The sequence below is a fragment of the Eleutherodactylus coqui genome, chromosome 1 (genome assembly GCF_035609145.1).
Source record: "Eleutherodactylus coqui strain aEleCoq1 chromosome 1, aEleCoq1.hap1, whole genome shotgun sequence".
NCBI lineage: Eukaryota > Metazoa > Chordata > Amphibia > Anura > Eleutherodactylidae > Eleutherodactylus > Eleutherodactylus coqui.
In genome coordinates, this window is record NC_089837.1 from 386,623,359 (window position 1) to 386,695,447 (window position 72,089).

Here is a 72,089-nt window from a genome sequence, read left to right on the forward strand (position 1 = left end):
TAGAAGGACTTGTTCTGGAGCCTGTGTGGGAGGTCTGTTGTAGAGGTAGAGGGGACACAACATATATTTTACCATGCCGGGGAAAGTAAAAAAAACATAGTATGTACATTAGTACATTACCAGCTATATGCAGTAATATGACATCCTGTCAAGGTTAATGTAATATAGGGACCCTCCTTTATATATATATATATATATATATATATATATATATATATATATATATATATATTATATATATATTATATATATGTGTGTGTGTGTGTGTGTGTGTGAATGCTATACACGCACTCATATTTACATATATATATATATATACATATATATATATATATACATATATATATATGTGTGTGTGTGTAGATGTATATACAATTTACACGCTCTCGCGCAGATTACTTGCTTTTAGCCTAGCTACTGTATCAATAGGACAGTTGTAACTTACCACAGTCTACAGATGACATTTTTCCTCACTAGAATATTAGTTACACATTCGAGTATCTTTCTGTGGAAAATTACACACGCAGGGAAAAAGACTGTAACAAAGTGGACAATGAAATAAACGATGTATTATTCTAATCGAGACAATTGTCTGAACAGTTAATGAATCCATAATGTGTATTTTTATTAAGTAACTTTCCAATAAACTTCATTACAGGCTAAAAATGGAAACGAAAAATGTTAGAGATACTGCACAGTAGCATTGCATTACATGCCAAAAGTGATAAGTTCTCTTGATGCCCCTCGAACGGGCCTCCTAAAACACGGAACAAACTACTCAACTGTTGTGAGGACATTAGAAAGCTTTGGCCCGCTTCACATTAAAACAACAGATAGTCTATGCGTTCTGTTACCATGGAAACACTGGAGGTGAAATAAATCCCCATTTTAAACATATCATAACCTAGATGAATCATAATATGGCTATTACACTCGCTTGGAGTCAATGGAAGTGGCAGCACAGGGTATAGTCAAACTCTTCAGAATCCACACAGTGACACTAAAGCCACTCCATCGTGTGCCATGTCAAACTTTGGATTCTTTATTTCCTCCCTTCTGTTACAGTAAGCCAAGTGTATGTAGCATAGGCAGACTTTGCTAGGGAATTTATTGGAGATACGGGGCCACTTTAGTGTGTGTGTGTGTGTGTGTGACACATATATATGTATGTGACACACATACATATATATGTGTCACACACACATATATGTATGTGTATGTATGTGTATCTATCTATCTATCTATATATCGTGTTCATATCATATATATATATATCGTGTTCCCATACCGCGCAGATGCGAGCTGCTGCTAGCATGCTTTAATCAGTTTGCATCCCTCACTTTTTTCATTTTGATAAACAACCTGTCAACACATAAAGGTAAATGCTTGTATGAACACAGCCTACACCAATTATGCATATGTGTTTCCTGGCGAAATACAAACATATAGCACACATATCTCATCCAGCACAAGTTTATTGTATATGTTGTTATCATTTGCAGTGCGGTCTATAATTCACTATGCAGTGAATAATTACTGTAACGGTGCATTAAAATGAGCTCCTCCAATGTGCTTGTTTTAATGAATGATAATGAAGTTGTGCAATCAATGGTAGAACGCATTCCAATATACTCACCAAAGTTAAGAAGATTACGGATGTCTTTGCCATGTGTGCTTATATTCACAATACTTACAATGTGACCATTACATGACATTCAGTATTTTATAATTACGTAGTCATTATGAATTGGGCAGTTTTCTTAGCATTAGGTGTTGAAATACCGCTGACCCTTACTTTCACATATTCTTACTATTATTTACAGGGTTAATACATCCCTCTCATGTACATAGCTCAAGAACAAACTCCACTATAATGTACAATGATACCATTAACGATAAACATATAGTAACATTAAAGGTATGTTATAATACACAACCCATTATATATTTACAAATAGGTTGTCGTTATACTGTCAAGGATACAGTACTTATAAATGCTATTAGTTATGCATCTATTGCTGAATTCAAACTCCTATTTAATATTCTACAGAAGTGATTTGCAGCCACTAACCTTTCCTCAGACTCAGGACCTCCAGGAACCTTGTACTTTGCTTGTTGCTGAAATACAGAGGACTGCATTTAACATTAATGATATATTTGGTAGGCCATTAAGAAATTAGATAGATAGATAGATAGATAGATAGATAGATAGATAAGCCTCTAGAGTTTGTATATGACTGTACATAACGCAGCAGAACGTTGCACACCGACCTGAATACAATAATCTGTAACTATAGGGATCTTTTATACTGTAATGACTTCAGAGTATTGTGATCTAATTCCGAATGATTATAATACTAGATTAATAGAAAACATCTCATCTGCTACTAATCATAAACAACAGGCGATAAGCATCACCTTGCTACATGACCTTGCCACATGGACTTCACCAGACTGCGTTGCCTCCAGACACTGGACTAATATGAGGGAGGTGAGGGAGGAATTGACTGAATGAAACAGATCAATGACTTATTCCCCAAGCTGCTTGTACCTTGTTACCTTGTAGAACCAAGCTATACAAGTACACTACAAGGGAAATGTTGTATATACCAGTAGAGTGCACTCCTTGTGGTCACATATCAGTCATTTAACCCAACATGTCCTGTGCTATGTGAAGCCAGGCCTGTGATTACAAGATCCACCACCACTAACATAATGCATCAGCACTGGCATAATCCATCAGCACAGTGTAAACGTGATTCTATTTATAGATAACACCAAGCGCAATTATTTTTCCCTGCAAATATGTAAAATTTATGTTAATATTAATCCGACACTAACCGACAAAATATCTACAATGACTTTCAGGACCACATTACCATTTAATGTATTTGGAAATCGATAGGTCTCCTGATACTTGCTGGGACATATGTCCTTCTGTAATAATTATCTATAGCCTGTGTACATAATAGATGAACCCTGAAAAAACAGAAATTATTTTTCTTCCTTTATTAATAAATAATTTGTAAAGAAAATACAAATACATCTCTTGATGAGGTTCAGCTATCATTAAAGCGGATCTTTCCATGAATCAGCCTGTTGACTGGGATCCAGACTTCCTCATAAACCTGACTTGAGACTCTACATTATCCCCCCTCCCCGCACATTGCTAAGACAGGACATCTTGATTTGTCCAGTAATTAGACACTTTCCACTAATGGAAGCAATTGCATATATTATATTCGCGCACCTGATTAAGAATGAACTCACTGCTTAGGGTGGACTTAATTATGTAATGTCATTTAATGATGAGCGAAATCATGAAATCAGACTTCACCATGGAAATAGAGGCGGACACAAACTGTAATGTGCTTTCCTTTGAAATGAATAAACTACAATTGTGTTTCACAAATCATTCAACTAAAGCAATCCTAGTATACTGGATCACTATATAAAGGTAACACACACATTAATATATGCATACCTTCTAAATTACTGGACTTCAGTATTTTAATATAAGACATTAAAATTTTCTATTTTCATAACTTCATTAACTTAATAAGGCTGGAAAGTTACGAAAAGACAAACGAAAGCGTTAGAATCTGAAATGAACACTGAAATAATAATAATAAATAATGTGATTCCGTCCAAAAATCTGTAATGATCGTAGGGTCCCATCAAGGTAAAAAACTAGTTTTTAAAAGCTCAATTAGTATTTTACTCTAGTTTACACTTTCAATAATAGCAAAGGAAAATGTAAAGCAGAAATAACTAATCATTTGTAGATTGTCAAAGGAACTTCAATAACTTCCTCTGCTGTTTGGTACCTTGCCACTATTGCTAATAAATAGCACTGGCTCAGCACTAATAGCTACAAGACACCCTTTGCAAAATGAAGTAGCATTTTGTGGACCTTGTCCTATTCTGTGTGTTATTCAGTAACAGCTGTAGAGTGCAGCAAATATCAGGTGTCTTTTGTATGTGTTTTGTATGTTTACTTGTCTCTTTTGTGCATCTTACTTTTCTATATCAAGGTGCATTGATGCCAAACAGTGATGAAATAAGAAGAAAAGCCAATTGCTGCACTGAGGTGGGGGATAGCTGCTAGGAATCCGCCTGCAACTGTGGAGAAGTCAGTAATTGCTGGAGACAGGGAGAGCTGGGGGTTGGGCTGAGGGATCCATGTATAAATAGTGTGATCTCAAATTGAAAGGCATAAATAACAGCAGGAGTGATCTAACCCTATGCAGTTCATCCTCGACGGGAAAAAAGGGGGGAGAAACAATAAGGAGAAGCTTCAGGGGGACGTGTAGATCTCCTAGTGCAGACCAAGTGGATCTCTGTGGATACAAGATCACAGGGCGCAGCAGCCATGGAAGAACTTACTGCTTTTGTATCTAAGTCCTTTGACCAAAAAAGCAAGGATAGCAGCGGTAGTGGCAGCAGCAAGAAGGAGACCATTACATACAGGGAAGTTCTGGAGACTGGCTTAGCTCGGGCCAGGGAGCTGGGGAACTCTGATAGCAACCTCCAGGACATTACAGACAACAGCAACCACTGCTCACTGCACCTCTTCAAGGAGCACACAGACATAGACAAGGACAAGCTCAAAGACTACAACACTAGCAGGATATCCGAGGGTGAGTTTCATCTGCATCTCTATGGACTCTGCTCTAAACTGTATGAACTAGACTGCATGAACTGGACTGAATCCTGCACAGGGAAAACTTCTAGCCATTATACAGTGCATGCGCTTGTATTGCATTTCCTGCTACACACATTCTATCAATTGTGTCATGCTAAAGCAATGCCATTATCACACTGCAGCCAGTACATCATACAATACAGACTCAATTATAGCTCATTATTACATTATATTCCGTGTACATCGCTTGGTAAGAATTACACACTCATGTATAATTATATATATTAGTTAGTGTTGAATCCCTACCTTGTTATGTGAAGCTTTCCCATAGAAAGAGGAAGGATGTGTGTGACTATTTTCAGTTCTGTCGTTCTTAATGCCTGACAACTTCCGGATAGTGTAAATGCTAATGATAGGGAATGATTATTAGGCCAGTTGCACACTACAGAACTGAAGTCTAATGGACTATATTCTGTATAGTCCCTAATAGCAGAGGCCACAGGCTTTAGGCTCACTAAATATTTTTTTGCTCACTGAGGGAAACAGGTGTTCTTCTTTCAAATTGTTATCATGACTATTGCTTTACTAAGACATATTGCAAACAGCCTGCAAAACATGTGGCTAGATGGGGAGGCGGAGGGGGGGTGGGTTTAAAACGTTTTCATGTGGTGTGACTCAAGGTGAAACTAAATTAAAAACAAGACGGGGGAGATCAGGATGAAGGAAGTATAAATCTGTTTTGTGATACTATAATGTTTAATGCGTTTCTTTAGAAATAGCAGTATATTTGCAAGCTTACAAACAGATAGATAAATAGAAGCTGTAGACAGACAGATCGTGACAATAGATAGATGGTATTCTTAACTAATAATTTTGCTTCATCTACTTTATAACTTAATTGAATTGCTACACAGTACACTGTAATTTAGAGGATGATATATGTATGTACCGTATACTTATTTTACATAGAAAATAAATATTCCAAATAAGTCTTTCAATAACCGTTGTATTATGAGAAATTACTCTTCATGAAAAAATGTATATGTAAGGTCATGTCAAATGTCAGCATGTTACTATTACTCATCGCTTTACCAGGAGAATATGACATAATATCATTGTTTAGGATGTGTTGTCAGGCCACTTGCATGCCTGCTTTTCAGCCTAAGTGGTAATGTAATAAAGATGTATACTATACTAGAAGAACAAAAGCATTATAAATTAAAACTTAATCCAAAAACTCCATAAACACTTGAAAAAATACGATTCCATTCTTTTTAAGATTTTGTAAAGTTAATTCTTGTTGAGTTAATTATAATGCAGCTTTAGAAAAGTTTGTGTAGAAGGCTCTGACAATATACGCTATAGAAAGTGCTTTAAAATAGTTCTTCAAAATAGGAACCGTAAAATAGCATTTTATCTTAATGGTATTAATAATTACAAAAGACTCTGCTGCTATTATTAGTAGTAGTATTATACTGCTTATGATTGTTATTATAATTATTGTTACCTACTTTATTGCATCACATTCAGAGGGTTTATGGATGAAGGTTGGGCAAACTATATTATTGACACTTAACTATCTTATTCCTAATTGTGACTTAACTATCTCTAGAGCATATTTTGCCTTGTTAATTGAAGATGCATTGATAAAAGCAAAAAAGGCTGCACAGCCAGCATCGTGTTTTGTTAATGAACGAAGAGTCTACAAAGAGACTGTGCTATACACTATGGGTACATGGATAGAACGATATCATGTGCATAATTGACTCTACAAACACGCACACACAAGTACAGTAATAATGCTCATATATATCTAATATGAATATATATATATATATATATAGTATAAATATATATATATATATATATATATATATATATATGTGTGTGTGTGTGTGTGTGTGTCTGTGTGTATCTGTCTATCTGTCTATCTATATGCATTTTATTAACCTTTATTATCAGTACATAATTATACTGATAATATAATTAATATATAATATAATTACAGTGTATAATATATACAATGTCGGCCATTACGGTCTATCTATCTATCTATCTATCTATCTATCTATCTATCTATCTATCTATCTGTATTGTTTGGTACTAATCGGGTCAGAGTTCAGGTTTCAGATCACACAGAAGAACATGAGCCCAGGAGAGTAGAGATAGTGAAATGTTTGCTGTTAACCTATTTATCATATGTAATGAAGCCACATAGCAGAGTGAGCTGGATTTATTATCATTATTAAATGGTATGAAATAGATACAGATCCTCGATCGTTGTGTATTACTATTCAGTAAGTGAAGAATTGATTTCTCTGCTTGTGTTCGTTGCACCGCTATTGGACTAATAGTAATCGATTGAGAATACATTAGTACATATCTGTTAGGATAGGACGAGCAGTTCATGAAATACATGACGGATGAAGAGTCATTACTATCATTACTGACTTCTTCCTTCCCAAGGAAAATCACATTTCATCCATCAATTATTCTAGAGCTAAATAAAAACTGTATGAGGAAATGCAGCTTGTTAATTGTATATCAAGTCCAGGGTCACTTGTCTCTAGGAGAGAGCGTTGTGTGGGAGACATTTTCATTGAGGTATTATGTCATTTTATAAAAGTTGTCTAATCTCAGTACAGGCTGGTAACTAGTGCACCACCATGCTATGGTATTGATGAGACTCCCTCTGCTCACAGGAATCTACGAGTGTAAAGACAAGAGAGAAGACGTGAAATCAGAGGATGAGGATGGACAAACGAAGCTGAAGCAGAGGAGAAGCAGAACGAATTTTACATTAGAGCAGTTAAATGAACTGGAAAGACTGTTCGATGAGACTCACTATCCTGATGCTTTTATGAGAGAGGAGCTAAGTCAGAGGTTGGGACTCTCTGAAGCCAGGGTCCAGGTAAGGAGAGAAACTATCATGTAATGGAATAGCAACCTACGGGATAATCACTACCATCACGCGTTGGCATTCTCTACGTGAGGTATGCTACCTATCTATGTATGATCTGTCTACAGTATCTATCTATCTATCTATCTATCTATCTATCTATCTATCTATCTATCTATCTATCTATCTATCTATCTATCTATCTATCTATCTATCTATCTGTCCGTCTACAGTATCTATCTTTCTGTGAGCATAACAAATACATTTAATAAAAGATCTAAAAATGAATAAACACCTTGGCAGAAATATGAGAATCACAATGGAAGCTTTCTATTGTTGAATTAGATTGTATGAAACAGAAGAATAATGAAGGTTATTTAATCATCAAGAAGAAAATTTGAGGGATTATTATGTATATATTGTTTATATAATGTAATATAATTATGTAGTTATGTTTATAAATAAATATATTTATTTATAAAATAAACTACTCGCTAAAATATAAACAACAATAATAGACATAAACATCGCTGTAATGTACAACTATTGCTATCAGTAGATGAGATACTTATCAGGTAGTGATATATATATATATATATATATATATATATATATATATCTATATATATATATATATATATACCAGAGCAGGCAGTGATTGTACAGTATTCCTAACGGTATCTGCCTCATTAGAGAGGCAGAAGGCAACTGGTGTCCAATGCATACATGCAGCTTCTCTGTATGCCACCGGCCACAACATCCCTTTGGCAGCACAGACACATTTGGTCTTATTAGTTTTCAGCACAATTTCGCAGCTTCTGTCGGTGCCACCGCCGAATAGAATAGGCCCTTTAGAGGTTCCTTGACTGCTTTGGGGCTGGATTATCCTGAGCCGGGGGGTGAAGGTGCCCCAGCTGACCTGCTTGACAGCCATATGGATTTATGACATCCAAGTCCTCCCCATCTGCTCCCTCTCCCTGCCTTTAAAGTGCTGCAAACACCATCTCAAAATGATGATTATTTAGTCAGTAAAACGTATTTACGAGCTTTTAGCTAAGCATTCAGCCTTTATGACAGGACGCAATGAATTAAATCTCTATTAGACTCAATTAGAACTTATCCCGTCTCACAATCGATAAACAAAACAATAACTCATGAAATGCAACAACATATATATACATCTAAAGAAACAAAACTAAAGATTCTAATATTCTAACATTCAGAAAATACGTTTTCCCCGGTATCACTTCATTAATTAAACACCAAACTCGGAAATCCTACATGTACAGTACTAATCGCTTTTGTGCATAGCGTTCTAGTCCTGCTATTATCGGTAATAGTAAGAAAAACAAATTACACACACACACACACACACACACGTGTGTATATATATATATATATATATATATATATATATATATATATATATATATATATATATGTATATATATATATGTGTGTGTGTGTGTGTGTGTATACGCACACATGCACACACTAGGTTGTCAGGAGACTAATTGCATGAATGACTTGTCTATTTCATATGTAGCTGAGGGGGATATCAGCGTCACCCTCATTACCATTAGCAGGTTCTGCTGCTCTGGATCTTTAATATCTTCCAATGCCTTGATGTGTTGTTTCTAGAAAAACAAATTACTTGTAATTCTGCCCTTTATTACAGAGTGGCACCTTCTCAGGATGTCCAGAGTCGCAGAAAATTGCTCCTTAAACTACTTTCAGATCTCAACCAAAATGTCTATATTGATTCAGGTGGAGGCATGAAAAAAAACTTGGAGGTTTTGAAAAAAACTGTTTGGAATAAAAATAGTTGGACAGTTTGGGAAAGAGGAAGCTAATTATGTGAGAGAAAATCAGAACATTCCTCACAAGGGTGAATTTTTACATGAACAATTTTTCTGTCCGATTTTCGTACCGAAGTCAGACAGAAACAAAGCATGCTATTTTTAATGATTTTATTCACATGTGATTTTTTTTTTTACTCAAACAGTCCAGGGAAAAAATAAAAAAACACAGCATGGCCTATTTGTTGCGATTTTCAGGCGAAAATTGCACATTCAGTTCTATGGGTGTGATTAAAAAAAAAACAGCTTGCACAACTTATTTGATGAAAATTGTGATGTTTTTATTATATGCATTCATGGTTACCATAAGAAAGTGCGCAGAATCTTTAATTACACAATTTGGCCAATCGTGCGTTTTTTTATGCATGTAAAAATCTGATGCAAAATGGATAAAACGCTAAAAAATGACAACCACAAAATATTGCATGAAAACCCCATGAAAAATTGGTCCAATTTTTCAGGACTGAAAAAAACCCCTACCCATGTGAATATACCCTAAGGTGTATTAGTAGTGGGGGGAGGAGGATTTTCAGGGGACAGTATAGAAGCAGGGCAGGGAGGCATTTTATATGGTAACTACTCAGTGGCGGATTGTAATAAGCACACACTGTCCTTGTTGTTAGAAGATACAATTTCAATTGAGAGTGGAAATTTGCTGTAAATAAATTGATGCTTCTCTGCCTGCCTGCTCCTTATTAACCTTTTATTTTTAGCGTGTCCTGGAACCCCATACCACCCAGCTGTCAGGGTTATAATTGAAAGTTATGAGCCCATAGTGAGGAGCAGGCAGTAATTCAATTACAAGAAATATCTCTTGCTTTATGGTGCACAGCTAAATTAAATGTCATTATTCACTGTCTCTAATGGAAATCAAAAGGAAATCAGATTAGGGTATTTGTGAAAGAAATCACTGAATGATCCTTAATGAAGAAATAACTGTCTAAAACAGTGTAGTGCGCTTTACTTACCAGATTCAGGCCTAATTGGGATTGATCACAACCCTGATTTATTATTGCTTAACCTGCTGGCTAATTCATCACTTTTATTTGTCATCGTAACCTCGTGTTTTTTTTTCCTTTGCTTGTCCCATGGCTACAATGCCTTTATGTATTTATTCCGAAAGTACGCAGCCAATGTGCCAGGAGCTATCCAAAGTGCCCCCTCTCCATATAACATAATCACATTACATGCTGATTGGGTTCTCCCTTTGTCTGCAGGATCTACATACACACCAGGATCTAAGCAGCTTCTTCTGAATTTACACTGCCCCTAAGCTGGTGTGTGGCTTTGATAAAGTAAAGGGATCAGTATCACAGGGCCACATAGAGATTGCAATGGGCCATGTAAACTCTGCTGACCCCTGTTAAAAAGGACCATCACTGCCTCCCTCTGAAGTATGGGGCAACTACTCACACTTTTACTGATAACATTGCTATCCAAATCATTGTGATGAATGTCTTCCAGAGTTTCTTTGCACTAATTACTGCCTTATAAATGGCCATCATTAAAAGCAATTGAACAAAGCTTGGAGGGGAATGCAAAGCAGAAAGTGCAGACTGTATGAGTAAAATAGTAGTAATTGGCTATATATACTTGGGAAAAAAACCTTACATTTTACATAACACTTCCTGTTGATGTTATTTACTATAGTCCCCTTTTTTGAGTTGGTGATATGTTATTTCCTAATTGTGACATAGTAATGATTTTGTATCTGCAATATAATATCAAGTATTTTGTATTATAAAACTTTGTGATATATTGGTTCTGGTCATTTTGCTGCAGGCTTTCAAAATATATAGTTTACGAGTGGAGCAAAATGAACAAGGAGTTACTCGGACTGTAACTGAAGAATGTAGATTTTATACTAATTAGAATAGAAGAAGATGTAACTTTACAATTTTTGAATGGTCAGAGAACACATACACTACCTAAATCTGAAATACCTAAGACTCTCATTGTGGTACAATAGTCTGGTAAATAAACGCAGGGGTTTAATTTTTTTCTAGGGCTACTTGGAGTAGTTTGAGTATTTTTTAATAGTACAATATGCAGTTCGCAATTGCTTGTCTAATCTAAAATTAATTCTATATAGCCCAATATATATATAAAGGGATATTGTCAATCTTTTACTATAAGTAGTATTGTAATGATAATTAGTGTATTCTATCTATCTATCTATCTATCTATCTCTATCTATCTATCTATCTATCTATCTATCTATCTATCTATCTCATATCCATCTATCTATCTCATATCTATCTATCTATCTATCTATCCATCTATCTATCCATATATCTCATATCTATCTATCTATCTATCTATCTATCTATCTATCTATCTATCTATCTATCTATCCATCCATCTGATATCTATCTATCTATCTCATATCTATCTATGTCTTATCTATCTATCTATCTATCTCATATCTATCTATGTCTTATCTATCTATCCATCTATCTCATATCTATCTATGTCTTATCTATCTATCTATCTATCTATCTATCTATCTATCTATCTATCTATCTATGTCTTATCTATCTATCTATCTATCTATCTCATATCTATCTATGTCTTATCTATCTATCTATCTATCTATCTATCTATGTCTTATCTATCTATCTATCTATCTATCTATCTATCTATCTATCTATCTATCTATCTATCTATGTCTTATCTATCTATCTATCTATCTATCTATCTATCTATCTATCTATCTATCTATGTCTTATCTATCTATCTATCTATCTATCTATCTATCTATCTATCTATCTATCTATCTATCTATGTCTTATCTATCTATCTATCTATCTATCTATCTATCTATCTATCGCTTAGTTCTCTGCTGGGTGAGAAATTTGATTGTGTAAAAAAATTACCACCATACACTACTTGTAAGAGGACAAGGCCATATTCATATTAGCATTTGTTTGTTTGTTTTTTCATTTTTTTACTTGTGTTTTGTAAAAAAAAAAGTTAAAGATCCTCTGTCAAATCCCATTGTAATGAATCCAGTAGCCTCAAAATGTTTATTATGTCTTTAAGTGCTCCTCGAGAAACATTCTTAAAACTCATGTAGACTGATAATTTATTTTAGATTACTATCCAAACAGTTTAGCTCAATTTTGAAATAAATGGGAGGCCCCTAGCAACATATAACACAAGATTCAGTTTTATAGATGTTTTATAGTATTTTTAGTTTTGCAGTGTATTGGTAGCATATATTGTACTATTTATTGTGAAATGAGCTCTTTTAGTTTTATTTTATTATTATATGAGGGAATATATATGTAAGGCTGCTTTCATACCTGCGTTTGGGTTCAGTTCATGGTTTCCATCTCTCTAATCCATTTTTGCGGGAGAGATATTGAAGTTAAAAGGATCCATTTTTTTTTTACATTGAAGTCAATGGGTTTTAAAAACAACAGTAATCAAATGGAAAGGCTCCCGTTTCCTTCTGTTCCATCATGTTTCTCTTTTCTCTTTATGTAAAAATAATGCTGCAGACTGCGCTATTTTCCCATCCAATAAAATGGAAACCTAATGGAATGAAAGCAAACAGAAGCTTTTCCGTTTGCTTCCCATTTTTTTTGAATCCCATTGAATTCAATGGGGAAAATATGGATCCATTTTTTTCCATTTTATTTCACTTCCTCTCCCCATAAAAGTGAAGCAGAGAGGTGCAAACCCTGAACCCAAAATATAGCTTGCCTTTTACCTCTACATGAGTCTTTCTCAGAATATACCCATGCATACACACAGACATACACACACACCATTAATTGCCAAATTGGCAAAAGTGGGAGGAGCCGAGTTAATCTTGTTATCGTTCTGTAAATACATTCATGCATAAATTAGTATTAAATAGAGATTCAACATTCAGTATTTATCTGTTAAACACAGCATGAGTACTTTTATATATCTCTGAACCACATTTGGTTAAGGGTCTTCAATCTCTGTAATGTTTCTCAGGTATGGTTCCAGAACCGAAGAGCAAAATGTAGAAAACAAGAAAATCAAATGCACAAAGGTGGGTACGGTGAGTAGATCCAAACCCAATGCAGCCTTGGTCTTCAGGTGGCGGAGGGTTCTTCCATTTCTACATTGTAGATAATATTGTAAATAGCATTTCTAGTTGTAGCTTTAGCAAAACTAATCCAAGTTATTCATATTACATGTCAAAAAACGGAATATTATTACACCCTCACAGTATACTCTACTTGAGTAACCTACGGTGATTTCACCTACAGCTTACAAGCTATAGAAATAGCAGCAATCAAGGATCCTAGACAATTAGTACTTTTCCCATTGCTTAAATACTGTATCCCTTTACTTTGCACTATATTAATTATGGGTGGAAAAAAGTTATGCAGTATGGCACCAGGGAAGGGTACTAACAGAACATACCAGCTATTACACACTTGTCAAAATTTTATTGAATATTACATGTCTCATTGGGATTAAATACTTGGATGAAGCTATAATAGCAGCATTAGTCACATTATTAATTCAAGAATAAAATAGATCACAATTTTCAGGGCTTCTTGATAATCTTCACTGGTTTGTCAACATTGTTTGTTTTTACATACCTTCTAGGTGTCATTCTGGGAACAGCAAGCCATTTAGAAACATGTAGAGTTGCACCATATGTGAACATGGGAGCATTGAGGATGCCTTTCCAACAGGTAAATCTATGTGTATATTGTAAGATTTTAGCCCATATACAGAAAAACATTGCATTTAATTTAAATTATGATAATTATGTTTTTCATATTCACTTTCATCCAGGTGTGATTTAGATCATTGATGTATTAACATAGGCCTTAAAGGGGTACTCTGAAACTTTAACTATAGAGGACCTACCCTCAGGATAGATCATCAATAGTTGATCGACAGGGACCTATCACTCAGGATCCTCGCCAATCAGCTGATTGTTCAGCCCACTGATAGTTCAGCAAGTTGGACATCATCATTACTAGTCAGTTCAGGAACCATAACAGCCGGCTTCATTCCCATTCAAATTGATGGGACTGCCTCCTATTACACTTTTGGCTTCTTATTGTGGTCAGGACCGGAAGTTTAATAGAAGACAGTGGTCCCATTGATTTCAATGGGAGTGAAACCGGCTATTATATGTTAGTCGCTGAACAGAGATAACAGCATACAGCCCTCTGTACTGACAGCAGGCCAAATGATCAGTTGATTGGCAGGGATGCCAAGTGACAGAACCCTGTCGATCAAATATTGATGACCTATCTTATCCCATTTAACTGGCTGTCTAAAATTTGTCAGAATGGTTATTTCGACTGAGTTTGTAGGCTTCCTACTAGTATATTTAGAAAACTTATATGTATCTAAAGGCTCAATCACATATGTTCACAGATCAGGTCAACCTACTTCTGGTCTTTAATATATAAAAACTGGAGGTAATCCTTTTCATTTGAAATCAGTTGTGCCCTTATTAACAGAAACGTTTTCTGGCATTAACTCTGGATGTCTTTCAAATCTGTGAATGCCATATTAGGCAAGGATGAATACTACACTCATTCAAGTTGGAATGTTTTGCCAATGGCAAGTATGGACACCACATATTGTCCAATTGTACCTTTTTTCCGACAGGTGGAGGGATTTGATTCCTCTGCCTGCTCTGTGGGAATGTACCCAAAGTGTATCCAGTAATCTAAATCAAGTACAAAGTTTGTTTGAAAGCTCCCAAAAAAGAGTAGATTTAAATGATAGGCTTCAATCTACACAGCAACTTGACATGTGCTGGCCGCATCAGTGAATTCATATGATTCTACTTTTATTCACTTTGTGTTCCTTTTTAATATTAACATTTTATTGTATGAAAAACAACACAAAAGTCATATTTATATATAATTTTTCATTATGGTGTGTTAAAAAAATGTGATTAGTTACATATATGTAAACAATGACATACATACCATAGAAGAATCCCATGCTGAACCTGTGCGGCTCATGGAGCTCAGTTTGACCTCATTCCTATTTCTAGTGAGAACCTTTTCAATTATTCTTCTTGGTAAAGACAATCTAAAATTGGTAATTGAGGAATCAGCCAGAATTTCATGCTTTCCTTGTCACTTAGGCTGGGTTCCCATACACCCAAAAGTCTCTGATGCTTTTTTTCCATTCAGCATAATAGTGAAATACTAAAGGGAATCTGAAGCAAGAACTAATCCCGTAGTTTTCTGTGAGATCGTTCATGGCATCCGGTGCATAAGTTCTGATGCCATGTGCCTCCTTGAGCTGGACAGAAAAACATTGCATGCAGTCTTTTTCTATTCAGCTATGTCTGTCTATGGATGTCAAAACCATTCAGGAAAACCATGCCAGTTATGTCTGCTTTTGGTGTAAAACCACTGGTTGGACTTAACTGATATATAGAAACCCTACCGTATGCTCCGCATAGTAAGCTGTGTGGTGGTGAGAACTAGTACCAAAAGGGATGCACCATTTTGACATTTTGGGACCTCTCTATTTAAAGTGCACCTCTGATCACATATATATGGGATTTAGGTGTAGAGTTGAGCGAACGTACTCTGCCGAGCTTGATGCTGGTTCAAGTATTAGCGTACTCGATGGTGCTCGTTACTCGAACGAGCATCAAGCCGTGTTCGACCCCGCCCCCGTTTTATGCTCCTCTCCGCTGTGACATGCCCATTTTGGCCGCGACACAGCGGGTGTCATTGGCAAATTTTTTGTCTGGCAGGCAGGGGAGAGAGAGAGAGAGAGAAAGAGAGAGAAAGGGAGAGACGAACCTAGGAGAAAAAAAAAGCTTGGCACCCGACGTCCCTCATACAAAAATGCATTGTAAAGCATTGGTTCTGTTAGAGCTGATCAAACATGTGCTAAAAAAATTGCTTGTCTGCTGCACCCTAAGGCCTCAGTCACACGGGCGCATCGGCATCCGTACACCGGCGCCGATGCGCCCGTGTGACTGCAGGAAGGAGGCGGACGTACCAGAAGACGGCCGTCTCACTGCAGCGCCGGAGGAAAGAACACATGATCGTCAATGAAGCCGGTCACATGTTCTTTCCTCCTGCGCTGCAGAGAGACGGCCGTCTTTAGGTACGTCTGTCTGCTGGTGTCAGTCACACGGGCGCATCGGCGCCGGTGTACGGATGCCGATGCGCCCATGTGACTGAGCCCTTATCATGAAAGAGATTACAGCCCATAATACAGATGACATAGAAATTTTGCATCAATATTACGCGTGCCTTTTTTCTAGGCTCAGATGGAACCTATGATTTATGTAGACTTGTCCATTGACTATCTTTGGCTCTATGTTATAGAGCAGAGCAAAATTGTAAGCATGACATGAATGTGTGCATCGACCAAAATAGGATGATGGAAATGACACACGCTATATGATCATACAGGATATAGGACTCATTTGCATGTAGTGGTTGATTAAGAACTGCTACAAAAATCTCATGACATCGCAGGAAACATGGCAGTACTGTTTGATAAAACTGTGACTCATGGCATTAGACATCCTCAGTTGTTGAAAAAGGTACTGGAGACTGAAATCTCTAAAAGAATGTGTAGACTATACTAATATGTGACTAATACTCACTTTATTGCCCTGTATATATCTATATGTATCGATTACATGTTAAATATCAATTGCTAATTGATCCAAGTGCTATCATTTTCTTCAATGTAAAGACATACAGTAGAATTCCCTTACTATCGCGCCCATGCCTTGATCATGTCTTATTTGACCTCTGTCATAAATTCTTCGACACTGAATTCCAAACTGGGATCATCTTAATTTAAGAATGTCCTTGATCTAAAAACTGTCTACTAAAGTTCATAGTCATAGAATATGCTAGTTTGGCATTATAAATGTTACAGCTTTGTATTTAACCGAATGTAACTAGATTTAAATGATAATAATGTTAGCTGGTATTATGGAGCTCTATGACGATCCAACAAAAGTAATAGCAGACCCTAAAGGCTGATTTACACGCAACGATTATTGCTCAAAATTCGTCCAAATGATGGCTTTTGAGCAATAGCCACTGTGTGTAAATGTGTGCCCATCGTGCACTTACCGTGCGCTCTTCATCCATCCCTGAGTTCAGCTCAGCATAAACGCCGTCCTCCCTGATAAGAGGGACGGCATGCTGTGTTTTCAGCGAGCAGTGCTGATAGCATTGTATGCAGCTGGCAGCCCACAGCAGAACAAAAGCAATGTATTTAGAGAACAGACCACCCTCTGTTCTCTAAATCCATGCAAATGAAGCTACTTAGCTACTAATGGGATTATCAGCCCATTAGTACTTAATGTAAAATAATTGCTCAAAACTGTCAGTTTCTGACCAATTTTGAGCGATCATCTTTGCGTGTAAATGTGCCTTAACTTTTCTTCCCTCCTCTCTTTTCTGTGATAGCAAATAAGTGAGCAGACAGCATTACTACACATTTGTGCAACAATTTACTTGTAGATGTTACAATTGTATGGAAACCAACATGATTTTAAATAGCATAATACATAGCACCACTTTTAGCCAAAATTCACAGTTCAAAATGGCATACATGTTTAGTAACTGGGTAACATACAGTACATGCTTAATAACTATATGAAAGCTTTGCTTTTACTTTGCTCCTTGTTTTTATATTAAAGGGGTTACCTTCTTCCAGAAACAGCATCACACCTGCCCACAGATTGGGTATAGTGTTGCAGATTAACCCCATTCATTTCAATAAGGTTAAACTGCAATACCAGATGCAACCCACATACAGGTATGGCACTGTTTCTGGAAGAAGGCAGTGATGTTTTCCTGATACCACACAACCTTCTTAAGCTACTCAATGGCCCACCAACATAAAAAACCTGTTCTTTACTGGTGCCTTCAACAACCAATCAGATTACAAATTTCATTATTCCAGAGCATTTTTGTAAAAAGAAAGTTTGGTATTGTGTTAGTAGAGCAAAATGTGATTGTTCTTAGTAAGAGAAAACAAGTAATCTTGTAGATATGGATCCTAAGAGGTCCGAAAGCTTGCTATAACATCATGTATTTTGTTAGCCATTAAAAGGTATCATAAGATTACTTGGAGCATTTTTGAAAATGGGTGACACTTTTTCTATGAAAATGCTTTTATAAAAATTGCTTTTACATCTCAATAGCCTATGGACACAAAATATTTGCACTCGAGGCTGATCCCATTATTAAATTCACATCAAAAATGTATAATATTTTGAAAGTGCCAATACCCGTAGTGCAAAATGAATGAGTACAGTAGAACTAAGCATTCTATCAGTGCTTAGAGCATAGACATACTTTACAAGGGTATATGTATATATAATGGAGACTACTGCATCAACACCCCCTGCATGATCAAAAATCTAGCCTACAGGGCTGCTCCTAGCTCAAAGCCTCTTGAATTTAATAGGAATTATTGGCCAAATGTTGGAAACAGACCATGGTTTACCTAACTATTAGCAGGAAACATGTGATATCAAAATCTGTGCATTATAGGAAGCGTGTATCAAATTAATAGAGTTAGAACTTCATACAGTACCGTGTAAATGTTTTAGCCAGGTGTCGAAAAAATGCTGCACAGTAAGAATGCTTTCAAAACTAGAAGTGTTAATAGTTTTTATGATCAATTAATGAAATGCAAAGGGAAAGAACAAAGGAGAAGCCTAAATCAAATCAATATTTAGTGTGACCACCCTTTGCCATCAAAGCAGCAATAATACTTCTAGGAAACACTTGCACATAGTTTTTGAAGGAACACAGCAATGGAGTTTTTTTCAAACATCTTGGAGAACTAACCACAGATCTTTTATGGATGTGGGCTTGTTCATATTCACTTGTCTCTTCATGTAATCCCAGACTGACCATATCATCACTTCCAGGACCCCTTGTTCTTCTTTACGCTAAGGATAGTTCTTAATGGCATCGGCGGCACGCTTAGGGTTGTTGCCCTGCTGCAGAATAAATTTGGAGCCAATCAGATGTCTTCTATTTTTGAAAAAAAAATCTTACTTTGCAGCATTTTTTCCACATCTACATAAAACTTTTAGAGTACTGTATATGAAATCATTATATGAAATACAAATTATAGGCATTCCTTATGCTTTTATGGGGTTAGTATACATACAATAGAGAAGATGTGAATCGGTATTGAAAATAGCTATTTATGTAGAGAAGATGAATACAGTAAATAGACAGAGCGTACAATGGCTAAAATTCACTTTTAGAAAATCACTTAAAAACACACAGTGTAGAGATTTTAGTACACAAACTTTTAACTGCTCTAATATTTTGGCATTAGTCTTCCCAAATGTTTCTTTTATTATGTAGTATAGTACGTTATATCTTTATTATTTGTACAAACATTTTCAGCCTTTTTAGGGTATATAAAAGTGTACAAAACAGTAGAAAAATTCTATTTTTTACAACTTATCCTTTTAAAACACATCCAATTCCCTGCCTATAGGCACCGCACAACATAGGTTTAGGAATGCCTTAGCTTTATTTTGTCATGTCACAATATATATTTTTGGTGCAGGAATATGTAAAAAATGAGATCTGTAAATATTTTAGAATGCCTTTTTTTGCTTTATTATATGGTGATAGATATTTATCCAGTACTTTATTTTTACTGATTTATGGAAAATTATTGTTAAGTTCTACTTTCAAAGACTAAGCCGGTTCCTATATGTCCTGTGCTGCCAGGTCTTATTCCATGCTAGATTGGATTGTTTCTGGCATCCAGCTCATCCGTTGTCACTCCGGATGTCTCCCTGCACCGTGCTGTAAAAAAACCAGCATGCAGTGTTTTCCTGTTCCCCTATTTACAGTTTTGGATGCTGGACCCATGCACAAAGTGGAAAAAAGGCGCCTTAAGTTAACTCAGGCATAATACGACTGACTGGGTACAACCAATGTATGTGCAGCCTTACCTGGATGTACTGTGATTCATATCAAAATGAGAGTTGATCTGGGGCCTAGACTTTGAAGTTTCCTCCAATTGTTGCGTTAGCAATTATGTTACTAGTCACGTAGGAAAGCAGAACATGAAAGAACCATCCTTCTACATATTGTACAGTATATCTATTACATAGAAAACAATCATGATGGCTAGAAAGGTAAAAACCTCTTCTGCTTACTCATTATGGCCATCTGCTCTCACTCATGTGAAGGTGCATGGACAATCATTGGGAGGCCGATTTGTTTCAGGAATTGCTGAGACTGAAATTTAGTAAAATTAATCTGAATAATGATGTTTTGGTGGGAAGCACAAGGATTTCTGCGCACACCAGTCAGATGAATTTAACAGTCTCAGAAAATGATTTTACCCTGCTTGTTCTCTGCATATGAGCACGCGAGTGCAGTGCATTTAAACAGGTTAAAGGAAATAGCCTGTTTGGGGGCTTTTTTTTTAGATGACTGTATGTTTGCACGTGTAAAATATACACGTGCAATACGCAGAGAATAGAATCCATTGATGTCAATGGGTTCATTCTCGTTCATTTGTAATGCGCACATATTTCTATCTTTAGAAGTCTATGGGAGATGCGCAAATATACGCACATATGCACGATGCGCTTCGCAATTCCATGAAAAACAGAACACATTTGGACCTCATTAGGCTGAATAGTCTTTTAACTGAGGGCAGGAGTGTTTTGCGTGCACATGTGAACAGGCCCTGCAAGCGCGAAAAGTACAGTACTATATGTTGATGTAAATCTACCTCATTCAGGATGCAATTGTGTTGCGCTGAAGAGTGTGCAATCACGCATATGGTCGTCTAAATAAGCCCTTAATCAGGTTTTGAACTTAAACATATTGTTTATGAATTTTTCTTGATTTTTTTCCATGTCACTATGCTAAAAAAATACTAATATTTTGCAGTTTTTACTCTGTCCACTGAGCCCCATAATAGGCTGAGAATTCCTGTTGTGTAGAAGATCACTTTTCAGTAGTCATCTTATTATCACAGGTAGGATTATAATGAAAGATAACACCTATTCATACATAACATAGGATCCGCCATCCATTGACAATAGTCAGCCTCCTTCACCTTTCCAGCTAATCCTGAGTGATCTTACAACCTGCTGGGTTCCTCCCCATTTCTGCAACTTGAGCTCTAGCCAGCCACCTCTGCCCTTCCGATTGACTGATGACACACTCCATGTGCTGCTGTAGCTTATTGCTGTAGTGTGTGAAGCGCAGTGAGAGCAACCTGCAGTTTATGGCTTAGCATTAGGATTAGTCAAACTGCTCAAAGCATGCGGCAATACATTAAGTGTCCCCCCCCCCCATGAGGAGCAAGCCTCAGGAGCCGCTCATGAGAGATTTCTCCCTCCACAATCAAACCAGGGTTAGACAATCAAACATGCCAAATAGTGTATGTATATATTTAATATTATCACCTCTATGAAGGCTCTTACCCGTAACTCCCATACTTTAACCTCTCATTCACCTGTTTTTTTGTGCCCCATTTTTCCATTTTCATATGCCCCTTATCATAGTCTTCTCAAATGATCTAGTTGCCCTTTCATATGGGATTTATCTACTGTTCTCATCTATAGAATTCTGAGGGGTAGTTAATTTAATTAGCTTAGATGACCAGGGAATTTTTAATTAGCATGAAATCTTTTTGCTTATTTAATGGCTCAGTCAGATGAGTATGGTTTACACGCTGCTACAGCAATGTGTAAACCATGCTGTTGTAGGAACCAATAGGTTCCTATGGAAGCGTTCACATGTACCCTTTTTAGAAGTGCAGAATCTGCGCTTCTAAAAAAGTGGACAGCGAGTGCCGATTCGCCTGTCAGCTCTGTGGCGCACAGTGGTGCAGGGTACTTTTCATTGGCCCCTATGGGAGCCGTGGAAGCACGCAGTCCACCCAACAGATGTGTGAACTGGCTGCTATACGGAGGTAGAAGCAGCCCGGTCACGCAATCTTTTTCAGGATGACAACAGCGTGGTTTACACGTTGCTTAGCAGCGTTTAAATCACTCTCGTCTGACTGTGCCCTAAATGTGAGGTATAGTCAGTTGTGTGTTATAGTCCAAATGTATATGTCAGAATCTGGTATTTTTGAAAAAATATATAGGTGATACATTCCTTTTAAGTAACTGTTGCCATACATATGGGCATATGAATACTTATGTATGATTCACAAACAATTATTAGCTTATTTCATAATTTTATTAGCTGTGATAGTGTATACTTAGATTGATAGGGAGTTTTTGTTTTAAATGAGTTTTCTGGTTGTAAACTATTGATGTCCCATCCTCAAGATAAGTTATCTACAGTAGATTGTCTAGGGTCCATTGCACAGGACCTCCACAAATCAGCTACTTGCCTGGCCAGCACACTTGTGCACTCAGCTGACTTCTACAGGAAGCAGACAGCTCAATACCCACTGCAGGGGCCAGGCATTGTATTTCAGGCAAAGTTCCCATTCATTTCAGTAAGACTGGAACTGTCTGCTTCCTACAGAATTCAGTTAAATACACGAGTGTAGCAGCCTGAGCGAACAGCTAATCAGCAGGGGTCCTGGGCAACGGACCCCAGCTAGTCTACTTTTTATGACTTATCCTGAGGATAGTTTACAACCAGAAAATCCCTTAAAATTTTGCATAATATTTATTTTATATGGTAGGCATACTCCCAAATATGTGCCTAGTGAAATATTGGGTATAATTCACATTCAAGTATTTAGCAAAAGGAAAATATGTCTGTGACAGAGAACTGGAGATTGACTGCAACCTTTCTCTTTCTCAGAGCTGGGACCTAAAATGCTAGTGTATCAGTACGCTATGCCTGTAGATCTTACAGGGAGTAGTGACTGCCACCTTTGAATCTCTACAAAAATATGGGGAGCTGTCATGTCACTCTGTGGTCACATTCTCAGTAGCTAAACAATCACAAACATATTTTGCATGCTGCTTTGGCCATGTTCACATCCCCACTATAAATTTTGTTATTCGTCTCTGAGATCAGAGCCAAACAACTAAAATACTGGAACCACAAATCCGGCACATGCCAGAATTGAAAACACCTAATGGACCCCATTCTGGCTATTTCATCCTGGATTTTGTGTCCGATCCGCATGTGAATATGGCCCTATGAAACTGCTGGGTTAAGAGACAAAAATCATTGGGAGCGTGAAGATTTTCTAATATTGCAGTTTATATAATGACATAACACTTAAAAACATAAAAGTCATACAGTTAACATCTAGAAAGGTATACTCATAGATTTAATTTGGAATTTCCACTTATTTGTAGTTCCCCATCTTTTGGTATATTAAATTCTTATTATGGCTTGGAAATCTCCTAATATGTGCACACTTGTACACTAGGTTCAACTTGTTCATAAATATGAACCATTATGTAAAATTCTATATTTTAATAGGAAATACCAACATACATTTGAAAAAGTTTGGTCTTCTTGGTTGACCTTTGAAAGTACAACCTCATAATTGAGGGTTCACTACTTTGGTATAGGTCATCATAATGGCTTCTCAAAAGATATATGGGAATCAGGCTGGTCGTATATGGTATAAATGCGCATTTTTAATGTGTCATTTGGTGCTTACTGAAATTATTCTTAGATCTAGCATATTTAGCTTTCAGAGTATAAGTCAGACCTCCACCCAGTTATTGTTCAACTCTATGGTTTATGCGAATGAGATCCCTTGAGACAATTGAGTGACACGGTTGTTGGTGTTTTATACTATTTACTGTTTACCTTGTATTACAAACATAAACAAAGCTTTAAAAAACAAATCTTCACATATTTTCATTGAAATATGTAGAAAATGTCATGCTGTAACTGTATACCAGAAATGCAAATATATTATAAATGAGCTGCTGTTAGTAAAGTAAACTGGTTATCTAACATATTAGCGAAGATTTCTCTAAATTGCTGCTGCTGCAAACAAAAAGAAATAATCAACCAATGAAATTGCTTTTTACATTTTCAAAAGGGATTCTAAAAATTTGATTTGGCAATATTGGTTGCTATGGGGTATTGCTCCACATTTTTTTCGGTTTTGATAAATAGTCCCCATTTACCTTAAATGTTCACCTGCAGTGCGGCCGTTTTATCGTCCAGAAACATGGGCGGATTGGCGCCCGTGTGACTGAGCCCTTAGATGCGAATTATGCCACTGCAGACTAAGGCCTCATTTAGCTGCGCATTTTCTTGCAGCTATTAGCAAGAAATGTCGCCAGAAAGTCATGACCATGTAAAGCACTGGACTCTGATACATTCATTTACATGGGTGATTTTTATCTGCAAGAAAAAAATCACAACTGAAAATTGCCAAATTGCTGGCGATTTTCAGCCATGATTTTTTACTCACAGCGTCAAAAGATAGGCTATGACCTATCTTTTGAAGAAAATCGCAAGGAGCTTCTATAGATTCCTAAGGGAGCTGAAAAAAAAGGGAGAGGAAGAGAGTTTACCTGGGTCCGGCACTCGAAGAAGACAGTTGGCTCTATTTAGCTATTTAAGCTAAATAGAGGCATTCTGCCAACCGCTGTAGCATCCTATTCACGCGATGTGGTCATGTTAATGGATGAGAAAACGCTAATGCTTTTGGAATTAGATTGAGCAATGCATGGTTGCCATGATTTTTTGACGCAATGCAACCCGCGTGAAAACACATTGCTCATGTGAAGGAGGCCTTAGGTCTTAGTCAGACGGGCGTTTTTCACGCGATTTGCGCATGCGCATGCGGTTCGCGCATATATAGAACCAATGGTTCGCTATGGTATTGGTCACATGTCCGCTTTTTATGCGGATATGCGATAAATTATAGGACACGACGATTCACAGATTGCGCCTATCTGCGTTCGGCGTTTTATGTGCGCACCAAAATCATTTACTGCAGCTAGCTGCCTTTTTTCGCTGGCGAGCACACCACACTGTACTACCGTCATCTGGCAAGTGCATAGTCTTGTAGGATGTGAGAACTTGAATGAAATGGCAAAGGCTGACAAGGTGGTCGTAATATGGAGGCTAAGTTTCATGCGCATTTTGATGTGCATGGCGAAAAAGGTGCGAAAAAGTCCCGCAAAACAAAGGTCCGGCCAGTCAAAGTTTCATGCGCATTTTGATGCGCATGGCGATTTTACTCCGGTCAGACGGGCGTTTTGCTGCGACCATAAACACGGCTAGGTGCCGATTTTCACGCAATTTTTCGCCCCCAGTCACGAGATTTGCGCATCCGTCATGCGATCCGCAAATCGCGGGAAAAAACGCCTGTCTGACTAAGGCCTGACAGTGTAGTTGCTGTGGGTTTTCCATTGATTATGCTGTGCATGAATCTAGCCTTCTAGATGGCAAAAAAATTCTACATGTATAACATGATCCCAAATATCTAACCCAAAAAATAGAATGGACTTGCAGATCAGCTATACATTTTTAATAGCTGCAAGCTTGTAGCAAAATAATATTCAACGGTATACAATGTGAGAATTTGTTCATCTTTCAGTAGTTTTATTTTTCCAAAACTGTAATTCATAACCTGGTGTGAAGAGAAATAATTATATCATTAGTAAACAAAAGGAAAACATATTTAATGCAATTAAAGGGGTTGTCCCGCGCCGAAGCGGGTTTTTTTTTTTTCAACCCCCCCCCCCCCCCGGTCGGCGCGAGACAACCCCGATGCAGGGAGGTAAAGAAAGCTTACCGGAGCGCTTACCTTAATCCCCGCGCTCCGGTGACTTCAATACTTACCGCTGAAGATGGCCGCCGGGATCCTCTGTCTCCGTGGACCGCAGCTCTTCTGTGCGGTCCATTGCCGATTCCAGCCTCCTGATTGGCTGGAATCGGCACGTGACGGGGCGGAGCTACACGGAGCCTGCATTCTGCACGAGCGGCTCCATAGAAGACTGCAGAAGACCTGGACTGCGCAAGCGCGGCTAATTTGGCCATCGGAGGGCGAAAATTAGTCGGCTCCATGGGAACGAGGACGCTAGCAACGGAGCAGGTAAGTAAAAAACTTTTTATAACTTCTGTATGGCTCATAATTAATGCACAATGTATATTACTAAGTGCATTATTATGGCCATACAGAAGTGTATAGACCCACTTGCTGCCGCGGGACAACCCCTTTAAGTATTAATATATGGTTTACAAATGCTATTTGTATGACTGATATGTTTTAGATTTACGTATTAATGGATTTAATAAGTTATCTTGCAAATTAATTGGTATATCAAATTTCCTTCTTCATCTAATGCAAAATGGATAAGTGTTGCCAGGTCTTTGCACAATACAATCTGGTCTTTATAAGAGACCGTTGGCCACCTAAAGTCATGTTGATGAAACTGATGTTTGTATGGAAAAAGTGGCAAACTGCGAGCATACATGTGGTTGCTGGACAGATGTCCAAAACAAATGTTTTCTATCAAATTCATTTTTCTTTGGCCATTTCAACTAGATTTTATGGTACAAAATGTAGACAAACATGAGTACCTTATGACAAATTTACACTGTGTCACACTCAACCCTAGAAGAGGCTGCAAACATATTTCATTTTCACTGTTAGTGATGAAATATAGTCCTCTAATGACCTGAATATATTAATGATATAGGTGAGCCAGGAAAAAAGATAACATTAACTTGTATAAATGTAAAATTCCTGTTCCTGCTGCTGGTTACATGTTTTGCCAATTTATTCGAACCACTGGCCAAGTTCCACACATTTTACTGGATTTTTATGCAGCTAAAATGTTGAATTATTTTAATAACATTAAAAATATAAAGATGTTTTCTACAAAGTCAGAGTACTTGATGTTTGCATTTTTATTCTTCACATGACTGCCGCAATAAAACATTATTTTTTTTAATGTACATAGAAAGAGAAATATGGAGATTTTTATATTGTATATTTTGAACTAATTAGTTATACAGAAATATAAAAGGTAAAAAAGATGCAAAATTATACATTTCAAACAGGAAAATAGAATAAAATTCATCAGCAGCTCACAGAAAAAAGCATTGATGTAGCTGGTGGTGGTTAGTCATGTAAAAAAATCATTTATTAAAATGGGTATATTGGCCTAAACCTTTAGGGTATACACCTAGGATATGCTATGATTGTAGGGCTGGTAAGAAATTAAAGCTATCCTTTAATTATAAGCAACCTTCCATTAAGCAATGGTCCAAGAAGTTAAAAAAGTTAATTATTATTGCAGAAAAGGTCTCTTGCCATTTATCAGGCTCTCCTCCTGCTCACTGACTCTGAATTTGATGATAAAGGCCGGCTGCACACGGGCGGAAATCCCGCCGCGGGATTTCCCGCGGGATTTCCGCCACTGAAAGTTTGCATAGGAGTGCATTACAATACGCACTCCTATGCAGACGGCCGCGCGAAATCTCGCGCGGCAAACAAACCGCGGCATGTCCTATTTTTGTGCGGGGCACGCACTCACCCGGCCGCCGACTCCGGTCTGCGCATGCGCCGGCTGCGCGGCAGCCGGCACATGAAAGAGCCGGGGGCCGCCAGGCGCGGGTGAGTACGCGCTCGTCCCTGCAGGCTCTCGGGTCGGGTCCCGCGGCGAGAATTCTCGCTGCCGGATCCGACCCGCTCGTGTGCAGGCGGCCTAAGTCAGTACATGGAAGGCAGAGCAAATACTGATTTTCAGCTGCACTGAGAGATCAGCTTACAGCTCCTGCAGGAAGCAGCTGGAGAGAGACAAAGAGTGAAAGATAGAGAGATGCTGCTGCTTCTAGTAACTGATTTGCTATTTCATCCCAATTATGGAATGCAGGACTCACAGCTACACTGCTTATTTCAGGTCCATAATGTCCTTCATGTTGCTGCTGCTTTTCCTACCTCTTTTGTGTGTGTGTGTGTGTGTGCATGTGAGTGAGTGAGTGAGAGAGAGAGAGAAAGAGAGAGAAATAGAGAAAGAAAGAAAAATTGAAGATGGATATGGAGGTACTTCTTTTTTCTGTATATTCAGTGTATGGGAAATATCTTAGCAGCTAGCCTTCTACTCCCCACACTCTCTGTAGACTTCTATGGGCAGCAGCTGTAACTCCATTCTTCAGTGAAGCTATGCCTAATGTGTACAGATATTGCCATTGAATTCAAAGTAAGTGAACAGTATAGTGCAAAGCATTTCTCAGGTGTATCTTAAATAACTTAACTTCTACAGCTTTTTGGAAAGCTTTAAATATGTTAAAGGTTTAAACGCAATTCAGGAGGATAATATTTTTAATAAGAAACCAAGCACAAGAACAAGTTGACACAATCTGAAATTAGTTGGGGTAAAGATCAGAAGCAATGTCAAGAAATATAATTTCACTGAAAGAGTGGAAGATGTTTGTTAGCAAACTTTCAGCAGATATGGTTGGAAAATCAACAGTTAGTAAATTTAAGCGTAAATGGGATAAACATATATCCTAAGAGAAAAATGAAAAGGTAATAAAATAAGGACAGAGTACATTTCTGCCATTAGCCTTCTATTGTTCTTGGTGCAAGAGACAGAAAAAGAGGAAAGGAGCCTGATAAGTGGAGACAGGGGCATTTTCTGTAATCAGATAGAAAACAAGGTTTCTTACCTTCACTTACACTATTGATTTATGGACAATTGTTTAAAATTGTAGGTAGACTACATTGTGACTCATCTGTCTATGAGAATCCCTTACCTTTTTCCATACACTATATCTTGTATTACATCTTGAGCTACCTTGAGCTTTAATTCACAGGGGCATAGTTTACAGAAATTAGCTGCTCTATGGAAAAGATCAGAAGGTGCTATAGCACCTTTGGCCTAGTAGTTATATCTCCATTAATCCCACATTGATAGCATAGTCTTGTTATTATTATTAACTCCTTTTCTTTGCCGAATAAAACTTCATGTGCTACTTAATATAAATTATATCATTGCTTAGCATACATTCACATCTAGAAATATTTTTATAAAACTATTTCTAAGTGTCAACCCTAAACCCAAAGATTAGATGAACATTTCAACCTTTACAGCTCTTGTATGAATTAGGAATACATTCTTACACCAATACAGTGTTATAGGGACAAGTTTGAATTCATTAGAATTACATCAATGATAAAAATAATTACATATTAAAAGTTAGTTTCCATCAAAGTTAAACATTTTTTGCATGATTTACAGAAAAGAAAAAATACAGGACAAATAATACGGCTTAGGCCTTAGTCACACGGGCGTTTTTTCACGCGATTTGCGCATCGCATGACGGATGCGCATGCGCAAATCGCGTGACCGGCGCCGAAAAATCGGCCCAAAAATCGCCCGAAAATCTGCTCCTAGCCGCGTTTCATTAGAAACGGGCCGGAGCTGTCCAGCGAATTGCATTCGATGGAGCCGGCAATACAGCGGCTCCATTGAATGCAAGCGCTGCGGGCGTGCGCGGGGTTAATTGTCGGGAAGGGGTTAAATATATAACCCCTTACCTGCAATGCATCCTTAAATGTGAAAAAATAAAAAAAAAGGATGTACTCACCAGCTCCCGGCAGCTGGAGATCCCGGCGGTCGGCCTGCAGTGGGTGTGAAGGAGGTGTGACTCAGGCTTGCCCCTGATTGGCTCAGCGCTGAGCCAATCAGAAGCAAGTCTCAGTCACACCCATTCATGAATTCATGAATGGGTGTGACTGAGCTCAGCCTCTGATTGGCTCAGGCTGAGCCAATCAGGGGCAAGCCTGAGTCACACCTCCTTCACACCCACTGCAGGCCGACCGCCGGGATCTCCAGCTGCCGGGAGCAGGTGAGAACATCCTTTTTTTTTATTTTTTCACATTTAAGGATGCATTGCAGGTAAGGGGTTATATATTTAACCCCTTCCCGACAATTAACCCCGCGCACGCCGGCAGCCCATTGCTTTCAATGGAGCGGCTGTATTGCCGCTCCATTGAATTCAATGGGCAAACATCGTTCTTCTCTGCCACAGCTGTTCCAGCTGTGGCAGAGAAGAATGATTTGTCTTCTATATGTTCTCAATGGGGTCGGCGCTGCTGCCGCCGGCCCCGTTGAGCGCATATAGAGAAGAGAACAGGAATCGCAGATCGCAGATAGGTGCGATCTGCGATTTCTGTTCTCTAATTTATCGGACGAGCGCATAAAAAGCGCTCATGTGTCCGATACCATTGCAAAGCAATGGTTTTAAAAAGTCGCCGGACGCATGCGCATGCGCAAATCGCGGCAATAAACGCCCGTGTGACTAAGCCCTTAAGGGAAATTATGTTAGAAAAGAAATGCTGAAATGAATTTCAATAGAGTGGCCGCTAAATAGGTGTACTGTTATGAAGTTGTAAATGAAATGATACAGTTACCCTACTTATGATTCATGAGAACATAAATAAATGCCTATGTGTACTCTTCCAATCCAAGAAACATGCATTAACTTAATTCTATCTCGTGCTTATGTGAGAATAGTCACCTAAATAATTTTCCTTACATATGTATATTAACAACCTGATTTCGCAATGCATCACAAAACATAGTAAATTCCACTTATATGTTTCATCAATATATAACTGTAGCTACAATGAACTCAGACTGTCCTTTTATAGGGTAGATTATTCATTAATATTCGTTTTACAGCAAAAAGAAAATAGTTAAAAGTGAGTCCTGTAGTTAGGGGAAGATTTTTGGTCTGGTATATCATGAATGATTATAAATGGCTGTAATTATAATAAAATAAGCAAAATCAAATCAGAACATGTGTAATAATTGTAATATATATTAATAATGGCTATTGGCTACTAATAAAAAGTTAATATGTGTAGTGTTATTTAATCACACATAGTCACCAATCACAAAACACACCTATGCACCTATTTAGCTGATCAAAAATGACCATGCAATTTAAAACATAGAACAGTAAAAAAAATGTACAGTTCTACATATTTCAAAAAGCAATGAAAAAAACATTATTCAGAGTATTTGGATACATATCGGCTTGTGCAATAAATGATTGTCAGGAGTGTTTTCAAACTTTGCATAATCTAAAGGTTTTATTCTGGTCAGATGAGAAGAATGCAATGCTAGCATAAAAAGTTAGAATCTTTACATTTTTTTACTATTTAAATACAAATTTACCATTATTCACTGCTAAAGCTGCAACTAATAATAAATGACATTTGATTTTGTGCAATAATAAAACACATATTAGGAGAAAAACTATAAAAGAACTGTTAATTATTTAGGTTACACTTTTAATGGACATACAGTAAAAATATTATATTAATTAAACAATATCCTCAGTAAGTAATGTTACCAAATGTTTTATTTTAATTTATGCAATAATATTAAAATATCAAATGGCAATAAAAATGGACAACTATTCTGATGTAGAAAGTCTCCAGTGCCTCATAATGCCCAGGTCCAGGTTGGGGCATCTCAGGCATAACTCTCCACATGCTTTTTTTTGCTTTTTAATTTATTGTACAGTACACATTTCTCTGCACTATACCATTTTTTTCATTTTTTTTGTACTCAATCGGGGTTTTTTTGATTATTCGACAATAAGCAGCAACTAAAAATGGCTGAAGAGTTTAATTTCTGTTCCAAATGTTCTGCTCATTTTTCTACCAATAATTTGACAATCATGAATGGCATATGCATTTGGATTCAGACTAAAAAAAACCATTCTAAATATCTTAACATTTCAGTTTTTATTTTTTAGTTGCTGAAATTATAGCAATTCAGATACATTCTGAGGCAATTCATTCTATCTGTATTTAATTTAAGCACGCAATATCAGTATGGCTTACTCCTTGATTTTGCTGAAAATCAACCCCAGCTTGACTCATTAATTATTTACTTCCTGAATGTATTTATTTTAATGTAATCAGATAATTGATTATGAACAATGTGGAGAAAATAAGCTTCTTTGAAATAATTAACTCCCACATAATCATTTCTGGATAACTTGGCAGCTTGTAGGCCTCATTGCTACTTTATATGAAATATGAAGTGTGAAAAAGATTTTGCTTAGAAGTCTACACAACTACTTGCAAGGGAGTGTCATCATACTAATGTATAATATTCAAGATGATTAATGGTCTCTGGCTGATTTACTAATGGTATATTAAATTTATTAGTTTACTAATGATACAGTTTTCTTTCACTTTATACATTTTAATGGATAAGGTAAAAAAAAGCTATAATATCACAGTAATCGTACCTACATCTGTAAAGGAAAAAACCCTAGGAATGATTAGGTAACAAATAAGACGTTTAAACAGTTAATTTGAAACAGCACGGTGATGTCCTGTCACCTAGATGTGTTTTACGGAGGAATAGAAAAGGAAAAGGGTGCATGTATGAAACTCTATACGTTATGATAGATAAATTACTATTTATATAAAAAAGTTGAAAAACTTAAAATAATACGTTTCAAAATGTATTCAAATTTTATGTAAACAAAGCTGCATTATAGGAGTATTTTAGCAGTTCTTGATTTCATAGACGTAAATTAAATGAGAAAATTCTGAATATGATTAAACAGTAAATTTATATTACTGCCTGTATAACAGGATTGTATTTGCAGCTCATAACATAAACCATGTGTTTGGAAGAAGCAATCTTTTTCTGTTAATTGATTAGTGCTCTTGTCCTTTTAATTGATCTTTTAGACATGCAGCATATTGCCATAATAACAACAATAATTCATCTGAACTGAGTGATTATATATATATATATATATATATATATATATATATATATATATATATACAAATAACAGAATCTCTATGGTTGTATATAATGTCTAATAATCATTAAAACAAGCACTACAAAAAGAAAGAAACCAGAGGTACTGAAACAGAAACTAACTTTCTGCATGTACTTAAAAGTAGTAGGATTATTCTATATTTCCTTCTTATGCATGCTCTTGATTTAAAATATTAATAGGACATTTTTGATCTGCGAACATTGGCAAACTTTAAACAGAGAATGCGAAATATAGCCCAAGATTATAGCTCATAATTTTAACATCTGATATGTTTGGCCCTGCTTCTTTTCACTATGTTTTTACACTTCAGTGTTTCAATTAGTGAAAATGGAGATGAAGGATAGTATAGGAAGGCAACATAAGACTTTACTTTGAATGTTTTATTTGTTACAATGTGTCCTTATTCATAGTATTTCCAGAAGTACAGAAAGCCCCTTTTCTTAAGTGTTAATAAAATGCTACTGTGAAAGTTATAGGCCCGTATATCACATTTCAGGGCTGCAGAATGTGAACATATTCTGCGCCACACATTAGGAAAATGTTCCCATTATAAGCTATTGGGATTTTCTAATTTGATTAGGTTACTGTAACATTTTTCAGCACTACAGCTCTTCATTCACACGTTTTCAGTTTTTATTATAATGTAATTTTAACAGATGATTATACAGTTTGTATACTATTTTCCTGTGAACTCAGCAAATATGTGAAATAAAATAGGCTCTTTTTGTTTTATTTTTGGCACGTTACTTTCTGGCATTATAATACATTTTCATATATTTCTAAATGCTTTAAATGTTCTAATGTAAATATAAACCAGTTGTGAGAAGTGAAATGTTCTGAATTTAGGAAGTGTTAGGGTGTAATAAATAGTAAGCAAATTCATCTACAGTATAGAAATTGGTAGACGTGCTCAGCTCTTTTAAATAGGAGAAACATTTTTTCTGGCTGAACAGTATGATGTAAATAGAGAAGTAGTGTAATCAACTATACCCCATTTATTGTTTTATTAGTATTGATAATAGTAATGCTTATTTTTGATCATTAATTATTATTAACAGTATAGTAGTATGCTGACAAAAATTACCTGCAGCCACAATAGACATCATGTATCAATAATGATATACTTACAATATTTATGTATTGTCTTATTTATAATATTACTAGGTCACTTTCACATCTGTACTGCCACATCTGTTTAGAGATTCCGTCGCAGATCCGCCACAAAATACTGGATGGAAAAGCACTACATGCAGCTCTTTTTTGCTGAGCGGCAATGAAATGGACTCCATTATAGTCAATGGGGTTGTTCGACACTGTTCGTTTCCATAATAAGACAAATCCCGTTCAGCCAGAGGACTCCTCTTTCCTGCTACCTGAATGGAGCAGGAAAACAGAACACCCAACGTAGATGTAAAAGTAGCTTTACTATTGGCGATGACATAGGATAATTCATAAAGTTGTAAAAACCTGAAATGGAGGAAAGTTTTAGGGCTTAGTCACATGGGCGCATCCGGGTGCCGATGTGCCCGTCTTCCTGCAGGATAAGAGGCCGGACTGTAGGTGCGGAGAAAGAACACATGACCAGCTCCATTGCCGGTCATGTGTTCTTTCATTCGGCGCTGTGGAGAGTTATTCATACCTGCAGTGTGGCCGCCTTCTTCATGCAGGAAGACGGGCGCATCGGCACCCGGATGCGCCCATGTGACTAAGCCCTTAAGCTGTTATACATATACACATTTATTGAATTGGCAATGGTATTTTGTTAGCTAGGTAAAATGGTATACTGTGTAAGTAAATATGTTTTAGATTTATCAAAATTACAGAAAAGCAAAATTGTAGCATTGACTATTGCATCCAATCAAACTCCAACTTTTTTTCCCCATGCCCCTGAGATAATGGAAGCAGCAACCTAATTTGTTACTACGGACAAATAATATTTTTTTATTTTTTACATCAGTTTGGATAAGTTTAAAGAAACAGCACTACATTTACTCAATATTTTCCCACGCTACTTGATACATGACCCATTTTATAGGATTTTACCTTTAACATCTTTAATTATCAATACACACAAGTAATATGGTTTACCCTTACAAGGCCGGCTGTAAATGTATTGTATCTTGGCATATCTATGTGTTAGAGACCCCTTTATATTCATGAGTCATTTATATTTCTAAAACAATGTCAGTATGTATATTTATGTTTCAATATCTCTACATATCGTCTTGCTGTTTTATTAAATGGTAGTTCAAACTTACTGATTTTTCTTTCTCTACTTTTTGCTTTAGGTCCAAGCTCAATTGCAGTTGGAAGGTGTAGCCCATGCACATCCTCATCTTCACCCGCACCTGGCTGCTCATGCACCCTATCTCATGTTTCCTCCTCCACCCTTTGGACTTCCTATTGCATCACTGGCGGAAACTGCATCTGCTGCAGCCGTGGTTGCAGCTGCTGCTAAAAGCAACAGCAAAAACTCTAGTATTGCTGACTTACGACTCAAAGCCAGAAAACACGCAGAGGCTTTGGGACTCTGACACTATAAGTCGTTGGTATAATAGTAAACTGACTTCCTTATTTCCCTTCTTCTGCCATTATATGACTCTACAGACACCAAATGTGTTGGCAAATACTTTTGCAAATGTAAAAGAAAACATAATGGACCCATACCTGCTTCTCTAGAAGATCAACAAGAAGTATGGAGGATTTTTTTTTATCAAATACACCATTTGGTTTAGTTCTAATTGCTCATTATAATTTTTTATGATGGTTGCAACCTCAATGATTCTGAACCAGAAGGACAGCGGGACTAGTTAAGAACATAGCCTTATATTATTTGGACAAACATGATCACATTTGAAGATGAATGGAAGCTGAGATTTTTTTTTACCCTCAACAACAAGATGAACTTGACAATATTGGCTGCTTTTAGTTTTTCTTCTGCATGTTTCTGAGCAAAAAAAAACAAAACAAAACAAAAAAAAAAGGAAAATGTATAAATAGATCAATATATTATAGATATCAGAACATTGGGGCTGGTCTCCATAATGCCAATGTTATTATTCCACTGCCACAAGAATCTTCCTTTGCAGAAACAGTTTCCCAGACGTAAAATGAAGTTTTGGATTCGATAAATTCAAGGATCATCTTTCATAATGTGTATTAGTCCTTTCACTTATTTACGAAAGCAGGCAGCAATAATGTATTTTTTCCAATGATCATATTTTGGAATAAGGTTGTTAACTACACCATATACTGGTGCTTTCAATTTACTGAAAAGGAAACCGATTTTGCTATAAAGATAGCATACTTTTACCATAACATCAAGTGTTTTGTGCCGTTTACCTGTACACAATCATCACATTTAAAATACCAAAAGAAGTAGTTTGGAAATCCCATAGAGCTTAACTTATTGGAAAGAGGAAGACGTTTGAACAATGGTGTCAGTAAATAATAATGAGACAGAATTAATTCTAGTTAAATGCAATTAAGTGCAGTAAAGTGCAATACTGTAAATATTATAGATATAAAGAATGACATCTTCAGATGTTGATAAGTAATTTTGCATTCACCTAGGCCCAGCCTTTTGTGCTTCACTTAGGTGTTGCTGTTCATTTGCCAAATGAGTGAATTCCATAGGAATGGATTAAATTTGTCTTTTTCCTTGTATGAGGAAGATTGCCATGGTCTAGTCAATGTGCCATATGATGATGATTTCAGCTCAAAAGCTGGCATGGTGACTTTTATTTCTTAGTTTTATTTTTTTCAATTGTCAATTGAATACATCTCCGAATAATAGACCATTATTGGGAAAAAAAATGTTGGTCGAGGTAAGCTTTGCAAGGTATTGGTAATGATACAAAAAATACCAAAGTGTTTGCTTTTTTATTTTATTTAATGTAAACTATGTCCAAATAACGTTTCAACACTATGTTGTGAATTGCCTAACAAAAAAAATCCAACACTTTTCTCCAACACAAATTCTATAAAAAATGTCACCAATTCTGTTTGCCATTTGTGTTCATACAAGACATACAACCATTTTTTTCCTTTGTAAAAATGTAAGTGGATGTTTTATTTATTTTTCTGTTTGAAATTTTATAAATGTGTAATATTTTAATTATGTTGAGTGTACATTTTAATATGCTTTGCATTTATTTTTATATGTTGAAAACTTTTTTTGCTTTTGCCATAAGTTTCAGGCAATTAGCCAAATTTGAAATACACTTTTGTCATTGTTTATGCCCATATTAATGTAGTCCCTTTGATTGTTGCTGGAGACATGGTTCAGTAGGCTTGACCATCTGATAAATTAATCTGATTGATTTAATAAGATGCATACATTATGCTCAGTGTCCAGAGACATCCTGTCACCTAATACAATACATTGGGCTGCATATATACTTATTGTATGTCTGGATAAACAGACATTTCAGGGATAGTAGAAGAATAGCCTGTTTAAAACAAACTAATTTTAAAATCTGTCATTTTGCATCCTTTAGCCAATCTTCCACACCAGCATGCTTCAGCACAGATTCACTAAAACATGTTACATTCAGTTTCAGAGTGTATTGGTAAATCACATGGTATGAATGTACATCTTGATCAACAAGTGGAATATTAATAAATGTATAAATACTTGCATTTGTGAGATAGCCAATGATTGACACATCATTTCCATAAACCATGAAACTTGAAATGATCAAAGGGCTGAAGTTACTGATGTCTCTCAGCAGAATTTATTGTGGTAAAACATAAAATGCAGGACGTGGCAATAGGAATTTGCACCATTTCCACTGTTGAGGATGTTGGAGAGCTCTTTGCAGTAACTGATTTACAATGTTTCCTACAGCATGAAAAATATTACAGCAATTCAGGAAATATCACATCTGTGTTTAACACCCAAGTTAACAGAAACCTAATAAAAATATTTTGCTGTGCATTTTTAATGAAAACTACTTTTTCAGTAAATACCTAAGCGCAATATTCATAGCAGTCTAGATGTATTTTCAGTTAGCAGTACCATTTAAAGCGATTTCATAAAACAGTCTCTTGACTCTAGACACCAATACGAAATCTGACTGCCCGGTTCTATCTATCTGCTGCTAATGTCACAAAGTTGATAACAGTGACACTAACCAGCCAAATGCCACTGTTGCATAAAAATAGCTGCAAAGTAAAACAACAACTGCCCTGCCATAAAGTCTTCAAAAAATGCAAAACATCTGTGTCACATTTAGCTGCTCCAAGCTTGAGAAGTAGAAATTCTAGGTTATTCATTAACGGATCAATCCCCTAAGGTGCAACCCTTAGGTCAAGCAAATACATTATTTTATTTTTTGAACGGCGCATATAAATTTTGAGGGATATAGTTTGATGTATGTAAATGGATCTACTTATTCATGAATTCCTATTAATAGTAGAAGACCCATTATCAGATGAATTCAGTATTTTATGATATTATGACTGCTTGGTGTGGACAACAACAATTTATCTTTGCTCTAGTTTTATAAATCTCTCATTCACATCTAATATCAAGGGTTTTAGCACAAAATACGACATAGATTTTAGTATGGTAGCGTTTTTTATGGTTTAAATCAAGAGAAAATTACAAGTGAGTAAGACCAGTGTTCTACTGCAATGAAGCAGGGAAATGCATTTTGCTTTTGCAGTTGATGTTAGTGAAAAAACAACTGCCTTAAGAATGCCAGGTTCGGAAAAAAAGAAAATATAGCAAGGGCTGAAAATGTACAGTGTGCTGCTGCATTGTATGGGTGGAGATTCATAAATCTTACTTCAAATGCCACCTAAATACCTCATGCAAAGCTTAGCTTTTTATTGGAATTAAAGTTGCTAGTTTTACAGCTAACCTAAGTTAATTGGTTATGCTTAAGGAAAATGACCATTATTTTTAAGGGATTCTTACACACAAATCTTAAAAGGGATATGTAATCAGAAAATGACCTATTGTATAAATTGATACTTTATGTTAAAAAAATGTTTTTTTAATAGTTTTTTGTGATTTTTTTTTCAATGTCACAATCTAGAATTAAAAAGTATTCTAAGATATTACCGTTTTCATACTGACCACTAAAGGCTCTTTTACATGCAAAGATAATTGCTTAGGGCTCAGTCACATGGGCGCACCCGGGAGCCAATGCGCCCGTGTTACTGCATGAAGAAGATGGCCACACTGCAGGTGCGGATGACTCTCGACAGCGCCGGAAGAAAGAACACATGACCGGCAATGGAGCCAGTCATGTGTTCTTTCTCCACACCTGCAGTGCGGCCGTCTTATCCTGCAGGAAGACGGGCGGATCGGCACCCGGATGCGCCCGTGTTATTGCAGCCAGCAGACGGCCGTACCTATAGACGGATGTCTCTCTGCAGCGCCGGGAGGAAGAACATGTGACTGGCTTCATTGCCGGTCATGTGTTCTTTCATCAACGCTGGAGAGAGACGGTCGTCTTCAGGTACGGCCGTCTTCTAACTGTCAGTCACACGGGCGCATCGGAGCTGGTGTACGGGTGCCGATGCGCCCGTGTGACTGAGCCCTTAAACAGCAGAACTACTGAATGAACTGCCGAGATTTTTGCATAAAATAACACATGCAGTTAATGGCTTTAATCTCCTGCATTTTCCTTCATGTGTTGTTTGCTTAGCTGGGCGTGTTTAGGTGATTGTTATTGCAAAAACACTTTGCCCAGATGAGCAAACATCTGGCTGGCACTTTTAATTGTTCTTCTGGAGGCTGAGTAAAGATTGCACTAATTGAATATGCAAAGCAAATAAAGCCATCACTTAGCTAATGGAAAGACAAAAGGAACTTCATTCAAATTGAAAGAATTTCCAGCAGTCAAACAATGAATTTTATGCCAGCCTAAAAACCTTGACTAACGATAATTGAACGAATAGTGCACAACTGCCCGCATTTACATGTAACAATTATCGCTCATTTTTGGCCGTTTGAACTAATTTTGAGCGATAATAGTCCTGTGTAAAAGGATCTTTAGCCTATTAATAGTTTGACACATCTTCTTCTGTAGAGAAAGGTTTTAAATAGCAATCTCATAATCATCACAGACAAGATTACAATGAAGGGTAAGACCTATGTATACAGGTCACAGAGAATCCACCATTCACAATAGGTGGTGGTCTCAGTTTATGCTTAAGCCACAGAGCATGCCTAGTGCTGTCTCCCATAGAAGTCAATGAATCAGGTTTTGTCCATTGCATCCCATAGCCCACAAGGCTGCTTCAAAGCAAATCTCTAAATGTTGCTAACTGCAGCTTATGCAGGACGACAAACCCCATAGTCATGTACGGAAAATAGAATAAAAATATCTACAATCAGAACATAACAGTTTAAAAAAAATGGAATATGTCTCATTATATGGTTTATATTAGTAATATACCTAATCCACTATAATTTATGGCATACATTTTAGTTTCTAACATAAATTATAGTAAATCTGTTGTGTGTGGGAGACTACGCCTACTCCTATAAGCCATACCCCCTTTCACACTTTTCAAAAGTGATGGAAAAAGAAACCTACATAAATTTTGGTGCAAATATGGCTTGGCAAAATTTGGGACTTTTATATGCTACACTGGTGTAAATAGTTTGAGAAATTTGCCTCTGTGTCTGGTAAACAATGAAGGGGATGTAGAGCTTATTGGAATGCGGAACCCCTTCAGTCAGCTGATAGGTGGGTTACCGGAACTTAGACCCTCACAGATCTGATATTGATGGTCTATCCTGATAATGGGTTCTCAATATCAAAGTCTTGGAATACTCTTTTAATGATTGCAAAATGAAAAGTTGTACATTTTGAGCTTTTTCAAGATGTTTATATTCTGTCAGTCAATGGAAACAGTATTGTATGACACAAAAATGCCAGCAAAACCGGAAAAGTTTCAAGAGTTTTTTCGAGTAATGTAAAAAGTCTCTCTACTGGCTAAAACAACAAACCAGCTTATACTAACCTCTCCTGGCTCTCTGCATCTTTCATGCTTCTGCTCGGGTCTTCATGTTTGTTTACAGGCTTCAGTCACAGGCTTCTGCAGCCAATGACAGAGCTCAGTGATCGAGTACTGAGCTCTGTAATTGACTGCAACAACCTATGTCATTCCGTAAACAGGCCATTACAACCTGTAAACATGACATCACAAGAGAGACCCGAGTGGCGGTGCAGGAAACAGTGGGGAGCCCGGAGAGGCAAGTATAAGCAGATTTATTATTTTAATCCAAGGAGAGCCTTTTTCCATTACAATTGTATAACTCGAATGACCCCTTTAAGCAATCTCTTGCTCACATATGTACGATTGTATGTTTAGGAATGCCTAGAAGTGTATTTAGCTTAGGTTTGAATAAATGTACAGAAAATTGACAAATCTACAGCATGTTCATAAATATGTATATAGCTATGTACCTCATATCTTTTAAAATACCATAGTTAATGATATATTGATACAGAGTTACAAGGGAAGGTATATGTAATACCAATTCCCAGCAGCATGCAGAATTGGCAAAAAGCTATATGGAAGAGGTAGCACAGGTACAAAATACTGATTAACAGCCAATCACAAATCTACCAGTCAATGGCATGTACATGTGGCTGCTTAGTATTGTACTTGGATATAGATACGATTTAATAAGGCTATGTGCAAATATAATACTAAAGACCCATTTACACCCAATGATTATGGCTCAAAATTTGTTTAAACGAACAAATTACATGTAAAGCTGAAGCTATCGGGTACTATTTGTTCAGTTGTCGTTTATCGCTGAGTTTCAGCCTGCATAAAAATAGTCCTTAGTTCGTTCGCTTGTTGTCCCACAAAGTGAATGGAAGGTGTAGGATTATCATCAATTTCTTGTGCCTGAGCTACCTTCCCTACATAGGATTTCGCCTTTTCTGCACACTGTTGGGAATTAGTGTTAGTGCCTAACATTGTACCTCCCTATAAGAAAGTATTATCTTTTTCTGTGCTTTTTTTTAAAAACAGATTTGATTTTTTTTAGTTTTTTTCTGTGACTTGCTTGTAATCTTAGTGTAGGGAGTTGCAAGACAATGAGGACCCTTGACGCAGGTTCTGAGCTTGAATATTTTTGGCAAAATGTTAACTAATATCTTGAGCTTATTGCTGTTTTTGCAGGAAGCAGTTTGGCTCTAGAATGTTAGGAAAGCCTGATGTTTCAGTGCTTTGTTCACATCTATCTATAATACTAAGCAGCCACTCCCCAATAAATGATAAGTGTGTTGGGGATCCACAAGTACAAATTCAGACAATAAATGAAGCACAGATCTGTGGAATTAACAAAATAACTTTACTGGGCAGGTCTTGAAATGTTACAGTTATTGTGTAGAAATCAATGGTACAATACTTGAACTTTTTACACTCTTTAGCAACTCTGATACCAATTATAGTACAAGTCTCAGGCTGTTGTAACTCGTAACACTCTTTTAAAATATAAAGTCTTTCAGTTATATTGCTGGGCACTGTACCACTTATGCACCCATACTTCTAATGTTCTCTGAAAAGATAAAGCCTTTCATTTATGGTGCAGATCACAACACAGTTAGGTTTCTTTTGTACGTATGTCAGACATGAAAAAAGCGGATGACACGGGGACAGCATTACTGACCAGTATTATTTAATGAGGCAGCACACACTACCGAGTTTTTTCTCATGCAGAAACATGAAAAACTCATTGCATGTCCTATTCTTGTCTGTATTACGGACAAAAATTAGGACACGCAATTGCATGTCAATGTGCGAGGTGCACATGTATCAAACATCACATGAACAGGTGTCTTTGTGGTGTCTGATGTGAGTCTGATGCAAGACTCTAGAACGCATGGTAGTGTTCATCTGGCCTTACAAATATGCTGAGTCACTCTGTATCTCTTAAGCCATTTTGTTACTATTAACTTGTCGAATGTTCTCTGGATTTCTCTTGAATTACAGTCTCGCTCAATGACTCTGTCTCACTCCATGGACACAACTCATGTTATGTACTAATAATAATTCACAATTGTTGTTTCAAAATTTTTCTCATTTGCATTAGCGATTATATGACCAGTACTCTCTTTCATGCTCTCCCTTGAACTGGTACTCACACTTTTCCACGGTTGACTGTCTAGACCCACTTGTCCAGAACCTTCCATAAGCTCTCACACACAGACTTCTTGACTTCTTCCACTAGTTCCCTTGTCCTTTTGCACTTCTCTTGTAGCAACAACACACAAGTGTTGCAGCATATTGCATCCATGATGACGCTCTTCTACGATGACAACCAGACTCACAAACATGCGGAACCATGTCTTTTATACATTACGTCATCATACCCTGTGGGACATGACCTCTCCTCTGATTTCCTTACACACACACACACACACACACACACACAAGTTCCACCAAGTACAGTGACTGGCTGCTGAGTATCCCATTGTCACCATGATGCGCTTGAGGGCTTCACACTAATCCTTATAATTTATGACAGATTTTCTTACATAGTTCAACATACTGTAATTACCATACATTGAAATTACATTATTATTCTACACAAATTATATACCCTTTCACCCCATCAGTGAAGACCTGGACTTCGCTGTGGGAGTCACCAGCATTATGCTAGAAGTGGTTGCTAACACAACTACAGACCTAAGTGCGGTACCTGAGTGTGGAAACAGAAGTGTAGTCAGAGTAGTCCAGAATCCAGGCAGACAACATATACTTCAGTAAGAAACACATCCCAAAGGTCAGGGCACACAGAGCAGATTTAGTATGGGGCAAGCAATAAGTACATTCAGCTGGGCAATGAGACCAAAAGCTTAGGCACCTTCTTTTGACAAAAAGTTCATGATATAGTAAGAGGTACTTAGTGATTGGTGGGACAGGTATCAGAATGTGTGCAGGCCCTTTAAGATGAAGAAACAAAAAGAGGTACAAAGCGCTCAAGGTAAATTTTCCAAGCAAAACTGATTAGTATGGGAAAAGACTGAACGTTAAATTACTTACTTCACCAGGGATGGGCTTAGGCCTATAAGGACCTCTTTCAACTCCCTGTGTCCAGAAAGGCAGTATCCAAATGATGTGATTTGAAGTAGTGGGAAGCAACAATTCAACTGGGGAAATATTTTCAGCTTGTTTATTGGAAGGAACACTAATAGAGATGAGCGAACGTGTTCTAAACGAACACTTACGCACCCAGACACCGGCTTTACCGAGGACTTCAGTGTCCGCGCGTAAAGATTCGGCCGGCGCCGGGGGGCGGGGAGAGGCGCGGCGGCGCGGGCGGCAGCAGCGGGGAACAGGGGGGAGCCCTCTCTCTCTCCCTCTCCCCCCCACTCCCCGCCGCACCCCCCCGCACTGCCACGGCGACCCCCGAACTTTTTTCGCCCGAGCACGGAATTGCTCGCAAAGTTCGGTGCTCGGGCGAAAAGGGGCGGAGCCGAACACGTTCGCTCATCTCTAAACACTAATAAAGACGCAATAGAATAATAAGATAAATGAAATTATATTAAAATTTTAAAAGATAATTAAAATAAGTGGATAGAAAAAAAGGGATAATTTGGAAAAGCGTTTGGAGGGGGGGGGGGGGGGGGGTGTTCAGAACTATTCCATCCTCCCTTTTTCAAGCAGTAACAGGTATGTATAGTGTAACAACTGGAAATGACGCCTACAATGTCCACGTGTCTGGAAGTTAGCATGTGTTCCAGGATGCTCTTATGAAAGGCTATCTAAAAGACAATCTGTCTTTGTTACCCATAATAACCCATTACAGCACAGCTTTCATTTTACCTCAGTAGTATAAGAGTCAAAATCTGCTCTGTGATAAGTTGCTGTGGATAATAAAGGCAGATTTTCTTTCAGACAGTTTTCAAAAATCTGCCTCATGGTGTTCTTCCTGCAACAGTGAATATTTATTGTGGAAAGCTAAGTGTGAAGCAGATCAATTAAGGAAAGACATGGGTCTTTCACTGACATGTGTAAAACCACCTGCTAAATGTGTTCAAAGCCTGGCTCAGAAATGGTGCAAAACTGGATCTGTTGAAAACCAAAGTCTCCCATCAGTCTGGACATCTGAAATCATCTGTAAGATTTAGGAGTGGATTACAAATGCTGACTATGATTGCTAGAGGACTTTTGAACCAGTTACTTTACTTTATGACAGACAAAGCGTGGTTTCATTTATCATGTAATGTTAATTCACAGAATACGAAGCACTGGTCTACTGAAAATCCCCACCAAAATTAATAAAGAAGAGTATTTGGTGTTCAATGACAGGAACACAAATAGTGGGCCCAGTTTTCTTCAAATCAACTGTAATTTTCACATATTTGAATAGTTTAATGACCAACTAAGATCAGAAGAAAGAATGTACTGCTAGACCACAAATATGGGGGAACATGCCATATCTCTGGCAACTCACAGGCATAGGTCCATGAGCTGTTTATGGAAGAGCGAACTGCAGCCACGGGGTTATGGCTATCACATTCCCTGCACTTGTCCATGCTTGATTTTTATCTGTGTGGAAATTTAAAGCAGAAAGTGTATGTCAATAAGCCGCATACTCTGGATGAACTCAGTGAAAACATCACAAACATTATCCGCAGCATCACCGTTGAAGAGCTGCAGGCAACATCAGCCAACATGTTGTGACATGCCCAGAGGTGCATAGCTGTGAATGGGGAGTACTTTAAGCATCTGTTGTAACATGTGGGTAATTCAATAAAGCTTTGGAAAAGAGCAAGCTATTTGCTCTTTCTTCCTGTTGCAGTGTTCTCAGGGGCATGCTACTTTTCCATGGCTGAGCCTGTACTTATCATCATACATAGTAGCTGCAGACTAACGTTATTAGCAAATTTCATCAGTGTTCTGGACTGATGGCTTAGTATCTATCTATCTACATACTGCCATGGGATAGCAGTATGTAGATTGACTATAAAGTGCTGTTATAAGTTGTGAGGTGTTTTGACCTTGTTAGTGAAGTTGAACCTTGGCCAGCTTGCTCATGGCAAGGTTTTGTAAATTATGAGAATTCGAACAAGGCATGATAGTGGGTGCCAGATAGATGGGACATTCCATTTCCGAAGTTTTGTGGGAATTTAATTAGGAGCAGACAGAGAGACTTATTGCCAATAGGAGTAAAACTATCCCTAAATGTTTTTCAATTATATAAACAGTAAAAAGGTTAAGGGCTCAGTCACACGAGCAGAGATTGGCGCGTATTTCTGCATGGAGAAAAAAACCGCACTGCGTGCAGGCCAAAATCTGCATGACCATGTCCATTGCCACCCATATGCTCTTTCTTTGGCAGATGTGTAGTTTCGGCTCCACCTGTGGTGCGTTTTTTCCCCACACGGAAATACACACTGATCTCTGCTGGTGTGACTGAGCCCTAAAACTGAAGGGGTTGGCATTTTAAAAAGTAATGAGGGAAGAATTGTAGAACGTGATGAAGAGAAAGAAAGTCTATTAAATAGTTTTCTTTTCTCCACTGTATTCACATAGGAAATGAAATGCCAGGTGAAATACACAGTGACAAAGTAAACTCTCCATTAAATAGCAAGTCTAGCCAAGGAAAAAGTGCAAAGTCACTTTAAAAAGCTTAGAATAAATCGCCAGGTTCTGATGGCATACACCCCCAGTTTCTGAAGAAGAAGTGACAGTGGCGGAGGAAGTCCCAACGGATTGTGTACAGTGTCACGGGAGAGGACCCCTTTAAAATATAACTTTTATTAAATACAATTTAAAAACTTTAAATGGAAAAGTCCCATTGGGGGGGTGAAGATCCCAACCAAGTGCGACTGTCGGGATTGGGACACAGATGACTTTTAACGATCCAATCCTTCAAATCCCGGCCCCTCCTGAATGTAATCAGGGGAGTATCAGGAATCAAATCTTTAAAGTCGCTGTCCTTTTGAAGGATATACCAGTATTTTTTCAACAATTGTCGCATAAAAAGTACACCGTCATTGGGGGATGGGGAATTTTTCCTAGCCTTGGCGAGATTGTTCAGTAGGGTTTAGATATCTAAGCTTCAACTAGCCAGTTTTCCACCCAGTCAGACAGGGATAGCATAGTGGAGAGTATTCTAATCTACTAATTTCAGTATTTTTGTAACACTTATTTTTGAGTGCTTTACTTTATTTCAGCTACTCCATACTACTCTCCTTTTTTACAGTTGTTCTGGAGGCTCACAAGTGTCTCTTTTCATTTTTAGACAACCAGTACTCCAAACATCCTCTTTTTGAAGCATTCGTAAAAATTTTCAAAGGTTCTATTTTTTCATGGGTTCCTGATGAGTCGCTCTCGCGACAAAACGCGTAGAACCATGAACTGAACCGAGATCTGAATATGAATTAAATTTTGTAAAATTCTGAACCCTTTAGCGAACCGACTTGCTGGTCCAACTCACTGAACCCATCATCCATGTTGAGTTTGAACCAGAAATTCGATTCGCCACTCAAACCTTTTACTTATCTCCATTTGGAGTTGGCTTCTTAGATTAGGGGTTAAACCGCTTTAGGTCGTGTTATATGCTGACCCCACACTTTTGTCGGTATACCCAGTCCTGAATATTCCTAAACAAAGCGGGTTATCTACCAGACCTTCAATGCCCCTATTTAAGCATTGCAACACCTCACACCTATAATGAGTCGTGCAGTCTCTATATACGATTGCTGAGTAATATCCTCCCACATTGCCGTTTTTTACCCGGCAGGGTGGTTACTCACGATTTTGCACTTTTAGAGAGGTGGAGACATATATATTGATCACCTCTTTTACGCTGCCAGAAACAAGTTCACACTGGCACTGTAGTCATTATTGCATAGGTGCAAGACGAGAGTTTTGTGGGCTATTGTCAGCACCTTTATTGTAAGTGTTTAAGATAGTACATAGCCTACTACTAGTGTATACGCATGTGGCTGATGCATTTTTCTTGCATCAGCCTCACTTGATACATGTTTGTTTGTCTTTTGCTACTGGTCTTAAAAAAACATATTTAAAGTTTTTAAATTGTATTTAATAAAGGCTATATTTTAAAGGGGTCCTCTCCCGTGACACAGTTTCTGAAGTAAATTAAGTAATGTGATGGATAGACCATTATTTCTTATGTACAATATATATAAAGACTCTATAGTGACAATGTCTGTTCCACAAGACCAGTGCATAGCAATTGTGGCACGCTGACATATCACAATGAAAATAGTTGCTTTTACTCCATATCAGAATGGGTTTATGAGTGATAAGCCCTGTCAAACTAATCTGCTCAGCAAGAGGTAAGTTCTGAACTAGTAATTAGATACACTAGTCATGCGTAGAATAGGGGGAAAAGTGTGTAAGTGTTATGATCGCGTGGGAAACTAAGCATGGGGCCCACACAATCGTGACCAGGATGGATACACACGGGTTTCAGACAACTAGCCCTGAACTGCAGGGAGGATGACATGGCCCTACAGAAGTGGGGACATTGCCCCAATAAAGGGTGGCCCAGCGGTCTTCGGATCTGGACCCTAGCTGATCCTAGGAACCACGCCACCAGAACAGGACACATAAACATGCCACATGACAGGGACAACTGGACAGAGTATGCTGACACACAGAGCTGGAATCAAACCATGCAGCAGCCAAAATGCAACCGCTAATAGCAGATAGTAAAGCTGAATATAAATACCAGGTATTAGTTGAAATTTTGATCAAAACATGGAAGCTAGTGGGCCACTTCATGGCTCCTGGCTATACCGCTAGTCCCTACACTAGCCAGGAGTCCAGTGGCACTGGACACAGTTCACACAGCAAGCTTCAACAGCATAGACAACAGGACACAAGTCACACAGCAAGCTACAACAGGACACAAGTCCCACAGCAAGCTGTACAGGACAGACAACAGGACACAAGTCACACAGCAAACAGAGATAGAATAAGCACTGCACAGGACTGCTCACCCGGGACTACAACAGGTAGTGCACACAACACAGACTCCACCCAGAGCTCACATGCACACAGATGAAACACACAGCAAGTCTCAGTGTCCTCATACCAGGGGGATAGACAGTCAGCCTCTGAGCTGACATAAGGAACTGTGTCAGGGGTCCACCAACCCACACACAGACGAGACATCAGACGTTTGGAGGCTGCACCTGTCAGCAGAAGGAAAGGGATCTGCATTTGCTACAGACAAAGACTACAGGTGTCCAAACCATCTTTGGGAAGCAGAGAGACACAACAAACCTGCATGCAAAACACAGCTCCGAATAAGAGCAAAACAGATATATCCAAACAGTTCAAAGACCAGCATCAACTACTGAGAGATGCTGGTTCTTATGTGCTGCAGACTAAAGGGGATAGGCTGCTGGAGAATACCACACCCAGTCAGCTCAATTAACCCTAAGCTGCGAAGGTGTGCTCCTGGAACCCAGTAGTACAACAGATCCCAGCAGCACACCCTGACAGTAAGTGGGTAATGTGGGAGAGTCAGCTCAGGTAAAGCGTGGGATTACAGTGTAAATGGCAATCAGAGACCAGGACACAGGTACAGGCCAATACAGGCTTTGCCTGCATTTATTAAAAAGTTCACAAATCAAAATAAAACACAGCCTTTAGCTTTAGGCATAAACAAAATCCCACTTCTCCAGCACTAACTAAGCAGAGTTTTTTGCCTGACTATATGACATGGCTAGCTGTAGTTGCACAAACATAAAGCACATTTGTACAAAGTCCAGTTTCTTGTGACCTTGGTCAGAAACACAGCATCTCTTCAGACCAGCAGCTTCCAGCAAACTTAGCTGCACCCAGCCTCTCTCTGTCTGCAGCTATGCAGACTTTATAGACCGCTAATGGTCCAGCCTCTGCACCTAAGAGGAGCTTGTCTCCCCAAAATAAGACCTGGAGTGGAGGGAGTGGAATGGACAGCCCCATTAACAAGCCTGCCATCCATTAAAAAAAAAAAACAGGCTCCAAACACGTGTTACCAAAAACATCTCCAGCAACTACCTTTGCTGGAGATCACATTATATTTCCTGGTTTTCCTGGGTCCCACGTAGTAAGACACGAACTCCCTTAAATTCTATTGGGTGTAATATCTGAACCCAGGGGAAACATAGCGACTGTTCATAATTACCTCTTTCAGTATCTCACAGTACCTGGCTCAGTGCTAAAAAGCAGAGGATGGTTATTAATGGCACATACTCTTATTGGGTCACCGCTACTAATGGGGTAACACAGGGGCCAATATTAGGCCTTAATCTTTTTTATATATTTATTAATGACCTGTTAGAAGGATTGCACAGTAAAATATCAGCATTTGCAGATGATACAAAACTTTATAAAGCCATCACAGATATAGAATTTAAAATTTCACTTTTATTTGGAATTAATATATAAAAAGGATCAGGGCCTACTAACAAAACAAAACATAAAACATATAACACAAGACAGACAGATCCACGCCAGTGGGGTCCCGGGAAATATAGGGGAGGGAGAGAGGATATCAACAACTCCCGTATATTCTTTCCCAGAAAAGCACCAAGAGTCTTTATTTTAAAGACTTTTATGTGTAAGAAGTTTAGATCAATGTCTTTTAGTGTATTACACTTTATTAAATGGTGCGTTTCTTGTACTTTTTTTCACCATTTCTTTCATGAAAACTCTCCAAAACAATAAAATGAGAGTTTTATTGGTATAGCTCGTGTACAAGAAATTTCTGTTATTACGTAGATATAGTTGTTGCTCGAAGGATGAGAGCTTTTTATTTTATTGCTCATATAGAGAACTTCTGCTTTTGCTCAACAATAAGAGCTTATTTTTGGAGTTTGTTTTTGCTCGTATAGAAAACTTCTGCTTTTGCTCGACGCGTTTCTGTATCGGAATGACCGATAGTTCATCAGGAGACAGGCGAAAAATATGCCCTTGAGTGAGCAGAGAGGAGTTTACTAACTGAAAAGGTATAACAGAAGAATAACTCAGATGTGTCTGTCAATATTTCATCAAAGAGGATACTCACAATTGCCTTATTATAATATGTTGCTTGACCCTAACAATATTCGGGTTCGCCAGCATACTCTACCCATCTATAGATCAATACACCTGGATCTAAGTTAGCTCGCAATTAGAAGCTGAAGGTAGACATGGGGGGTGTGTCACTCTGGAGTGAGAAATCTTAGATGTGCACTATGTGCATCGTGTGAAGATAATGCACACAATCCGTATCAGTGCTACCTGCATCTGTACGGAATAACCAGGTTTACTTTGGTATTTGGCATAGGACCATGAACCGTACGCTAGGGCTGGTGGCTACTAAATGAACAGCTACCAGGTTAAATACCTATTGGCCCAGCAGGTTAAAGGGATGTGCGCACAACATATGCAGGTACTATCAGAGTTGAATCTATCTTAGACGGCCCCCAGGGTCTCTGAGTGGTCAGTCTAGACCAGTGAGTCGTCTGCCAGGACTAGTAGCTTCACATGAATCAGCTGCCAGATTATAAATTCGTTAATTCAGTCTGGGACAATGCCCAAGTCCAGCCTAACTACTATTAGTAACTGCCACAATGGCACAAAGCAATTTTAAGCTAGCTATACTAGTCAGCAGAGCGAGAGAGATAGAGTAGAGTAAGGCAAAGAGAGATGTTAGGAGTAATCTCCAGCAGCGCCTGCGGCTCTGATGGTGAGCTTTAGGCATTGGACTTGGGCATTGTCCCAGACTGAATTAACGAATTTATAATCTGGCAGCTGATTCATGTGAAGCTACTAGTCCTGGCAGACGACTCACTGGTCTAGACTGACCACTCAGAGACCCTGGGGGCCGTCTAAGATAGATTCAACTCTGATAGTACCTGCATATGTTGTGCGCACATCCCTTTAACCTGCTGGGCCAATAGGTATTTAACCTGGTAGCTGTTCATTTAGTAGCCACCAGCCCTAGCGTACGGTTCATGGTCCTATGCCAAATACCAAAGTAAACCTGGTTATTCCGTACAGATGCAGGTAGCACTTATACGGATCGTGTGCATTATCCTCACACGATGCACATAGTGCATATTTAAGATTTCTCACTCCAGAGTGACACACCCCCCATGTCTACCTTCAGCTTCTAATTGCGAGCTAACTTAGATCCAGGTGTATTGATCTATAGATGGGTAGAGTATGCTGGCGAACCCGAATATTGTTAGGGTCAAGCAACATATTATAATAAGGCAATTGTGAGTATCCTCTTTGATGAAATATTGACAGACACATCTGAGTTATTCTTCTGTTATACCTTTTCAGTTAGTAAACTCCTCTCTGCTCACTCAAGGGCATATTTTTCGCCTGTCTCCTGATGAACTATCGGTCATTCCGATACAGAAACGCGTCGAGCAAAAGCAGAAGTTTTCTATACGAGCAAAAACAAACTCCAAAAATAAGCTCTTATTGTTGAGCAAAAGCAGAAGTTCTCTATATGAGCAATAAAATAAAAAGCTCTCATCCTTCGAGCAACAACTATATCTACGTAATAACAGAAATTTCTTGTACACGAGCTATACCAATAAAACTCTCATTTTATTGTTTTGGAGAGTTTTCATGAGAGAAATGGTGAAAAAAAGTACAAGAAACGCACCATTTAATAAAGTGTAATACACTAAAAGACATTGATCTAAACTTCTTACACATAAAAGTCTTTAAAATAAAGACTCTTGGTGCTTTTCTGGGAAAGAATATACGGGAGTTGTTGATATCCTCTCTCCCTCCCCTATATTTCCCGGGACCCCACTGGCGTGGATCTGTCTGTCTTGTGTTATATGTTTTATGTTTTGTTTTGTTAGTAGGCCCTGATCCTTTTTATATATTAATTCCAAATAAAAGTGAAATTTTAAATTCTATATCTGTGATGGCCTTAGCTTTGGACTAATATAGATATTACATACCACTGTGACTTCAAAACTTTATAAAGTAATTAACACAAGAGAGGACAGTATACGTTCACATAGAGGACTTGACAAAGGCTGCGGAGACAGCTGAAACATTGGCATCAAGTCCATGTGGCTTCAATAAAGATGGAATTCCTTTAATTCTTTGCATTGACGTATTTAGGTACCCTGCTTTGCTGCTCCAACACATCATTTCTTGCTGAGAAAGGAAATATATGTCACCCTTACATACTGGATTCGAAAAAAGTTTGGTATTGTATTAGCCAGTAGAGCAAAATGTGATTGTTCTCAGCAAGAGAAACCAAGTAATCTTGTAGATATGATATATTTTAATAGCTAACAAAAATACATGATATTATAGCGAGCTTTCAAACCTACTTCGGGTTCTTCCTCGGGCTTATGGAATAGATCTGAAGAAACATGCATTTATATACATACATATGAAAAGGCACAGACATGGTGTGATTAATTTGCACATAAAAAAAATACTAAATTCGAAAACACCCAAAACTAACATGGAAAAGAACTTTGGGATTTTAGCTGACTGTAAACTTAACTGGAGCAACCAGTGCCAAAAAAACTGCTGCCAAGGCAAATAGAATCATTGGTTACATTGAAAGAGGCAAAGATGCATATGACATAAACATTGTTCTTCCTGTTTATAAAGCACTGGTCAGACCACACATGGAATATTGTGTACAGTTTTGGGCACTGATGCACAAGAAAGACATATCAGAGCTTGAGCTGCTTCAAAAGCGGGCAACTAAAATAATAAATTGGATCAGTCTACCACAATACCTAAACAGGTTATCAAAATTTGGGCTATTTTGCTTAGAAAAAGGACAGCTGAGGGGCAACCTAATAACTATGTACAAATATATCAAAGACCAATACAGAGATCTTCCCTATGATCTATTTATACAAAGAACTGTGACTGTAACAAGGGGTCATCTTCTACATCTAGAGGAAAGAAACTTTTTAAGCCAACATAGAAGGGGATTCTTTATTGTTAGAGTAGTGAGACTATGGAACTCTGTCAGAGAAAGTGGTGATGGTTAATTCGCTAAAAGATATCAAAAGGGCCTGAAGGTCCTTCTTATGTGTAATAATCTTACATGTTATAGTCACTAGATTAATTTAGAAGGGTTGTTGAATCATGAACAATGTTGATCTAAGGATTTTTTTGCCAAATTTGAAGTCGGGGAGGAATTTCTTTTCCTAAGATGAGGAAAATTGGCTTCTACCTCAATTTTTTTTTTAACCTTCCTCTGGATCAACATTGCAGGATAATAGGCTGAACTGAATGGATATATTTCTTTTTTCAGCCTTACAAACTATGTTACGAATTGCCCAGCCTATAGATATCATTGCCTTGTAAATGTTTGTTCTGCAATTTTAACTGTATTAATGGTAAATTACACACATATATAGATAAACCAGCAGGTTTCTTTACAAAGCTCGAAAACAAAACTTTGAAGGACAGACTTCAAAAATTAGGTTTAAAGGCTCAGTCAGATGAGCAAAATGTTCATGCATATATAGGTGCAGGAAAAAAATTGCACATTGTGTGTAGAAAAAAACATGTGACTGGGTGCATTTGCACTCACATGCCCTATCTTTTACAGGTGCAAATTTTAAGTGCTTGTAAAAAATGGACATGTGACCACTTTCATTGGAAACCATTGGTTCTAATAGATCAATTTTGAAAACACGCATATACATGCATGACAAATTTGCTCGTCTGACTGAAAAGCTTAGTGTAGAGAAAGGTCAGAGGTGATAATATTTAAACATCGAAAAATATAAAAGATGTTATTATTACAGGACTTTTAGGCACTTTTAGGCATGCTTCAAATTGGAAGGGGTGAAATACAAGCTAACATAAGGAAAATAGATATATGCAATATTCTCCCAGCAGATGTGGTGAGGGTACAATAAAAGAATTCAATTTTGTGTGGAATGAATATAAGAATAATGATAACAATTCAAAGTGATACAGTGATTGTAATAAAAAGACACACACACATGAACCAAAAAAGTATAATGAATACCAAATGGAATTGTGCTGCACACATATATTACAGCCTGTTTAGTTCCAATTGAGGTTGTGTTTCACATATCAATTTTTCCTTTAAAAGCCTAAAATCAATGGTTCAAGGGAAATATCTAGTCTGAAATGCTTGAAAAAAAACAAAACCCAGGGATGATCCAAGCATTCGGTAAACCATTTGTTTGGGGACCGTGCATGCATTCATGCATTTATTGTTATATTTTGATAGAGTGATAAGTAAAACTCCATGTAAATACAGGATCTGTCTGAGATGTGCTTGTGTGCATAAAATACTAGAAAAGGCCATACTTCCTGATGTAAGAGCTCAAGGATAGGTACAAACACCAATTTCCTGCAGCATTCCAAAAAGCAATATGCTATGTGGGGGATGTTACACATGTGCAAAGTTCTTATGAACAACTACTCACACACCTACCTAGTACATCCGTGCAGGCCATGGAATCGACCTGCAAAGAATATGCACCTAAATGGACACCAACAACATACATAAACCAAATGTGCATACAAACATCAACAGATGCGAAAACACTTACCAAATGGCAGATGGAATTGCTAAAAAGTATCAGGTATTGGTTTGTATTTTAAGCAGAATACATAAGCTCACAAGCCCACATCAAAGGTCCTCATTGCCTTGTGAGTCCCTACTCTAACAAAACAACTAAAATCACAAACAGGAATCCCTGCTTACAAGCAGGGTGATCGTTCCAATAGGGACGGCTCCACACTGGAATCTAGGGGGTCTGGCTTGTCTTAGACGGTAAAAGGCAGGAATGCGAGACAGGGAAAATCACACAACAGGCATCTACTCATCTACAGACACAGGGGAATATAACATAGAACATAAAGCTCACCTCACAGAAAATCAACTATGCATACAAACACAGAACAAGACATTGCTCATAACTAATGTCTGAACACCTGTAAACAGACACAGAACAAGTCAATGTTCACACCAGGTGTCTGCCACACTTACAGATAGACACTAACAAGACAATGTTCTCACTTAATGTCTGAACACATCTATAAACAGACACTGAACATCTCACTGTTCAAATCAACAAACAGACACAAGGGAATCCTACACAGAACCTCATGCATGCACCTTACCAGGAGATGCATGACTCCAAGCACCAGAGTTATGAGAAATAAATGGCAAATTACCAGCACCCTCTAGTAAGAGGGACTGATATTTATGTGCAAAAGATGACAGCGATTGGCTAGCTGGAGAACTCCACGCCATCAGCCAGCCAAATCAACCACACCTGCAGCAGTGTGCTCCTGAAAACCCACAGAACTACAGGTCGCAGGAGCACAACATGACGCTACCATTCATGAGCTGAGTAGCTACTTAGTATTATACTTGCACATAGATAAGGATTAAAGATGAGCGAACACCAAAATGTTCGGGTTCGCGTTATTCGAAACGAACTTCCCGCGATGTTCGGGTGTTCGTTTCGAATAACGAACCCCATTGAAGTCAATGGGCGACCGGAACATTTTTGTATTTCGCCGATGCTCGCTAAGGTTTTCATGTGTGAAAATCTTGGCAATTCAAGAAAATGATGGGAACGACACAGCAAGTTCTCCTCTGCCACAGCTGTAACAGCTGTGGCAGAGAAGAACGATGTTAGCCCATTGAATTCAATGGAGCCGTCAATACAGCCGACTCCACTGAATGCAATGGGCTGCCGGCGATCGCGGGATGAATTGTCGGAAAGGGGTTAAATATATAAGCCCTTTCCTGCAATTCATCCAGAAATGTGTAAAAATAAAAAATATATATATACTCACCTGGTGCCGACAGACGGAGTTCAGCGCGGCAGGCTGCAGTTCTCCTGAACTGCTCTGAACAGCTGTTAGTAGTATTCAGCAGCCGGGGATTTAAAATCCCCGCCTGCTGAATAAGATGCCTCTGAATGGTCACAGCCTGACCAATCAGAGGCCAGCCCTCACTCACACCCATTCATGAATTCATGAATGGGTGAGTGAGGGCTGCCTCTGATTGGCTCAGGGGCAGGAGAGCTGCCCCTGAGCCAATCAGAGGCAGCCCTCACTCACCCATTCATGAATTCATGAATGGGTGTGAGTGAGGGCTGGCCTCTGATTGGTCAGGCTGTGACCATTCAGAGGCATCTTATTCAGCAGGCGGGGATTTTAAATCCCCGGCTGCTGAATACTACTAACAGCTGTTCAGAGCAGTTCAGGAGAACTGCAGCCTGCCGCGCTGAACTCCGTCTGTCGGCACCAGGTGAGTATATATATATTTTTTATTTTTACACATTTCTGGATGAATTGCAGGAAAGGGCTTATATATTTAACCCCTTTCCGACAATTCATCCCGCGATCGCCGGCAGCCCATTGCATTCAGTGGAGTCGGCTGTATTGCTGGTTCCATTGAATTCAATGGGCAAACATCGTTCTTCTCTGTCACAGCTGTTACAGCTGTGGCAGAGAAGAAGGATTTGTCTTCTATATGTTCTCAATGGGGTTGGCGCTGCTGCCGCCGGCCCCATTGAGCGCATATAGAAATGATTTCTCAGGGAAGAAAGTTAAAGTAACCCGAACATCCGAACATCGTGTGGTGTTCGTTACGAATAACGAACATCCCGAACACCCTAATATTCGCCCGAGCATCAAGCTCGGACGAGTACGTTCGCTCATCTCTAATAAGGATACTATAGCATGTCAGTCATATGGTTTGGCACATATGGTAAGTATGCTCTTTTTCTGTGATTTCAAATAAATTTGATCAATTTTTGTCATTTGCCCCTCTGTATAAGGCATGCATTGGAAGTCTTCTAGTTTCAAATTAATTTTTATTAGAAAATATACATGTAGTAGCATAAATACAGTCTATGCATTATTGCTGAGTGCTAGAAAGTTGTATTTGCTTTACCTTTAACAAATTCAATAACCACTGTCTATTGGTAAACTTACAGTATATAGTTGCAAATCATACGCATTATTTATTAAGCTACAGAATGGTACACTACAAAAAGGCTTAAACCTGCAAAGTCATTGATAGAAAAAGTATGCTGACCTCTAGGATAATGATCACTTGAAGAGTAATTGGAGTCAAGTAGTCCAATCATAAGAGTTGTGACCTGGTCTTATACAAAGCTGCAAAGTTTTGGTTACTTAATCTTTGTAATAAAATCTAGTATGGCCCCATCAAAATAAATTTCAGGAGACCTTAAAAGAAGAGTTTTTAAAGCTTATACAGCTGAAAAAGGTTACCAATGGACTCCTAATGACTTCATCCATTTTTGCCATGTAGACTATATATAGCATATTGTATGTAAAATATAATAATTTATAGATGCTAGATACTAAACTTCCTAAAAATAGAACTCACCAAAAAAGGGTAAAGTAATCTAGGGTAACAAATTATGATCTGATATCTCTTGTTCTTAACTAAAAGTATAGTGTTGTCTGAGCATTTTCCTACAACTATATTTAATAGACAAGTGAGTAAAAAAAATAAACTTAAAAAAAAAAGTACTCTGTATTATGTTTGGAAAAAAACTAAACCCATGGATGAACAGGTCATTTCAATTTAGATAAAAAAATATAACTATTCTTTTACTCATCTTATTACTTTGAATAAATTTGTAACAACATTTTACAATCTATTCTCACCAGTATTGGATTGGAGTTCTTTGGGCTCACCCTTCATCTTTACAGGACATGTGCACATACATATTTCATTTAATGAGAAATGTATTGTTGTTAGCATTGAACACATGACATATGATCAATAAGGTCAAATAGATTGTGAATAAAAGCATAAGCAGTAGATCATGGTGGCAGGTGATTCATACAATAAGTGCATTTTTGCAGTAATATTCTCAAAATGTAGTCAGAGGTGAATTATAAAAAAGAAACTGATTAATTAACCAAATACTGTATACAAGCAACTTCAAAAAATATATTGTAACACTTGTGTGTGCCTCCCTTTGGCTTTTAATAGGGTTTTCACTCTATCTATAAGAGTTGGACTGGGCTAGGGGTCAGTGAGGTATGAGCACCCTGGGCCAGGTCCCCAGCAAATGTTTGGAGCAACCTAGCCCCAGGCTTCACTGTTCACTGTACTCTTAGTGAGGAAATCAAAGGGAAAAGGAATGAAGTTATGCTGTGCGAGATGTCTGATGGTGTGTGAACTGTCATGTGCTCTATGAGTGTATCCATCATCAAGCTATTGTAAACTAAACAAGGGGCTGGCTTTTGGAATCTACTGAGGGGGTCTTATAGTAATTGAAGGGCCATAGATGGGTATCCTATTACTAAATGGACCACAGGAGGGTCCTATCACTAATTAAATCAACAGAGGGGTCACTAACATATTGGAGCTACAGTGGGAGTCCTATTACTAATTGGGGCCACAGTAAGGGTCCTATTACTAATTGAGAGCCACAGTAAGAACCATATATATAATTAAGCCACATAGGGTTCACTATTACTAATTTATGCCACAGGGGGTCAATATTACTTGTTGGGGCCACGGTGGGGGTGCTGTTATTAATTCAGGTCATATACAGAGTCCAATTACTAATTTGGGCCACAGAGGGAGTCTTATTGCTAATTGGGGCCACAAAGAGTTCCTATTACTTACTGGAACCATAGCAGGGGCACTATTGCTTAGTGCAGCCATAGCAGCATAATTATTACTAACTGTGGAACACAGCAGAGGAATTATTACATAGTGGGACCACAACAGGGTGCTATTACTATGTAGTGGTTAACAGCAGGGGCACTATTAATTAGAGAGACAACAGCAGGGGCACTATTAATTAGTGAAACCTCAGTGGGGCTGTAGCTTCAAATGGAGTTGTCTTCTACTAGATCTTTGAGGTCTTGATATATTAGAGCTATGTTAATTTTTCAGAGACTGTGTCTCCTGAAAGATGTTCTGGTACTCTGGTGGACCAGTCCACGTTAACAATCCCTAAAAGAAGGAAGAATGGGAAGCATTTAAAGACACCACGATGGATGAACACAGAACTTGCACACATGTTAAAAACGAAGAAAAATATGTTTATCAAATGGAAAGAAGGGGGGGGGATATCTAAAGAAGAATATATTGTGGTCTGTAGAAACTGTTTAGCAAGTGACAGAAAAGCTAAAGCTAATAATGAATTGGGGCTTGCAACAGAGGCCAAAAGCAATAAAAAAGAAGGATTTTGAGAGTATGTCAAAAGCAAAAGAAAAATCAAAGATGCTATTAGATGCTTACAAGATGAAAATGGTGATTTGGTTAAGAATGATGTTGAAAAGGCCGAACTTTTAAATTTCTATTTTGTATCTGTTTTCTCTCAGAAAGTAGATGTAACATTAACTAATCTTCCCTGTGCTATTGGGGAAAAAAATAATACAGGCTATCTTAAATGAATTCAAGTCTCAAGGTCCAGATGAATTACATCCTAGGATACTGAAGGTAGCAACAGAGGTAATTGCTGAACCACTCGTTATAATCTTTCAAAATTCCTGAAGAACTGGAGTAGTTCCAGAAGATTGGAAAAGGGCAAATAATGTCCCTATCTTCAAAAAACGGAAGAAGGTGGATCCAGGAAACTACAAGCTTGTGAACCTGACTTCTATACCTGGAAAGATCTTTGAACAAATTATTAAACAGCCCGTATACAAGTACTTGGATGAAAATGGAGTAATTAACTAGAGCCAGCATGGGTTTGTAACAAACAGGTCATGCCAGACTAACCTAATTTTCTTCTATGACAGAATCACCAACTGGATATAGTATATCTTCATTTTAGTAAAGCATTCGACAAAGTATATCATACCATACTTATTGAAAAAATGACCAAGTATGGAATTGACAAGACAACTGTTAGGTGGATTCAAAACTGGCTGAGTGATTGTATTCAAAGAGTGGTCATAAATGGCTGCACATGCAATTGGAAGAATGTATCAAGTGGGGTACCACAAGGCTCTGTCCTAGGCCCAGTGTTGTTCAACAATTTTATGAATTATCTGGAGGAGGGAATTGATGGGAAACTGATCAAATTTGCTGACGACACAAAGCTAGGTGGGATAGCTAACACTAGGGAAGAGAGAGTGTTTAAAAAGATCTAGAAAAGCTTGAACAGTGGGCAGCGACTAACAGAATGGTATTTAACAAGGAAAAATGCAAAGTCCTACATCTGGGCAAGAAAAATGAAAAAAGCGCATACAGAATAGGAGGAATTGGGCTAAGCAGCAGCACATGTGAAAAAGACTTGGGTATGCTAATAGATCATAGACTGAACATGAGAAGTATAGAGTCTAGATCACGTGAGGTAATTATCCCCCTCTACTCTTCATCAGTCAGACTTCATCTGGAATACTGTGTCCAGTTCTGGGCACCCCAATTTAAAAAAGACAGACAAACTGGAGCAAGTTCAGAGAAGATTTACCAAGAGAGTGAGCAGTCTGCAAATCACATCCTATGAGGAACGATTAAAGGATCTGGGAATGTTTAGCTTGCAAAAAAGAAGGCTGAGAGGAGACTTAAAGGGGTTGTCCCGCGGCAGCAAGTGGGTCTATACACTTCTGTATGGCCATATTAATGCACTTTGTAATGTACATTGTGCATTAATTATGAGCCATACAGAAGTTATAAGAAGTTTTTCACTTACCTGCTCCGTTGCTAGCGTCCTCGTTTCCATGGAGGCCGTCTAATTTTCGGCGTCTAATGGCCAAATTAGACGCGCTTGCGCAGTCCGGGTCTTCTTCTTTCCTCAATGGGGCCGCTCGTGCTGGATGCCGGCTCCTTGTAGCTCCGCCCCGTCACGTGCCGATTCCAGCCAATCAGAAGGCTGGAATCGGCAATGGACCGCACAGAAGCCCTGCGGTCCACCGAGAGAGAAGATCCCGGCGGCCATCTTCAGCAGGTAAGTAAGAAGTCACCGGAGCGCGGGGATTCAGGTAAGCGCTGTCCGGTGTTCTTTTTTAACCCCTGCATCGGGGTTGTCTCGCGCCGAACGGGGGGGGGGGGGGGGGGGGTTGAAAAAAAAAAACCCCGTTTCGGCGCGGGACAACCCCCTTAATAACTGTGTACAAATATCTGAAGGGCTGTCACAGTGCAGAAGGATCATCCCTATTCTCATTTGCATAAGGAAAGACTAGAAGTAATGGGATGAAACTGAAAGGGAGGAGATACAAATTAGATATTAGAAAAAACTTTCTGACAGTGAGGGTGATTTATGAGTGGAACAGGTTACCACGGGAGGTGGTGAGTTCTCTTTCAATGGAAGTGTGCAAACAAAGGCTGGACAAATATCTGTCTGGGATGACCTAGTGAATCCTGCACTGAGCAGGTGGTTGGCCCCCGATTACCCTGGCGGTCCCTTCCAACTCTATCAATTTATGATTCTATGAACCCTGATTCTTGCTGATATCAGGATTTTGACATTAATCCTATGAGTATTTTTTTAGAAATATATTTTTATTTAGAAATAGCAGTAGCATCTCAAGAAAAATTTTGATGTCTACATGTAAACACTTTTTAAACAATTTGCAAATCCCGATTATTCTCTGAGTAGTTAATGAAGGAAGATGGAAATCAGCAAAATCAGAGAGTAACAGGCAAACATTAAATTAATTTTCACACCTTATAAATACAAATCGTTGCAGGGCTAGATTAAATCCTGTGGAGTCCCCTAGGCAAAACACTATGCTGAGCCTCGCCTACATTATTTCACAAAGAAAGGAAGAACTAGATTAAAACTTGAACAGTTATAGTATGTTAACATATTTAAAAAATAACAGTAGAATCACAAGAAACTGAAAAAAATTTCCATAAAGCACACAAATATAAGTACTATGCAATATCCAAATAATACTATCATACTTTGTGCAAATAATAATTCTAATTATGAAGGTCATGATATCCCTCAAATGTTGAAGATCATATTGCTATCCATGTAATCAGCAAATAACAGATAATCCAACACTCACATATGCATATCAATGAGATTTCTGTTGATGACAATCTATATTTATTTTACTGTGACGCATTTGATCATAATCAACATTCATTAAAAAACCTGGTAAGTCACTGGTCCACACGTATTATGTCATCTACTGTATGTCCTTAGTTGCATAAATGCTTATATAAGTTGCTCATACTCTTTTGTCTTTGAAGTATAACTGTGGCTTCTGTAGACTCTCAGTTTACCTCTGTGTTATCTGTTACAGACACTTAGAAATGTTATTGGTATAGCTATGGCTTTTTAGTGGAAGGGTATATCGCTATATATTTTGAGCCCAAAAGTTAGAGACTGACACAGATTTTGGTCTTCAAAACATTTGCTGCTTCAGTGTTTTTAGATCTTTTAGTCAGGTGTTCTGTGATATACTGAAGTAGAATTATAAGTATTACACATGTTTTTAAACTTTTATTGACAAATGCATCACGTCTATGCAAAAACTCAGTATTTTCAGTGTTGGCACTTATTTTTCAAGACTTCTGCAATTTACCCTAGCATGATGGATGTCAGCTTCTTGGCCAAATCCTGACTGAAGGCAACCCATTCTTGCCTAATCAGTGCTTAGAGTGTATCCCAATTTGTGTTTTTGTTGTTCAGTGTCCACCTGTTTTTTAAGAATAGACCACAGGTTCTCAATAGGATTAAGATCTGGGGAGTTATCTGGCCATGGACCTAACATTTCAATGTTTTGCTCCCCGACCTACTTAGTTACCACTTTTGCCTTGTGACATGGGGGGTCTATCATGCTAGAAAAAGCATTGCTCATCACCAAATTGCTTATATGTGGTTGGGAGAAGTTGCTCTTTAAGGATGTTTAGATACCATTCTTAATTCATGGCAGTGTTCTTAAGCAAAATTCTGAGTGAGACTACTCGTGTGGATAAAAAGCAAACCTTTCAGGAGTGACATCAGGCAGGTGTCAGTGCATCTGTATGCACAGTGAGGTGAAGGCTTTTGGGGATTGCTTATTGTCAAAAAGGGCAGCAAAATAGCCACTTCACTTCAAGAAAAACATTAAAGACATACTGATTTTCTGCAAGAAGTACAGGGATTGGACTGCAGAGGGTCCACGGAAGTAAGGCTTAGGCCTCTTTCTCACAGGCAACAGCGATATTGCTTCGAGAAAATTGCAGCATTATCACAGCTGTGTTCTGTGGGATATCGCTGCGTTTTCTAAACTTTGTGTCGCTACAAAGTCACGGGAGGCCCTACAAAGTTGCACGATTTTGTAGCACTTTTTTGTTGGGATTTTTGGGAGGGGGTTGAAATATAAGACCTACCCCCAAAATAATCCCAATCTACATACCCCCCCCCCAAGAAGAACATACATTACCTAACAGGGGCACTGTCCGCTCCACTGCACTTCTCCTCTGCAACTCCAGCACTAAGCCCTAGCTGCGTAAAAAAATTTAAGAAAAATCATACATCACCTTAGAAGCGCTCTCCGACGCCACTGCAGCTTTTATCGGGTCCTGGCACTATTTTTCTTCTTCATCTTCTGGCCAGGGATTTTTCAATCCCTGGCTCCTGGAAGCGATGGCTGTGATGGGCTGACACTTAGTCAATCACAGACAGTGCTTGATGAATGGCTGTGATTGGTTCAATTACAGCCATTTATCGAGCACTGGCTGTGATTGGCTAAGCATCAGCCAATCACAGCCAGTGCTTCAGGAGCCGGGATTGAAAAATCCCCATCCAGAAGATGAAGAAGAGAAACAGTGCTGGGACTCACGGTAGGGCTTATACTTCAAGCCCTTCCCCCCTAAAATCCTTGCATACTTTGTAGCATCACATGCGACTTTGTAGCGCTACAAAATCGTGGTATTGCCACGAGAAGACGCGGCGATATCGCACGAACCAGCGATACAATATCGCTGCGATTTTCTCACGGCGATGCCGTGTCGCCCATGTGAAGGAGGCCTAATTGCTGAACAGCTGTGTTTTTCCATCCTACCACCCCTCCAAGGATGTATAAATGTTATACAACACATTATACGCACCCCAAAATGGTGCCAATAACAACATACAATTTGTGCTGCAAAAATACAAGCCTTGATATTGCTTTGTCAACAGAAAAATAAACAATTGCGATGTCATTAAGCACTAGAGTTAGGCTGGTCTCACACAATCGGATTTAGATTGCAGAATCTGCAATCATTACTCCCGCATGTGGAATTTGTCCCGTCCGTGTGAGACCGACCTTAAAGTGTTCATTTATCCACTTTTCTTTTACTATTGTCTGAAAGTAGCATGAGAAATTAATATATCAGTGAGCACTTGTATAAGGGCTCAGTCACGCGAGCGTCGATCCGCGCGTATTTCCGCACGGAAAAACGCCCGTACCACAGGTGCGGACGAAAATCCATACCTGCCAGACAAAGAACATATGGCTGGCAATGGACCTGGTCGTGCGGATTTTCTTCTGCACGCGCTGCAAGCATTTTTCCGTGCGGAAATACGCGTGGATCGCCGCTCCTGTGACTGAGCCCTAAATAAAAGGAAAATTAGAAAAATTCTAAGTGAAAAAAAATCAAAAACATTTCAGATGATATTCCTAACACATACACTGACATACACTATGGAGTTAAGGTTGCCAATCATCTGGAAATTCCTGGAGAGTCTGTAAAAATAGAGAACTTTTTTTCAGTGTCCGCATAAAGAAAAACTGATGCTTCTGAGATTTTTTTGAGGCTTGTGGTTCTTAGGGAGGCCATAATGACTGCAATTATCAGCATTTTACAGCTCTGCTGGTAAGTAGTTAGTATCAGACTTTTGACCTGTAGACGTGGATCACTTATAATCTTTATCGCTCTTTATGGTTTTCCAGTATGTCCATAAAAAATGTTGGTTGTCCATGATTTTGGGTAATAGCTGTCCAGAATAAAGATGTAGGTCAGCAACCCAGTGTGGTGTCAGCAAGACAACTACTAAATTTGTATGTGCAATTCGTCACCTTTACATTGGAGCTCAGTTTATATCCTCATGGTGAAATCCATTTTTAATTGCCTCTGAATAGCTCTTGTCTTTCTTGAGCCTTTTTATCTATATGTATTTGCTTATTTTAAAAAAATGGTACTTGACATTATATTCAGTATGAACCAAACGACAATTGTTTTTCCTGTCTTCATCCATCACTACTGCCATTCAACTGTCTTTATTAATGACTGTATTCTTATCATGATGATGGCTTCAGTTGATCTGTGCACTGCCATATAATGATGACAAGCAGTTAGGTCGAGCCTGATTTATCCAACATAGTGCAGTGACAGAGTGTATACAACTGATTTATGTGATGGTGCTACATTACTCCTGAGTTACAACTGTACAAAAACAGACAGAAACACCAGGATATACACGGCAATGAGTTAGTCTTTCCAAAGTGGATTAAAAGGTTTTATTTGTAATGTATGTAGATGGAGTCAAGAATAAATTTGTTACTTTAAGTGTGCCATTTACAGCACTAAAGAGGCTTTCCAACGGTAAATGATTGATGACCTATCCTCAGCAGCAAGTATACAGCTCCATACACTTCAGTGGCCCAGTATGGTATTGCAGGCACAGTTCTTATTCACTCCAATAGGACCTGTGTCTGCAATACAATGCTAAGCCACCGCATTATGTATGGTACAGTGTGTTTCTGTCTTTGGCGCTATATTGACGCACTGGCCTGGCGTTAGGTGATTGGTGGAGATCTTGTGCAACAGACCTCCTCCCCTATACACACACAGACACACACACACACACACTCATTAATGTATTGATGAGGACACACACACACATTAATTTATTGATGAGGACAAGTCATCAATCATTTACAGCTGAGCAACCTCTTTAATATTACAAAAAAACAGTTACATACATAAATGCAATACGGGAAAGGGCAAATGGAGTAAAGAAAACTATTTCAAAACATGCAAAGATCTATTCTGTTTGTTCTAACATTTCAAGATATTGTATATATTTGACTTCTTAAAATGATATTTCTGATTAAAAACTACTTAAGGGATCTCTATTACCGTATATACCGGCGTATAAGGCGACGGGGCGTATAAGACGACCCCCCAACTGTCACCTTATACGCCGGTATTCAGTGGAGAAAAAAAAAAAAATTTTATTACTCACCTCCCCCGGCGTCCTGTCGCGCTCCGGCAGGATGTCGCTCGCTCCGGCAGGCTGTCGCTCGCTCCTCGTCCCCGCCGCAGCATAGCTTTCTGAATGTGGGGCTTGAAATCCCCGCTTCCAGAAAGCTAATACACACGCCGGCAGCCATGACATCATTGAATGGCTGTGATTGGCTAAAGCACACGTGGCTTCAGCCAATCACACTATTCAATGACATCATTGAATGGGTGTGATTGCTAACACGTGCGCCTTCAGCCAATCACAGCCATTCAATGATGTCATTGAATAGTGTGATTGGCTGAAGCCACGTGTGCTTTAGCCAATCACAGCCATTCAATGCTGTCATGGCTGCCGGCGTGTGTATTAGCTTTCTGGAAGCGGGGATTTCAAGCCCCGCATTCAGAAAGCTATGCTGCGGAGGGGACGAGGAGCGAGCGACAGCCTGCCGGAGCGAGCGACATCCTGCCGGAGCGCGACAGGACGCCGGGGGAGGTGAGTAATAAAATTTTTTTTTTTTACACTTTTTTTTTTTTGTATTACCGGCGCATAAGACGACCCCCGACTGCAGAGCAGATTTTTCGGGGTTCAAAAGTCGTCTTATACGCCGGTATATACGGTAAATGAAAATTACATGATGCATATTAAATATGGTTTTAATACTGCAAGAAAAGACATGAAGGTCTGTTATACAATAAGCCCAAATAAACCCTGAGACTACACACACATGGGCACACACACCTCTATTTAAGCTAGTTATGGTATAGATATTGATACATTTACTGATTTTAATGCAATGTAGCAACATTGAATCACATGGGTTTAATTATGTTTTAATTATGATTTTGGACACTGACAAGCACAGAAGACTAAAGATTTAATAGACACTAAATAAGTACTCCAGTTTAAGGAAAATAGTCTATTCATCGTATAATAAGAAGTTTGATAATTTTTGCCATATAATTTGATGCTCATATAGGTACAAGACTTGGTAGGACTTGTTCAAATCTTCATTTGAAGTTCCATTTAGAGCGTCTATTGCAAAGTTTTGTTAAAATCCAGGATGTATGAAGCCCTATTTTATCCTGAAAAATACCAGAAGGCATAGTGGGATCTGGATGGACCCCATTATAGTTAAAGGAGTCCATCTGGCACCATTTCGGTGCAGCGTGTGAGAAATCCATCACTTACAGTTTTAGGGCTCTTGTAGATATGATACTTTAATGGATAACAAATAAAATGATGTTGTTAACTGTGCATGCTTTCAAGGCTACTTGGACTGGTAATATCATGATTTTATTTGTTAAACATTAAAAGGTATCATATCTAGAATATTATTTTGTTTCTCTTAATGAGAGTAACAGCATTTTGAGCACTTACAGTTACATTACAGTGCACCAGAGTCCATCACATGACCAGGAGAGATTATATTAACATAGGAATAAACAGTGAAGAGTCACGTTTACAATTGCAAGCAAAGATTTTGAAAACTGTGAGGAATTGATAAACAAAGTATGTTCAGTAATGTTTTATACCTTGTCTTTGTACAATGAACAAGGTTTGATTGCTAAAACCATAATACCAATTTAATACAAAAAATAAAAAGATCTCCTCAAAATCATATATACTAATATTAATTGTTAAACACAAGATAAGTGAATTGCTCGTTACTCCCATTACTATAATGACACACCTACAGCATCATTGGTACAGCCAATTGGCTTTAGAAACCAAATAGCTCTGCTGGGTTTGGCAATGCAGAAGAGTTAAGGTTGTCATTACATACTTACAATATAATTTGCAGCAAGTACTGTACCTAATTCTTCACATTAACTGTAAGGACCTGTTCACACGAATACTTTTGTGGACAGACTATGGTACAGATTCAGTGCCGAGATCTGCAACGAAATTCACTTTGTTTTAGCATGTTACTAAGTTCAATGGAAATCTGTACCAAGTTAATGCAGTGTGCATTCTTAGGCCTTAGTCAGACGGGCGTTTTTTCGTGCAATTTGCGCATGCGCATGCGTCCGGCGATTTTTTAAAACCATTGCTTTGCAATGGTATCGGACACATGAGCGCTTTTTATGCGCTCGTCCGACAAATTATAGAACAGAAATCGCAGATCGCACCTATCTGCGATTCCTGTTCTCTTCTCTATATGTGCTCAATGGGGCTGGTGGCAGCAGCGCCGCCCCATTGAGAACATATAGAAGACAAATCATTCTTCTCTGCCACAGCTGTAACAGCTGTGGCAGAGAAGAACGATGTTTGCCCATTGAATTCAATGGAGTCGGCAATACAGCCAGCTCCATTGAAAGCAATGGGCTGCCTGCAATCGCGGGATGAATTGTAGGAAAGGGCTTAAATATATAAGCCCTTCCCTGCAATTCATCCAGAAATGTGTAAAAAAAAAAAATAAATATATATATATACTCACCTTGTCCCGGCAAACGGAGTTCAACGCGGCTGGCCTGCAGTGGGTGTGAGTGGGTGTGAGTGAGAGCTGCCCCTGATTGGCTCAGTGCTGGGCCAATCAGAGGCAGCCCTCACTCACACCCATTCATGAATTCATGAATGGGTGTGAGAGAGAGCTGCCTGTGATTGGCTCAGCGCTGAGCCAATCAGGGGCAGCTCTCACTCACACCCACTCACACCTACTGCAGACCGGCAGCGCTGAACTCAGTCTGCCGGGACAAGGTGAGTATATATATATTTTTTTTATTTTTACACATTTCTGGATGAATTGCAGGGAAGGGCTTATATATTTAAGCCCTTCCCGACAATTCATCCCACACTCGCCCACAGCGCATTGCTTTCAATGGAGCCGGCTGTATTGCCGGCTCCATTGCATTCAATGCTCTGGACCGCTCCGGCCCGTTTCTAATGAAACGTGGCTAGGAGCAGATTTTTCGGGCGATTTTTTGGCCCTGGTCACGCGATTTGCGGATGCGCATCCGTCATGCGATCCGCAAATCGTGCGAAAAAACGCCCGTGTGACTAAGGCCTTAATCTGTGCCATGGAATAAAATTGTCGTATCAGCTCTTGAAATGGAATATGCATTGGGAAAACTGCATACGAATTAACCCCATTGAATAGGTGTAATCCATATGAAGATCCAAAGCCTTTACCTCAGGCTTTTCAAATACAAATGTGCAGCTGAAATCCGAGGCTGAAATGCAGATTTCTAACATGGATTATGACGTGGGTTTTGACCATGTGAACAAGATCTAAAATGGTTTTAAAAGTGAACGTATGCTTCAAATTAGGAAATAGCTATTTGTGCATAACTATTTAAAGTAGTTTTGAAAATTCAAGTTTGCCTTACAGTATGCATTTTTTTTAAAGTAAAATGATTTGTGCACAAATATTGTAAATGATTTGACATCATACTACACTGTTTTGTTTTGCTTTAAAAATAAGTGACCAACTTGAAACTTTTTCTATCTGCTACTGTCAGCAAAAATAAATTCATGAAACCAGATTAACTATATGCAGCCTCAATTCAGCTCAGGTGACATACCATCTAAAAGTATCACAATGCTACATTTATTATATAATCATGTGTCAAACATTAGAAAATCCTCTTTGCTACAGAAAAAAATAGAAGTTTACATTAAACAAATACTATCAGGTTTGCAAACTATTAGAATTATACAGTGATTAAATTGTAACTATCTCCTAATTTATGGAATTTGGTGCAAATGTGAATTCATTAATATTGAAAACATTATAAGCTAGAGCACAAAACTTGACATTGTTTGAGAAATAATGGCATGTGGTGCAAGGGTTTTGCTAGTAGTTAATGACCTACTTGAGGTGTTGATGGCTTGGGGCAAAGCTAAAGGCCCTTTACTATGTTGGTCATTAGTGAACATAAAATGGCCATTATTGATATCAGTTACAAAAAATAGAGCATTGTCTTTTTCATGTACATATACCCAGCTTATCTTTAGCTTTCTTATTTCCTTCAATTATATTGAAATCATTACTTTTTTGGTAAAATTTATTGTATCATTGTTAAAAAAGTAATTTAAAAAATGTCTGGCAAATGTAAGGTAAATGTGTATGTTAAAATGCTATGGTCTAATTTAATTTTAAATAAATATTTGTAACACTACTGCTTCTTTAAATATATAGCAAACGGTTACATTTTCCTTCCTTTCTCAACCTAACCAAGTTCTATCTAAATAGATATGCATAATGAAAAATTATGATGTGATTGACAACAAAGGAAAAATACATAACATACAAAATAAATACTTGTTTAAAACGTTTGTAGCAATTATGTATAACATACAGTACATCTCAGCTACTTACTATTGATGACTTATCCTCAGAATAGATCATCAATAGCTGGTTGGCTGGGGTCCATCGCTCAGGACCCTGGACGATCAGCTGATTGGATACTTGCTATCAGTGCCACAACACACAGGGGAACGGAGCACAAGCTGATGTTCTGTTCCCTGCGTAGTGGCCAGCACTTGTAACTGCAGGTGCAGCTCTCATTGATTGTAATGACAGCAGTGTCTGCAATTATAAACTCCCCAGCCACTGCTTCCGCTCAGTTTCTCCACGTGTTGTGGCACTGACATGGTGGTCCAATCAGCTGATTGGCTGCAGTCCTGAGTGGTGGACCTCAGCTGTTCAATTATTGATGACCTATCCGGAGAATGGGTCATCGATAGTTTTTCTCTAGAAAACCCCTTCAAGAAGATATCAAAGCTATTGCTAACTAGCCACTAATAAAGATGTTCTTTGAATCTCCTGCTCCCCAGTGCAATATCTGCAACATGACTCTAATCTACCATATATCATTTATAATAATGTAGTCTTATTATGTGGAATAGAAGTTTTTGGCTCCATTA

The 72,089-nt window shown here is 38.2% G+C and overlaps 1 protein-coding gene across 2 annotated transcripts; it reads left to right on the plus strand.

Moving 5' to 3' along the window:
• The first annotated feature begins 4,219 nt into the window (after positions 1 to 4,219).
• Positions 4,220 to 37,292, plus strand: LOC136579284 (short stature homeobox protein). Of its 2 annotated transcripts, none has more exons than XM_066579664.1 (5): positions 4,220 to 4,640; positions 7,348 to 7,556; positions 13,373 to 13,430; positions 13,997 to 14,085; positions 35,415 to 37,292. In XM_066579664.1, exons 1-5 carry the CDS (start codon positions 4,373 to 4,375, stop codon positions 35,658 to 35,660), a joined length of 870 nt encoding a protein of 289 aa, XP_066435761.1. In that variant the 5' UTR covers positions 4,220 to 4,372; the 3' UTR covers positions 35,661 to 37,292. The 2 variants fall into 2 exon arrangements, with proteins under 2 accessions (XP_066435761.1, XP_066435760.1); XM_066579663.1 differs by having other exon boundaries at positions 4,221 to 4,640; positions 13,373 to 13,439; positions 35,415 to 37,291.
• Positions 37,293 to 72,089: the final 34,797 nt, after the last annotated feature.

Bases quoted from the DNA above. Each gene is read 5' to 3' on its own strand.
- LOC136579284 (XM_066579663.1), top strand. From the start codon at position 4,373: ATGGAAGAACTTACTGCTTTTGTATCTAAGTCCTTTGACCAAAAAAGC. The intron at 7,557-13,372 runs GTAAGGAGAGAA...AATGTTTCTCAG, and splicing joins TCTCTGAAGCCAGGGTCCAG to GTATGGTTCCAGAACCGAAG. The intron at 14,086-35,414 runs GTAAATCTATGT...TTTTTGCTTTAG, and splicing joins TGAGGATGCCTTTCCAACAG to GTCCAAGCTCAATTGCAGTT.